General features: G+C 35.6%; 1 long non-coding RNA gene across 1 annotated transcript; it reads right to left on the reverse strand.

Annotated features, from left to right (window-relative positions):
- Positions 1 to 26,039: 26,039 nt before the first annotated feature.
- LOC121486694 lies at positions 26,040 to 44,917 on the reverse strand. Its single transcript, XR_005986706.1, has 3 exons — positions 44,823 to 44,917; positions 27,621 to 27,677; positions 26,040 to 26,317 (listed from the first exon to the last, which is right to left on the reverse strand). It is a non-coding gene; the product is annotated as an uncharacterized LOC121486694 (long non-coding RNA).
- Between the last annotated feature and the right edge of the window lie 27,172 nt (positions 44,918 to 72,089).

Consider the following 72,089-nt stretch of genomic DNA (forward strand, 5'->3'; position numbering starts at 1 on the left):
CACACAAATCTAAAAGCATCCAGAAAAAATGATTTTCATCGAAATAAAATCTATAGGAAGCAGTGTTTCCATGGGACATTGAAAAATTACAGGCAAAAATGTCTCATAAGGACACTGTTGTTTTGGTACTTCTTTTCTTATATTTTTTAAAATAACAGATAAAATAATTGTAGGATAAAAGCTAAAGGGCAATTTTAAACTAAATGGAAAATTCTTGTCTTTGAATTAGTATTTCCTCAATTCTCTAATGCCAGGAACATCTGCATTTTGAATAGAATTTTAAAACATACTGTAATTTTTAAAAAGCAATAAAAATACTTTAACTGTTGTTAAGAATATGTGACATAGTCTGATATACAGGAAATAAATCCGTATAATTGGATATTTTTAGCCAATTATTGCTGTTCAGGCATATTTTTTAAGATTTTATTTATTTATTCATGAGAGACACAGAGAGAGAGAAGCAGAGACACAGACAGAGGGAGAAGCGGGCTCCATGCAGGGAGCCCGACGTGGGACTCGATCCCAGGTCTCCAGGATCACTCCCTAGGCCGAAGGCAGTGCTAAACCACTGAGCCACCCAGGCTGCCCCTCAGGCATGGTTTTTTAAAAAATCTGGTTTGAGAGTATTATAGAATATATCTCACACCAAAGAATTCAATGGTGTTTTTTTGTTTTGTCTCGTTTTTGTTCCTTTTTAAATTTCATAAGCAGTTATAACAAACTGGAAAAATTATTTCATGACATTTAATGATGATGAAAAGTGTTCTTTGCATATTTTGTTTTTGAATTGTTTATGTTTAAGTTCATAAAGAACCCACATTGCTGCTACAGCATAATTCATGGTTGTAATAAATATTCCCTGGTCACGACTTTAGGTGTATAACATGAGGTAGACCTATAATTTTAAGCAAAAGTTTTATGAGAAAAATGAACAGGGTAATCCAGAAAACTGTGGAAGTTTTCAGTATCTAGAAGTTTGACGGATATAGACAGTATATAAATCTTCAGATGATTATTTCAATATTTATAATTGTTGAGATAATCTTCAAGTATAAAGTTATATTTCCTATTCACAAAGGATAAGATCTTTTATTTACAGGGTTTGCTATAGATACCAGCTCTTCACAGTTATAAGGGGCTTGTTTGCAGGAACTCTTGAGATTCAGTTAAACACTCCTGGAGCACTGGGCTCACACAATGATTCAGAAAACTATCAAAAATAGAAGAGGTAAGTGAAAAGATTCAAATAAGCAGAATCTCCAAATTCATCAGAGTTTTAGTCATTTTTCCTGGGAATGGTTTAGGACAAATAAGTAATGAGGTGGTGGGATTGCACCAAAAATTGTTCTCTCCTTTTTTTCTTTGAGATTTTATTTGTTTATTTGAGAGAGAGAGAGAGAGTGAATGAGAAAGCACGAGTGGGAGGTGGGAGGCAGAAGCAGAGGGAGAAGCAGACTCTCTGCTGAGCAGCAAGCCTAACGTGGGTCTTGATCCCAGGACCCTGAAATCATTACTTTAGCTGAAGGCAGACAGATGCTCAATCGACTGAACCACCCAGGTGCCCCCAAACTGTTCTGGTTTTAATCTTAAGAATGCATTTTCATAGCAGTTAAAGAATTTAGTTATGAACCTGTGGTTTTTTTTATATCACTGTCTTTTGTTCCAGTTTTATTCTAGTCTGAGCTCAGAACTGTATTGTTTTGAAGCAGTTTTAATTGCAGTTTATGTGAAAGTTTTCGTGTTAGAGTTAAATATTGTTTTTATTTTGTATTACATATGATAGTGGGTCGAGGGATGCTATGAAAAAAAATGTATCAGGCAAGTCTATTTGAATTTAGTGATGAGAACATGTGAATAACAGCCGGGAGCTCTCAGTTCTAGCTTAAAGCTAGAATTCTTTTTTTTAAAGCTAGAATTCGTCATTCTCTTTGTGTGGCCGTGGCAAATCATTTATCTCCCCTTGTGTCTCTTACCTCATCTATCAGAGAGAGAGAGAATAATATTTACCCATTCACATACAAATTACATATTTCTTGAGGGTAGAGATCTTGTCATCATCAAGAATTTTTCCCGGGATCCCTGGGTGGCGCAGCGGTTTGGCGCCTGCCTTTGGCCCAGGGCGCGATCCTGGAGACCCGGGATCGAATCCCATGTCGGGCTCCCGGTGCATGGAGCCTGCTTCTCCCTCTGCCTGTGTCTCTGCCTCTCTCTCTCTCTGTGACTATCATAAATAAATAAAGCAGTGCTCTTTTAAAAAAAAAAAAAAAAAGAATTTTTCCCTAGCATGTTTTATAGTGCTGGTCATTGGTAGTTACTTGAAAACAATCGGTCTAATGTTTAATACACGAATAAAGTGAATTTAAGTGCTAGGTGTGTAAATTATTAAAAATTATAAGTAGTAAATAATTATACCATGGTATCATGAAAGAAGACATGTAGATGGATTATGGAAACAGCTGTCAGTCCAGTTTGATTACTTTGATCAGATCTGAGAAGGTAATGGTATGAGTTAGCAGAAATATCATTGCACTGCAGATCAGGAGTCCTGGGGTCTAAGAATGGCCTAGAATCTCACCAAAGTCATGGAGTCTTGGAGTTGAATAAATGGAGATGTTCTCCAAGGTCTTCCTTTCTCTCTCATTTTATGAATGAGAAAAGCAGTGCTCACTTATTACAGTTACTAATACCCAGTTTTCCTTGTTTTCTCTTCAGAGTCCTTCCTTCCACAACTTGGCCAAATCCTTGACCATATTAGCTGAATATCTTCTCTATAAGTTGAATTAGGTGACCATTAGAGTTTCTTAGTATTAAAATTTCTGAATCATTTAAAGGAGGAAATCTCTCTTTTTTTTTGTTGGTTTGTATTTTCTCTTTGCAGCCCTAGTAAATTAAAACAGTATGAGATTCTTCCATAATGCTTATTGTCACCTTGCTGACACTTTAAGTTATTTCTAAATGAAATAACAAACCACAAAAGAACAACAACAACAACTTTATAATACATTTAAAATGAGAAATAAAACAGTTTGGTTCTGAGACTTATTTGCCAAAGAATTTGTGTGGCCTTTTCCCAATCCAACTAAGCACAAGGTTTAATCCTGTTTTGAGGCAAAATACTTCCAAAGTTGCCAGTGAATGTGGAATCACTCCTGGTAATTTGAACAAATTATCCTGCGAATTTTCAATGTTTATGGGGAAAGAAGACCACAGTAACAAGAATGCCTTTCTTGCCAAGTGGGTAAATTTAGAGGGAAAAATGTGATGACAAGGAGAAGAAGCTATCCCAAAGAATCTCCTGAATTCCTTGGGAGAGCACAGAAGACTCCAACAGTGTTTTACTCTGGAATGAATAAGGCTACTTTAGATTATTGTGCTTAGAAAGTTAAGTATTGAAACAGATTAGCTATCCATTAACATTTTAAAATAATGTATTTTTTCCCCTTTCTTTTAAAAAAAAATCCCTTCCAAGAGATTGGTTTTTCCAAGGTTCAGACCCAACCTGATCTTTCTGTGAAGGCCCCGAATCTCTGAAGAATCCATATTACTTACTGGTATGTATTTAGTGAGGGAATAGGAGAGTAATCCATTATTTCCTGATTTCTTATTCATTCAGGCAGTAAGCAAGGCAATAAATGGAAAGATTTATAAAAAGCCTGAATACCTGGGCTTTACTATTAAATCTTACTTGGTGACATTAAACAAGAACCTCCTCTAGGCTGGTTTCACCACCTATAGGATTCTCAACCTGGGGTCTCCAAACTTCCTTGAGTCCTTTAGGGTGTCAAGGGAATCTGAAAACTTTATTGTATTTTAAATAAAGCTCAATTGAAAGCAATTATGTCCTCCTCAATTAAGGCACATCGTCTGCATAAGACTGTTCCTTTCCTTTTTATAGCAATAACCACCACTCAATGTAGCCCTACCAGTTGTCCTGTGCTGAGCAGCTATTCTGATCACAAGTCATTATGTGTATTAAATCATTTAATTAAAAAATTTGATATTTACAATCTTCAGATTCTAAGTTTTTGGGGAATGGAGAAGACCTCCTGGGGAACCAGATGAAGTAGCACCGGAACACCTACTAGCATGACTTCATGGATCCCCCAATCAATGGTGTCCACCTTCTCAGGAGACTTCTGCCTCAAATTTTGCCCATAAAAACTTTCACGTGCAAGCCATCAGGGAGTTTGATACTTAGAGATTAGTTCCCCATTCTCTTGGGTGGTGCTAAACCAATCAATAGCCTATTTTTCTTCACTGCAAAAGCTCAGTGTCTGCTTTACTGACTTGCTGTGAATCCAGCAAATTCTCCTTTGGTTTGGTGACAGTAACTTATGCTTTCAAGTTGTTGTATTTGTTCTTATAGTGCCAAGCCTACATTCATAACCAATATTGAGTACAATAGCTGGATACAGAAAAAATTATAGCAGCTTTATCCCAAAATGCATGCTGTAGAACTCTGAACTCTAATTTCCTTTTAGGTTTCCTAAAAGGGGTGAGTACAAGACTCAGTACTGTGGACAGAAAGTCCCAGAAGATGGTTTTGTTCCATATAGCAGAAGCTCCTAGATCAGACCGAATATCCATATTCTGTTCCTTCATTTTCACTAGAACTTCTCATTTGTAACTGCAATCATGGCTGCCTGGATTAAATATTTATTTTCTGCACTTTGCTTATGGTTTCATGACTAAGATTTGGCTAATGCGATATAAGCAGAAGTATTCTGTATGAATTTATGGAAATATTCTAGAAGGGAAGTGGTGTGCTTTTTTTATTCCCTTTTTTTTTCTATCTGCTAAAATGCAGACACAATGGCTGGAGTTCCTGCAGGTATATGGATTATGAAGAGAAAGTCGCATGCTGAGAAGGCAAATTAACAGGAAACTGGATCCCTAATGATTTTGTAAGAGAGAAAGCAATGTCCAAATTTTAAAGAACATTATTATTTTAGATTTTCTTTCTTTGAAGCAGAATTCTAACTGAAACATTCCCTTGCCCTCAGAAAAGGGGGCAGTCCTGGCCTCAGTTTAGAAATTTATATTCATTTAGACTTGGGAAAGTCCCTATCTCTATTTTGATTTGAATAGCCCAAGATTTACACTACATCTCTAAGTTATTCATTCGTAAAGGGAGTTTTAAGAAATTGGCTCTTTACCTGGGGGTGGAGTCAGGAGGAAAAAGGAACTGTGGTCCCTCTATCATGCATCTTAGATATATTAATCTATTTCATGATATCCAGAGGGTTAGGCTTGGATTTGAATTAAAATGTGTTGTAAGGCCTTTGTTGCTTTCTTGTATTACTGTTCAACCAGCTGCAGATTTTCAAAGGAAAAGGTCAAACTCTTCCCTTCCACTGGGTTCTGTGAGAGTTCTTACGCCATTTGTCTGACCTACTAGTTTTTTCTAATAAGCTTAATTTTGGCATCGTTTTCTTGAAGAAGCTCTTAATTCTTTGCTGCTTTAGTCCAATAAGAACATATAGTGGGAAACCATTAACATTATGTGGGTCAGCATCCTGCTTTCCATTCCTATTAGAATCGCCAACTGACTGATCTTCATTCATTCATTCAACAAATATTTATTGAGCATTCATTATATGTCAGTGCCTAGTTGTAGTAATAAAATCATAAACAATACAAAATCAATTTAATTCTTATCTTTTAGAATTTTCTTTCTCAGTGAGAAAAATGTTCTTTTCTTATTTTTTTAAAATATGTTATTTAGAGAGAGAGAGAGAGCTCTTGAGAGAGAGAGAGAGAGAACGTACACACACAAGGGAGAGGGCAGAGGGAGAAACAGATGCCCCACTGAGCAGAGGGTCAAACATGGAGCTGCGGGGTTTTGGCTTGGGGCTCAATCCCAAGATCCTGGGGTCATGACCTGAGCTGAAGGCAGATGCTAACCAACTGAGCCACCCAGGCACCCTTCCTTTTCTCAGTTTTTGATTTGAATTCTTAACTCCATATGTTTTCAGTCTTTCTTGTTTTCTGAATAACTATACCTATTTGTTATGTAAAAGTACCACATAGCTGCAATCTAGAAATTTTGAAATTGAAATTTCAATTTTTTTGAAATTGAAATTGAAATTTTTCCTTGTTGTTCATCTGTAAGCATCTTCTGGTTTGCTTTATTTCTCTCTCCTTTACTTTTTTTTTTTCTTTTTAATTTATTCATGAGATACACAGAGAGAGGGAGAGAGAGGCAGAGACATAGGCAGAGGGAGAAGCAGGCTCCATGCAGGGAGCCCGGCACGGGACTCAATCCTGGGACTCCAGGATCATGCCCTGGGCCAAAGGCAGGCGCCAAACCGCTGAGCCACCCGGGGATCCCCTTCTCTCTCCTTTACATAAGGATTACTAAGTATTTTTTTATGTTCTTTTCCTTTAGTTTTTTCTTTATGTGCTTTTTCTTTCTTTTTTTAAGTATTCAAAAAATTATTTATTTGAGAAAGAGAGAGAAGAGGAGCAGAAAGAGAGGGATAGAGAGACTCTCAGCCCTACTCCACCCTGAGCATGGAGCCAATGTGGGGTTTGATATCAAGACTCTGAAATCGTGACCTGAGCCATAGTCAAGAGTTGGATGCTTGGCCAGCTGAGCCACCCAGGCATCCCTGTACCTTTTCTTTCTTTCTTTCTTTCTTTCCTTCTTTCTTTCTTCTTTCCTTCTTTCTTTCTTTCTTTCCTTCTGTTTCCATATGGTGGAGTTTTATTTTAGTTATTTCATTTTGTTATTTAACTCTTGCAATTTTCCTTCAACCATATAAATATAAATAATAAATTTATGTAAATATAACTTCCCTGAAACATCTCTTCCTAATCATTGCCCATAATTTCTTAGCCTTCCTAGACCTCTTTTCTTCCACTGTTCATTTAATTTTATTTTCCCCCACAATTTCTTTGTCAATTTATCCTGTTAGGGAAAGCCAGGTAAGCATGAGAGATGTGACTATATAACTTGCAAACAAGAAGATCTAGTTCTCTGGAATACAAGAAGGGCTACCCACTATATACTCTGGAATGAGCCACAACTTACTGTACAATTTCCAAAACATAGACAAGTGGGGAGAGAGTGAGTTCAAAGTGAGATGGACTTAGATTTAAGGCTATTGTCCATAGATATGTTTAATTCATCCCAACATTTATGTTTTCACTAAGTATTGATTGACTACTTCTTATATTCTAGGAACTCTTGGAGAGGCTAGGGGACCGGTGGAAAACATGATATGCAAATTCACCATTCTTACTGAGATTATATTCTAATGGGGGTAGACAGAAAATGAAACCATACACCCAAAAATAACAAGATGATTTTAGGTAATATATGCAAAGAATAACAGAGGGAGTTATTTGGGAGGTTGAAAATCTTGATTGGGTGCTCTAGATAAACTAGACATGATTTATGCATAGGTGACATTAGAGCGGAGAATTGAATGGCAAGAAGCATGCCACCCTCTTGAACTTCCAATGCACAGGCTCTAAAGAAAGTAAGATTTTGAAGAGTTGGAAGAGTAGAAAACAGATCAGAATAGCTGTGGAGTAGTGAGGGAGGAGATGATGGTGGGAAGAAAGCTGGAGGGGAGAGTACAGCCAGAATATATAAACCTTGAAGCCCATGGAAAGGAATTTCAATGTTATTCTAAGAACAATGAAAGATATTAGAACATTTTTAGTAGATGATTGATATAGTGTATAATAAAATATAATCCTGATGGTAATATGGAAAATATAATAGAAATGACTTAAACACTTGAATATAAAATTTGATATTTTTGAAGTACTGGTATAGGTTTGTTCATATTAGCCAACATAAAGGAAGTTTGGCTTGCTCACAAAATGGTGTTTCTCATGTTAATTTAACTTGAAAATAAAATAATATAAATAAAATAATGAAGCTCTTAACTCTGAGTAGATAAGAGTCTTTATTAACCTAGAAATTAAGATATGTCAGGAAGTATAGACCTTTTTAAACCAGTCACTTCCAGCTCAAGAAAGTTTACAAGGCTGTTTCTGAAGCTGAATGCTGTTCAAATGCTTTGGAAGACTTGTTGATTAATACAAGAGAAATGGCAAATGACATGTGTCAGGTTCCAAGGAAATGAAAATGTTCTGCAATAAACAAGATGCAGTAGATGGTAATAGTAAAAATTAAATTAAGGAAGAGGTTTTGGTGCATGATTCTTGAAGTAAGTGGTTCATGATAGGAAACTATTTCCTTAGCTAGGAAAGAGGTATCTATCTTGTTGTAAGTAACTAAATGTGACCAGGTACCATAAAGGACAGACTCCCTAAAACACTGCCTACATTTTCAGAGCAAAATGGAGGAATAAAAGACAAAATTATTGAATGTCATATTATTTGAGGCATATGGGTGCCATGCATTTTTACCAGTTATTTAATTTCACTGAATCTCAATTGTATAAATTTGAAATAACGTTGCTGACTCAAACATACTTCATAGAACTCTTTTATGTATCAGGTGAGGTAAAGACATTCTAAATGTAGCTTAAAAAATGTAGCATATTCTTATTATAACATATAGTAATAGTGATCATCTCCTTGAAATTAAAGATCCACAATGACATGAAGTTTGCTTTAGGACATGTTATTTCCATGCATTTTAAACATAATACTTAAAAAATACTTCCCAGAGAATAGTAGATAGAACTAATACCAGCTTGTAATATATTGAGAATTTTCTCTGTGTCACATGCTAGGCCAGTTTTCATGATTGTATGGTCACTTTCTTACAATACTAGCTACTGCTGTCCTTCATTATGATGAAATTGAAACTTAGAGAAGTTATTCAGCTTGTCAGGGTAAAAGCAAGTGATGGTAGTAAGTAGTGGCTCTTGAAGTTAAACACAAAATGGTCTAACTCCAGAATTCAAGGCCTTAACCAAACTGTTCTCTTGCTTCTCCACTTTTAAATCTTTAATGTAATTTAATTGTTAGCAAATGATGGTATTGGTTAGTGGTGATACTCAGAAAAATGACTGTTAGCTCAATATAACAAAAAATTCAGAAATATTGCTGTCTGTGACAATCGTGTCTCAAATCTGGCACAGGCCTGCATGAGCCGGGTCATTCTGGGTAGGGGCAGGCAAGGAGATGGGGTGGGGTGGGCTGCGTGCATGGAGGTTATTGCCGGGACCTTTACTTTTGTTTGGGGCTGGTGGGTCCATAAAGCTTACTACATCATTAAAAATTATTAATTCAAAGCTAACTAACTAAAAGCAGGCCTTTTCTTAAATGCAACTGTGATGACTATGTCACCAGCTAGGATTATGACTAATCCAAAATCTAATTCTCTGTACTTGATGTCAGCAAAATAAATGAAAATAAAAGAGAGTGGATTAAATTTGAGTATTCTCAGTTTAAGGACATTCCTTTAAGTATCATTTTAGAAGTGTCTGAGGAGACAATACTCTCTTTCCCCAATAGGTGGCACTGTTCTTCTAGCTAAGCCATCTGATCCTCTGCCCTCAGGAAATACTGGCTTCAAGACTTAAATTCCTCTCCTGCTTCTCAATTTCACCTGATGACTCCTTGGCTGGATTCTAGTTGTTAGAAGTTGGAGTGGAGTTTCTTCATTAAATAGAAAACTTTAAGCAAATTATTTTATTGAAGAATCTTGAAGAGAATTTAGGAAACTGCATATGCAGGGAAATTTTGGACCATCTGGTTTTAAAATTGGGGAGGGGTAGAATTAGGAGAAAAGGAGATTTGCCCCACGGCCATGGATCAACAGTTTTGGAGTGAGTAGGACCAAACTTCTAGAATTGACTAAATTTAGGGCATGCCTGCTGATGTGTGGTCTTTTCCATCTGGGAATCAGAACTCATTTTTAACTAGCTCTGTGAGTTACGAAATGATAAACAATCTTAGATTTTTTTTTTTCCTTCAAAATTATGAGGCTGGGGGAGATAACATTTAAGCTTCTCTTTTCAGATACATACACACACACACACATATATATGGAGAGAGAGAAATCCTTGAAGTACTTTGCCATACTAAAATATGAACCAGGTTTATATAAAACTATTCTTACTTTGCAAATTTTTTGTTGACTTTTGAATACTCTTAAGTATAACTGATATCAAAGGAAAATAAAGTTTTTGCTTTGGAAATTTATACTGCACACATCTCCTCTAAGTAGCTCACTACATAGATGAATTGAATCCATGTTTACAAATAACCTTTTTTCAGACTAAATTCCCTAGATTCTGATACTCCTTACCCCTTTCTGTCTGTTTCTCCTCTGTTCACCTAACTCTTCCCTAACAACTTTGTATCCCTCTTTAGGATCTTGCGAATGTGACATCTTATTCAATTTGCTTAAAGGAAGATGATTGAACATAAATCACAGTCCATTTGTTTCACTCTTTATTCTCATTCTATAAAGCTTCCTCTGCCCTAGTTGGAGAGAAGGGAGGCTGAAAAGAAATGTTTCTGTTTTAAATTTTGCAGCTGTTTTGGCTTTCGGTGGTCACAGGTTAATGGAAAATACATGTCCATAAAACTCATAATGAACAACATAAATTTAAGATCAGTGCTTAACCTAACACTCATTACTTCTTATTTTCCCAATAACTCCACAAGATGGATTATGATTATCTTTATTTTACAAACGAGGAAGCTGAAACTTACTAAGTTACATAAGTCACCTCTGGTTGCACCATTAGTGATTGGCTAAGCTGGAGTTACGGCCAAGCCTACTGCCTGCAGGGTAGGCATGCCACGGCTCTGTCCTACTGAAGTTTCTCCACAAAATGCACTGTCCCTTAGGTCAGTGATCAGAAAGAGAAGACATCTAATTTCTGTTTTCAATGGGACTTCAGCTTCCAAATCATCATATCAAAGAATTTTGGAAAGAAGTACTCAATTTTTTGCTGAATTTTAAGAAGGAAATGATTTATATTACTTACTTGACTAATATCCTTATTTGGTTTCCCCACACAGTTAATGATATTCTTTCTTCAAGTGTTTGGTTGAATTGAATGGTATGATTATGGCAAAGAATCACTTCTCATGTCTCACTGCTGTTAACATGGGGATGAATTCACTTCAACCATGAAACATTCTTAGGCATATGGGCATATTAAGAGAATTAAATTCAACTCTTGCTTGGCCTCTTACTACTTTTGCCCTTTAGTGACAATTTATCCAAGAGTAAGAACACATATACTTTACTTATGTCAAGAAGTAAAGAATCAAATTAATGGTGTTACACAATGCCCCAGAAGGGTTTTGTTTTGTTTTAGTTATAAGATAACTTTTAAAATTTGATTCTGTCCCCAATCACCAGTTATTAATTGCTTTTGAATTTCCTTCTTGATTTGTATTTTTTCCTCATTTTGAAGTCTAGTTTCTCAAGGAATGAACTTAAACACATATCATCATTGTCCAAAGACATTCTTATATTTAATGATGAGACTCATCTGTCAGTTAACACTTAAAAAATATGCATTTTGGGCTTCTAACTAAGAAATCAAAGTATTCCTTAATAGAATATGACTAGCAGAGCCCATTTAAAAGTGTCATTCAATATATGCTCAGTGGCAAATCAAAATCAAATGATTCCAGTCTCGAGGATGTCCCTTTTCATACTCTATTATGTGGTTGATGATTTGAAAGGGAACAATTTGTTTTTCTTAGTCAAAGAATGCTACATTTACTTTGAGCTCTTAGTGCTTTATAAAAGCAGACAAAAGAAATTACTGGGTTTTGTCTACTAGCATACTTTCCAGGTAAATGCACTATCTACTAATTTTAAAAACAAATTGTCCTCTAGACTGTTTTTCTTATAGCTTTTAGTACACAAAGCAACTCTTCTTCGTAGTATCAGAGAAAAATGAGAAAGATGTGTGAAAGATTGTTCCTCACATGATATGATGTACATAAATAAGAACAGACAGACAAAAAGTAGCAAAAGGGCACATTTTGTCCTGAGCATTTTGTACTTCTATTTTTTAAGCCTCTCATCTGTTGAAGCATCAGCCATCACAGGCCTTCCCTAGGTAACAGGACCACTTGGTACACTCTGATCAGGAGTCAGCCATAGGCAGTGTCACATGCTCCAAGTAAGACTGCCATTCACTCTCTTTTTTCTTCTTCCTGCTCCCCTACATTGGTCCTCTCTACAATCTTCTTTTTGATAACTTCTAGCGAAGCTTGCCTTGGATGGACATTTCCATAAGAAATCATTTTAGGCTACTAGACTGAAAATAGAGTCCTTCTTTTTAAATTTCATCTGATCAGATGGTGCCTTGTCGAGGCAATGCCTAAATGGTAGAGTTTTAAATATCCTGGAGAGGAGGAAGAAGAAATGATTTTAAAATTTAAGACCTTCCTGGTTCCTCTACTCGAATTATATAGGCAACACCATAGGAAGGCAATCAATTTCAATAATTTGAATCTCCCAGATGTTTTGCATTTTAACTAGTTCATGCATTCAACAAATATTTGCTGAATGTTGACAAAAGGCCAGGTACTGTCCTAGGTGTTGGGCCAACAGCAATGAACAAGATAGGCAAGATCTTTGCCTTTATGGAATTTATAATCTGACAAGGTAGACGTTGATGCATGCACCAAGTAAGATATATCTGATGCATATAATGAAATGTGAAGGACAGATTGCTATGGGAACGCAGGGCAGGGAGAGCTAACCTGCTTCAAGAGGCTGAGAAAGACTCTGGGATGAATAAATCAAAAACAAGGACTGACCAGGTAAGTTAGCCACCTGACAATGCCCCACATGCTTGGCATCTCATTACCCAAAGATACGTCTCTGCTTTCTGCCAGGCTGTTCCTGTCATTCCCAGCCTAATGATGGTTGGCACAGGAATGAGACAAATCATACCCTTTGCTAGGGACTAACATTTAATCTCACTCATTATTTTTTAAAAAAGATTTTATTTATTCATTTAAGGGAGAGAGAGAGAGCACAAGCAGGGGGAGAGGCAAAGGGAGAGGGAGCTGGGAAGACTACCCGGTAAGCAGGGAGCCTTATGTGGCTTTCAATCCCAGGATCTGGAGATCATGATCTGAGCCAAAGGCAGACACTCAATCATCTAAGCCACCAGGTACCCCTCCCTCTTTATTCTTGATTTGGTTGATTTGGTCTGTGCTTTATTTAAAAAGGTAGAATCTTAGGGCATTATTTTTAAATATGGAGGATCTTCTGGTCACAGTTTTCCTTAGTCTGCCATGAAACTGAAGTTTTTGGAAGTAGATAAATACTTAGAATTATAAACAATTGATATATAGTTGGGGCTGAGACAAAGAATGCTTTATAAAATACTCGAATATTTACTTAATATGACTAAATAGTTCAACAACTAAATTCAGAAAAGAAGGGGTTTTAGAATGACCTGGTAAGAATCATAATTCACTTGACATTGGACACACCACACTAAAAAAACACATATGCAAGAGCACACACACACCAATTCTCTCAACAGCTCTGTGTTTCTCAGAAGGTTAGAATAGTGCTTTAGTAATAAGGATATTTTGAACGTTGTGCTGTCAGAAATTTTTGTTTTGTAACAAAGTCAATATTTATTAAACAGATACTTTCTGGATGGCCAGGTTCTAGGCACCCTGCCACACAGTAAAAACAAAGAAGGGCATGAGACAAAAGCAGTCCTGCTTCTGTGCTGCTTGCAGTATATTTTTTATTGTTTTACTCCCTCAGAGTGGTTTCACTGCTCTATAAACTATGAGATATGCTATTTTATTGCAAAGGTCCTTCAAAATATAATTTGAAAAGTACAGCATATAGAATGTTGTCATCTACTTCATCTTGAGCGTGCCATAAAATTCCCTCCAGTTCAACTGGGTATGGTTTTCACTTGACCAACCCAGCCAGCAAGCACTCCACCTTGCACTCACATGGAAAACATGCATTACTTTTATAAATATTGACACTGAGAAGTGAGAAGCGGAACTGTTTAAAAGAATTGTATAATTCTCGGCATTTGTTGAAATTCTCCAAAAATTAAAACTAAACAAACATCAATGTATAAGAGTGTTTTTAGTTATTGTACAGATTTTGAAGTGCTTATTTAACAAATAATGTTATGTGTCTCTTCGCATTAATATACTTGGTAAAATGTTAAGTGTAAGAAGTATGCAGATAACTGAATCATGGGAAAGACCACCAAGCAACTGTAGAAGTGCCCTTGAAACAGAAGCAAGGTTGATTGTGAAATGAAAAAGAAACTATGACAGTAAAGATAAACAGAGAACATTGAAGAAAACAAAGATTGAAAATGAGAAGAATAAATGCTCTATGATTAATGAAACAGAAGCACTAGATACAAATCATCAGAAACCTGGAGGGGCTTGGAAAAATAGAAGGGTAGATGTTTTGCCTTTGTTCACTGCAAAACAGTATATCAGAATTTGAAACAAACTTTAAGCAGAAGTGTGAGTATAATACTATTTAACATATTATTAAATAGTACTATTTAATAAAAACTATTAAGATAAGCCAAGACTGTGTGTGGTACACTGGAAAGGTTAGTTTCTCCGTCATGCACATCCAGGGATATAGTAGTCTACCAAATTGGAAAAATACAAACAAGACAAGACTTCATTACTCCATCTAAAGCTTTAAAAGTCAGGTCTTATTACTATAATGTTTATAAAGAAATAAAAAATGGGTAATTCAAGGCTTCATGTAAGGAACACAAAACTTTTTTGTTCTAGGGAAGTGCATTTATGTATCCATTTCTTTAAATTCAAAGCCTGCTCATCATGGTTATTTGTATTGTTGAAAAGGAATTCTTCTGAAAAGCACTTAGTGAGAGGATGACAGTACCTATTTTATGCTCTGTCCTTGTAAATTCTGAGCTGAATGCCAAGCCTAAATCAGTATGTTGTCAATCACTGAAGCTTTACTCAATATCTCGAGAGAGGAGGCCAAAGAGGTAAGTGTGAGATCTGGCTGATAGCTTATTCCCATGAGAGAACATTATTTTTGCAATTATAAAAGATCGTCAATGGGTAAATATTATTTTAAAGATGCTGAATAGTTTCAGTGTGTTAAGATGTTTACACCCTGTAACATGTTATAAAAATTAAAAATAAGATGAATTTTAAAAATTAATTTTTATATTAAAAGCAAATTTGAACATCTTTATATTGAATACAATATAAAACACAGTAAGCTAATGTGAGCTAAATGTCCGATTTATTTCAATATTTATAAGAAAGAATACTTAGAAAAAAATATAGTGAAGATCTAGATGTCTTCTTTGATAAAAAGTTTTCCAAATGTGATAAATGAAAAAGATTAATAAAAACAAAATAGAGATATTATCTGTATTATATATGTTCCTTTATACTGGAGGAGGTAATCAAATGGTCATGACCCCAGTTGACCCGTGAGCTAGACCTGGGCCGTCAGAGGACCCTCCCCCCTCACTCCCTGTCCTTGGAATATACATTTCGCCACTGTTCTCATAGTGGGAGCTGTTCCAAGGACTCTGCCTTGAGACAGTATCGCGCTGTTGTGACCATCTGGACTGATTACATGGTGAAGCCCAGTTAAGGCCTCTATATAAACTTTTATGATTCTGGTGGGCAGGTCCACATCTCTCATAAGTCAAGCCCTCTGCAATGTCCATATCTTTTGTTTCTTCTCTTTTCTTAAAATTATTTTATTTTGTTTACTTAAAGTTTTCATAGTTAACATATAGTGCAATATTGGGTTCTGGAGTAGAATTCAGTGATTCATCAATTGCATACAACATCCAGTGCTCATCACAAGTGCCCTCTTTACCCATGACCCATCCAGCGCATCCCCCACTCACCTTCCTCCATCAACCCTCAGTTTGTTTTCTGTCATTAAGAGTCACTTATGTCTGAGGGGCGCTTGGGTGGCTCAGTGCCTTACGCGTCTGACTTTTGGTTTTGGTTCAGGTCATGATCTGGCAGTTACGGGATTAAGCCCTGCATCAGGCTCTCTATGCTTAATGCAGAGTCGGCTTCAGATTCTCTATCCCTCTCTCTCTCTCATTCACTCACTGTCTCAAATAAATAAAATCTTTTTTAAAAAGTCACTATGGCTTGTTTCTCTCTCTCCTTTTCTTCTTTTCTCCCTTCCCATATGCTCATCTGTTTTCTTTCCTAAATTCCATGTATGTGTGTGATCATATGGTATGTCTTTCTCTCACTGACTTATTTAACTTAGCATAATTCACTCTAGCTGCATCTTTGTCATTGCAAGGGGCCAGATTTCATTCCTTTTGATATCTTTTATTTCTGCCTGGGCTATTTTCTTCTGAGTTTGAACTCTAAGAAGAAAAGCATCATCACTTTTTACTCTACTCAGCACAATGCTTTTTAGTTAAAAGTCAATTAGTCTGGCAGAAAGCTAAATCAAGTAAAATTAAATATTGTGAGGAAGAAACTACATACCTCCTTTTAAAAAATATTTAATAAGTATAGGAAGTCCATATGTGTGAAGCACTAGTTAAAAATGAAGAAGTAAGTTTCAGAATAGGAAGGTGCTAATTTTTATTTTAGAATAAACCAAATAAAACAATCCATAAAACTAATTAATTTAATGCCTGGTGTAGACCTCAAGCAATCTTTAGATCAGGGTTGGCAAACTGTCCTGCAGGTCAGATCTGGCTCACAGCATTTCTTTGTAAATAAAGTTTTATTAGTATATAGCCTTGCCATTTGTGTTCTTTTTTGTTGTTGTTGTTGTTTTGTTTTTAAAGATTTTATTTATTTATTCATGAGAGACACAGAAAGAGAGAGAGACAGAGACACAGGTAGAGGGAGAAGCAGGCTCCATACAAGGAGCCTGATGTGGGACTCCATCCTGACACTCCAGGATCACGCCCTGACCTGAAGGCAGTGTTTAACTGCTGAGCCACCCAGGGATCCCTAGCCTTGCCGTTTTTATTCATATATTGTCTACAACTTCTTTTACATTAAAATATAAGAGATTTAGTAGTTTCAGCAAAGACTAAATGACACACAAATTTGGAAATATTTACTATCTGACACTTTATAGAAAAAAGCCAACTCTAAAAATATTTACTCTAGTTCTCCTTTTATGGTCATCATTAGGCCAACTTCTGTTATTCCAAAACAATGGTTCAATAGAAACCCTTCAGAATTATATGAAATTAAGCAATAGAATTGGATTTATAAGTTGATCATGAATTATATTGTTTTTTTACTACCAGCAGTGAGTTATATGATATATGACCTCAACTGAACTTTGCAAAATTCTTGGAACCCAGACCCTGGGAGCCAAATGTTTGTAAAAATACAAAATTCAGAGAAAATACATCGCTCATTATGAAGCTAAATAATTCAGAGAAATACCTTTGCAACTTCTTTCATAAACTCGGCTAGATATAATGATTATAGCCTACGGCAGCAATCTATTTTAAAAACAGCAGCCCATAAAGTACATTTGCCTTGAATTCTGATTGATTTTCCAGGTAAATGTTTATATAACAAATGACCTGATTACTTGCAAATATCAACTTCATCTAGGACTCAAGTAGAAAAAATAATAGTTGTGCTACAATTCAGAATGTAAATTTCATAGGTTTGTACCTGATTTGGGCTTAATTTTAACATCAAAAATAATCTTCCTGTCTAAATTATCTGGCTTTCCAACCTATGCTTTTCTTTTTTGAATGAGCATTCTAATTTTAATATTCCTGTTCTTTATGTGTCTATTTATACAACCTCATGTCTGAACTTAGTGTGTAGATTATAAAATAAAATAACAACATAATCTTATTATCAAATTATATCAAATATAAATTATTATAGCTTATGTAGAGCATGTAAATGGTATCTGATACTTTTACCAGCTCCTTGAGATAGAGCAGATAGCTTCAATTTGCATGTGGAAAAACTGAAGCAGAGAAAAGGTAAATGAGTTGTTTACAGTTAGATAATCATAAGTGTACAGTACAAAAAGTATACAGTGTACAGTACAGTACAAAAAGCAGGTCCTTTTATTCTAAATCCAGGGCTCATGTCATGGAAGTGATAGTCTTCTCAGAGAATCAGATTACTTTTAATCTGCGAAATGATATGACATACAATCATTATGTTCATTACTACTATTGTCGCTTATAATGCAGCAATTGGTTTTCACACTGTGGACAGAGGCTACAATTTGAGGACTGAAAGGATTGCAATAACTATGTTACAAATATTTGTATAAACTTGTAAGTGATGTAATTAGGCACCATATTTGATTTTCTTTTTTTTTTTTTTCTTTTTTTTTTTTTTTTTTTTACCATATTTGATTTTCATGGAACTTGTTTAGGGTTTCTTTGAAAGAATCAATTGGTTGGATTGGAACATTACAGGAATTTCATTTGTATACTATTTCATCATCTCTATAAGGTATACTGGATAAATTTACAAGATAGAAGCAGTTGAAGCGAGATTTTTAGGGAGTAAAGGTGAGATGCGGAGACCAATGATATTTAGACTCTAAGCTCATTTCATAAGTAAGCTGGTATATCCTTCTTTGTAGCTTTATATTGTATCTTTAAAATTTTTATGATGATCCTTAATCAGTAAAAAATACTTGAAAATGTACCTATTGAGCATGTTCTTATAATCAACATAAATGTTTAATTAATTTGGAATTTGTGTATTTTATCCCAATACACTGTAAAATTTAAATAAAAATGAAATGGAAACTAAAAACAATATGAGGAAATGATTTAAAATTAATTTCTAATCTTAGCTATTTGCGGTCACACCTTCTCCCTTACCAAATTAAAAATAAAAACAGAAACAAAACTGAATCCGCACAGGCTGGTGTACTGATTTTTTTTTTTTTTTTTTGGTGGCAGGAGAGGTTAGGAATGTGATTAAATGTATGCCCATATTTTTTCCCTTGATTTCTATGTAATTCCTTGTGACATTTACTACCACTGTCTATTATGGTGGCAGACCATCCCCACAAATGTATGCAAAACCAAATTTGCTGATTACTAACTCAAGATGCTATTTTTAAATCTTAGTCACTAATTAAATACAAGGTTTGTTTGATAATTTCATTAGTAAATTTATATAGTCCTCAAGGTCAACTGGTTAGTCATACAAAACAACTGGGTTTTGTACAATTTTAATAAATGAATTCAAAATCCACTGAAACACTTCATTTGAAAATATCTTAAATAAGTCAGAAAATTTTATATCCAGGTGATTTTTTCCCCAGTTTTTATGCGTTGTATATGTAATTGCTTTCTGCATCAAAATCATATAATAATGAAAACTTTTCCAAACATCTGTTTTCAAAATATTCTTTCCACAGCAGAGATTTCTTTAAAAAAGTGTTACTTCTTCAGTCATTTAAAAATTTTCTTCTTTATAATAAAGAAATGAAAGAATATCTTTTAATTCTTTTCCCTGGATACAACCTCAGTGACATCAGCTCATGAGATCATTACTCTTTACCCTCTCCCTCCCATTGTGGCTAACAAAGACAGGAGAAGTCAGCTCTGCCACTTGGGGATTGATCATTTGGGCTTATATGTGCAAGATTATGTTCAATTCCCAGTTTCTGAGAAGGATATTTTATATACTTTTCTCATTTTTAAAATAAGGATTACGTGAATTAAAACCACACAGTATAATCCACTTAACTGACTTCCCTAATTGCTCTTGGACTTCCATTTTTCCATCAGGATAATTCTCCCCCTTATGTTACAGAAGTCTAAGCAAGCCTGACAGCAAGATGCTTTACATTAATATTAGCTGAGCTTAAAAAATAAAAATAAAAAAAAAATAAAAAAAAAATATTAGCTGAGCTTGATTTTCTTCTTTTCTTTTTTTTTTCTTTTTCACAGAACAATTAAATATACATTGTTGTTTCCAAACTTGCTTCTGTGGTTTCCATCTAGTGGATGACCATGTGTATCAGTACATGCACCCAGTCCGCCGTGGAGGGCGGTGAGATGTGGACGAGGTGAGACATTGCAATTGGCTATCAAGCATTTCAAATGTGGAAGTCTCCCAAATTGGATTATTCAAGGGTTGGAACGCCACTCCAATTAAGGGATGAGTCTTGGGCTTATGAAACACCAGGTCCCAGGGCAACATGTTATGCCTCCCACACTGCTATCCTTTTGAGTCACCGCAGGAGCTTTGGCAGCATTGGAGTTTGTCATACCTCAGAGCCTAGAGTGTTTTAATGACCTCTTTTACCCTAGGATCATCTCTGTGAGACAGCTAGAGAAAATGAACCCTGACTTTTCAAAAGTACTTACAGCAAGATAGTGTCCAAAAGGCGCTAAGCAATAGGACTGCAGACTTCCCTTAATGCTCTGACCATTAGACCAGGCTAATTAACGCAGAAAGTCATCACAGCTTCCTGTCAATGTGAACTTTGGTTGAACCTGTTTCAAAGTAAACACACCGGGGGCTGACATGGACACATAAAATTTCTATAATTTAGACATTAAAACAAGCCAGATGTCCTCTTATTAAATACGTATTTCACATTCTGAGTGCAATCAGCATTAAAAGAGGTGAGCAGGGGTGGGGAGCATTCAAAACAGCAGCAGTGACAGTGTAGTTGGTGGTACAGCATTTAGTTCTTGGACTTGACTACAGCCTGTCTTTGATTCTGGAAATTGAAATTATATTTTTAAGATTTATTTATTTATTTATTTATTTATTTATTTATTTATTTATTTAAGAGAGAGAGAGAGAGAGCCTGTGAGCACACACAGAGGGAAAGGGAGAGGGAGAAGCAGACTCCCCGCTGAGTGGGATGGAGGCCTCAGTGATCCTGGGATCATGACCTGAGTGGAAGGCAGATGTTTAATTGACTGAGCCACCCAGGTGCCCCAACAAAAATTATTTTATACCAAATTATTAAATATATATGTCTCAGAGGCTTTGGGTGCGGCATAGTCATAAGATGGAAGGAGCCTGTGTTTCTGAGTCATCCAGTAGGAGATTCCCCAGTAAACAACCCATTGGACTATGATGTATCCCATATGGATGTCTGGTGGATTGTGTTAAGCCACTGAGATCTGTCTGATTAAGCAGCAAGACATTATGCTGGCTGGTCTGATATACCTTGTCCTGCTCCCCTTCTCCATGAACTGATACCATGTCAGTATCATGTACAAGAGAAGAAATGGTCAATTCTACTTAAAGAGATGGAAAATACTCTATCCCTGAGTGGTAACTTGAAAAGTCACAAAGAGGAAAGCACCCCTATATACATTAGGACAATTCCTCTAAAAATAGATTTGGCTTTCTTCTTTTTTTTTTAGCTATAAAACAGCTTTGAATTTATAAAATTGATTTTTTTAATGTAGAATAATATGAAGGACAATAAAACCCTTCTCTTCCCTTTCCAAAAATGCCCTCTTGTCTTTGGTTTGATAAAATATGCAAAAGCTCCTCTGGCTTGAGAAATTATCTTCAGAAGTTTGGTACTAAAGCATCTATTTTAACTACAAGGGAACAAATATATATGGACTTTCCTTTTTCTCTAAAATGCTGTGTGTATTCATTTATATTAAGAGCATGCCACTTTGGGAAGTCATAGTAGGATACCTAATGTATATAAATCCCCCAGTGGGATTTCTCTTTATTAACATCCACACAAAAAGCCTACACTTTGTGAGATGTGTCCTCCTCTCCCAAATCTCTGGAATTCTGTATATTTCAGATGGCATTGAAATGTCATAGCACTTGGGCCAGTTGTTGCTCCATTTCCTTGATTGTGTTCCTCACACCATTCTCTTTCCTCCTCTCTTCATTAATTTCTCAAAATGATAATGTAAAAGGGTTTTTAAATTTCAATTCAATTAGCCAACATATAAGTACATTATTAGTTTCAGAAGAAGTTTTTAATAATTCATCAGTTGCTTATAACACCCAGTGCTCATCAGATCATGTACCCTCCTTAATGCCCATCACCCAGTTACCACATTCCCCCCAACTCTTCCCCTCCAGCAACCCTCAGTTTATTTCCCAGAGTTCAGAGTCTCTCATGCTTTGTCCTCTCTCTGATTTCTTCCCATTCAATTTCCTGCCTTTCCCTTATGGTCCTCTGCACCATTTCTTATATTCCACATATGAGTGAAATCATATGATAATTGTCTTTCTCTGATTGACTTATTTCACTTAGCATAATACCCTCCAGTTCTATCTACTTTGATGTAAATAGTAGGTATTCATCAGAAAGGATGAATGTGAAGGTTTTGAGTGTATCAGACTGCGAAAGCAAGGATATCTTGCTTTGTGGCTGTGTGGATGGAAACCTCACTTGAGATAAATGGAGAGGACAGTCACTTTGCATTCTTATAGAAGTCCAGATGACACAACAAAACTAAAGCCACAACAGCAGCAACAAAGCAGATGTCTGTCCGAACTCTGGTCTTCTAAAGAAATGAAAACTCTAACATGTCTTTGAAGTTGCTGATTCTCTAACATGAACAGCCTCGTTGCTGTATTTTATGGCGTCATCTATGACAGGAAGACATTCTTGAGCATGACGTTCTTGTGAGAAAATTGTTGTTTTCCATTATGAGTAGATGAAGTCTAAACATGGTAATATGGTTAAACTTTTGAAGTTCTATCAAGAAGTACTTGTTTATTATTTATTTGGTGAGCCAGTCTTCCAAAGTCCAAAGCCCTTGTCAACCTTATTTTCAAATAACTGTCTTTTCCAAATGCCTTATCTCTGCATATTAGAGAACAGAGAAAACTTTTCACAGATTTAAGTTAAGAGAATGTAGGAACATATTTTTTTTTACTCTGTGACCAGGAATATATGTTTTCTAAAATGTGATGGCTGAGCCTACAAACATAACTTAAAAGGTATTTGTGAAACCATTTTTTGTGAATAAATTTATGCTAGTTGACGTCAGAAAGTAATTTTCTTTCTTAAAAGAGCTGAATCCAGCACACTGTCACCTGCTGTAATAGCAGAAACTTTAAAACAAGATAATTACTATGCATAATAAAATAAAATAAAATAAAACAACCTCTCAGAAATTCTTATATCATATCGCTCAGTGTAATCTGGCTTAAAGCCTTTGCTATATGGGCAACTTTTCTCATGATCTTAAATGTGTTTGCTGGAAAATAGGCCATATTACACTCTACTAATGAAGACACAGGAAGCTGAGCTGTGATCTCAAGCTCATGAACATGAAGACAGTTCCTGGCAGCTAATATTTTGTGGCATCCCTGGTTGGGCTCCCCAGTTATATGTGAACAGAAACAGAATTTTCCAAATGGAGTAATAGGCCATATTACACTCTACTAATGAAGACACAGGAAGCTGAGCTGTGATCTCAAGCTCATGAACATGAAGGCAGTTCCTGGCAGCTAATTTTTTGTGGTAGCCCTGGTTGGGCTCCCCAGTTATATGTGAACAGAAACAGAATTTTCCAAATGAAGACAAGTGCACACTACTTGGATTGTTGGGTCCTATTATCTATTACACATTTGTTTTTCATTATTTTACAGTCTCCATTTCAGACAGTCTGCCTTAACTCAATTTTCATTTGCAAGGATTACTACTACATTAAAAGCAGTAACTCTATTAAGTCAAATGTGCAATGACAAAGTTATCTGCTTTCACAGGGAAGGGGCTGTAGGAAATGATCCTATACCTCTAAAACACAAACCATTAGATCTTTATTTTATCCAAGAATGAAAAAAAATAGTGAGAACCAAAGGGGTATTACTAGCAAGCAAACCTACTTCCCACTTGAACAACCTAGATCCTAACGGACACGGAATTCTGGCTCCATTGGGTCTTTTCCTGAATCCCTCCAGTACAGGGAAGGGATTCAGGATTTGGCTAGAGAACTCTCAGTGGGGCCAGTGTTTGACCAAATTCTAATAAGATTATTTTTATGCTTCCTCTCTATTTTTCAGTTCCAAATAGCTCCCAGTATTATAAATTAGAAGTGGGGAAATGGGCATTGGATTGTTTTTCTTCCCTATTGCAAACCCAACTCTTTGAAAGGAGTCCTGGAAAGTCACAGTAGAAATGTATCTTTTCATTTGTCTCTGATGAAATGGAAATGAATTCTGAGATTTTGGAAAACTTGGTTTCTTCTAGAAAAGGAGCAGGGATTGCCATAACAAGAAAATGAGGCATTGCTATGTAGTAACGGGGACAAAAAACTGGTACAGGGTTCCTTGTGGGATGAATTACTCAGTTGACCATTGTCTTCTTCACCCTTCATGCCCCTTCTACCCATCCAAAGAAATACACAATCAACTTTATGTCTTCTTTTTTCCGGCTTAGTTCCAGTGATGCCAAAAAAGTTGCTCAATTTGGTAAACTCAGTGAAACATATTACCAAAACCATTTTGATATATAATTAGATATTCTGTTTATGGAGTAGTTTATGTTTCAGTTTTCAAGTCGGTTCAAAAGTGTGTTCCTCACATGGATAGAGTATTACTGAGAAGTAAATTAATTTGATTCCAAGTGCTAGCTTTGTGACCTGAAAGCAACATGGAAGTCAGTAGGAGAAACAAATCTCTGATCCTATCACCTTCTCTTTTTCACAGTCAGCTCAGCATTTTGTTTTTTCCTCACCTCCATCCAAAGGTACAAAATACTTCCCTAATGCTTCCAGTCAACCCAAGCATGCCTGCCTATAAGAGTGCTGAGACCCTGTGTTAGTCTAATGCCCCTTATTCTTTGACAGTCTACACTTGATGTACATACCTAGAAAGAAATTGATGTACTTCAGGAATGTTTAAAGTTAAGAGACATATTAATCGTATAACCAAATGATGCTCTAATGGTGAAATGTGGGTACCTAGAATACTAAGAAGAGCCAATTTATAGAGGAATTGACTCATTGAACATTAAAATACCAAACAAAGGTGGTTTTCTATACCTTCTACAAGGTCATCACAGGACAATACCCAAATGGATCTTTTACAGAGTTTATTTATCTCCTCTCATCCAGATCTGAGTGCTTAGTCATAAGTTATATGTGTAAACTTGCAAGGCTTATTAAAGCCCTGCAGAAATCAGTGTAATTGGTGAATTAAAGACCCACTGCCTTCCAAATTGCATTTGGCAACAAAAGTCAATGATCTTGGTTTTTGGTCCCAAGAACAACAAGAACTACAAAAACTATTCTGAGCTTGGGTAGGTCATGTATTAGCCCTGCTGTCTGCACATTTATATGTCACATTTACAAGGGTGTTGTTTTCCTAGCATTCTCCTTTGACTTTCATAACTATTTTTTTGGAGTTTTATTGAAAAATAATTAACATGCATTACTGTAGAAGTTTAAAACCTAATGGCATGATGATTTAATTTACATAAATTGTGAAATGATTATCGCGATAGGTTCAGCTAGCATCCCTCCGCTCATACAGCTATGATAAAATGAAAAGAAAAATGTAGAAATAAGAATTTTCTCTCTGTGATGAGAACTCATAGGGTCTATTCTCTTAGCCTTCCTGTGTATCCTACAGCAGTATTAACTCTAGTCATCATGCTGTACTTTATATCCCTGGTACTTGTCTTACAACTGAAGTCTAGTTTTCATTACTCTAAGAAAAAATGCTCTTATGATATAACCTATATACTCCTGTTAGCAAGCTAAAGGCAAGCCAGTTCAGATCTCTCATAGGTATAAAGGAACAGAAAAAACTCCCAGGCAGTTATAATTTGAAGTGAATCAGGGCTGTGCTTTTAAAGTTTGCAACAAGCAATCCAGTCCAATTTTACAATTGAATGTCACTTAGGATTGAAGTCATTTGAATTTTCATGATCCTGAGTAATGCATTTTCCCACCAATGTGCTATTACAGGAAAGAAAAAAACAGTTACAGTTTAGCAATAGCTCTCTATTCTTAGCACTCTGATGAGAGGTCATGTTGATATAAAATTGGCATTTTCAGGGACTCCTGATAAATGTAAGTTCTCAGACTCGCTGGAAATCTATAACGAGAGAGGAATATTTCTAATTTTCCATCTATCACAAGGGAAGAAGAATTGTAAGAATGAATAGTGGTACTGGTAGTGGGCTTACTCAGTTTTATTTCTGTGTGTGTACATAGAAAGTTTATATTATTACATTAATGGAGATTAAGTTCAATTGCAAGTTATAGAAAACCCAAATAGCTTAAATAGAATGGAAATGTATTTTTTCATTCAAGTAAAAGTTCAGAGGCAGGTTCTAAGTGTTCCAGTATCAAGGACTCAAGATTCTTATGGCATATTGGGTCTGGCTGCCATTCCCAATGTCACCTTGAGAGCCAAGCTGTGTGTCTTAGCAGAAGATCCAACCATTACACCTGCATTACATCACCTGGAAAAGAAGACAAGAAAGACTGTACTTTACTTATAGGGTAACTTGCTACCACTTCTGCTTTTACATCAGTGGTCACAATGTAGCCAAATGGACGTACCTAGTTGCAAGAGAGGATAGGAATGGAGTCATTGTGAGTATCTCTTCAGCGAAAACTTGGGGTTTAGTAGCAGGAGAGAATAGATATAGGAAGACAATTGGAAGTCTCAATTACATATTTAATGTGTGACCTTGGGCAAGTTACTTTTCCCAGTCTCAGTTTTCTCAGTTATATAAAGAGGTTGATAGTTCCTACCTTTTGGAGTCATAGGCAGGATTGTACGAGATAATATATGTAAACAGCTTTGCAAAGTATATGATATCTGACAAATTCACAACAAGTTTTGTTACTGCAAGATACAGCATTTTGGGGTCTTCTTACAATGGCTCTTTACATCTCAGCGAGTCAGTAAGGATAGTTAACTAAGAACTTCTCTGCCACATAAATAAAATAGGCTCCAGACTAGCCTAGCTTCCCACACCATACTTCTGACTACACCCCTAGATTTCCTGTGATCCCTTCATATCAATATGACCTCAGCAATAGGAAGAATATTTTTCACATTCTAAAACACGGCTATTTTTTCAAAGACACAGGAAGCAGTCTTAAGGAGGATGAGAAACATTGAAGCATTTAGTAGTAGATCATTGATAATAACGTTAGTCCCTTGCAAGTATTAATGTTAGATGTTACCATTATTATTGTTGTTATTATTATCATCATCATAAATTTAGTGGAGAGATTCTATGTCAGAATGTGCTTGGAAACATCTCATCTGAGAGCGTTGAAATCGGAGATCAAGGCTCTAAAACAATAGATGAATCTGTCAGGGTTAAGTCAGGAAACCAGAGCCACTCTGAGCACTTGGGAAATAAGAGATTTATTATAGACATAGATCTTACAGAAATGTGGGAGGAGCTGGCGAAGTGAAGGTCTGGAACAGAGAGTGAGAATCAGGCACAGAGTTGCTAAGGTCATCTGTCAAAAACACTGGCAAGAATGCAAAAGCCAGAGCTTGAGAGTGAATATAGAAGCTAAGCATACCCTGACTATGCAATAGGTGCAGAGGGGGAGGCCACGGAGATGTCTACAACAAGCACTCAGCCTCTGTGTGGCCATTGCCAAGTGTCTGTCTGTGGGCCTGGAACAGTGGTGTGCAGCCCAGCCCTGGGTTGGGAAGGCAAGCTGCTCAGAGAACAGGGAGGAGGAGGGGCGACCCGGGATCCGGCAGGCATCTGGGCGCTCAAACAGCACAATACTTACCCCAGCGTCCTTCAATGAATCGCAGCCACTAATTAGCTTTCCTCTTCCAAGTCACATCTAGAACCACACAGGGAAGGAGATTCAGGAAAGTATAAACGCTGTCTTACCCAAGCAGATGTACCTCAATCCAGCACAGGGATTAAATAAATAAAAACTTTGTTTTAAACTAGGACACATTATGTGGCAAAATTTGTTCTCCTTCAGGTCAAGATTTATTTAGGAATTTTAACTTTTTAGATACTTTAGTATTTGTTAAAGATGTGACGGAGAATTGTTCCTCAACTTGGAAATAAATAAGCAAGATGACTGTGTAACATTTTAACATTATGCCAAAGTATTATCCAACGCACCTTGACTCCCTAGGAAAATGGAACTTTCATTGTAGTTATCAAAATTGGTTAGTTCCCAGGTATTTTATAGCTCTGAAATATAGAATTTAAGTTGTAGGAAACTGATAAGGGACAAGGACTTGGTTTTCTTCTGTCAGAGTTGATGATTTGCACAGTCACTGTTTTATTGTTCAATAGAACATAATCTAATCTGCATTGAATTCAGCGACCTGATCTCAGCACCATTCCTTGCTGCCCATATAAAATTTCTATTTTTCATTCTACTGGTTCCCTCATGAATGAGTTAAAATTTTTGTGTATGTTCACTATCTATGTGTATGACAGTTATGTTTTTAAGATTTTGAAAATTATGCTTCGACTATCACCACAAGACTATTATTATCTTTATGAACAAGAGGAGTTTCCAAAGGCTAATAACACATCAGGTAGGTAGGACTGAATGTGAATATGGGGAATCTGAGAATGTCAGCACTGAGAACCTCAGTAGAACAGAGTAATGGAGAAAGGACACAATGGCAAAGACATTTAGCAGGAATCTGGGAAACAAGAGTGTTTGGAGGAAGTCGAACCTCACAGAATGAAAGGGCAACAGAGAGTCACATAATTCAAAGTCAGTCTTGTTCCTATGTGGTGCTATAATTTTGGAAAGGTGGGACTCATAGGATATAATTAGAAAAGTCTTTTCTCCACTTCTCATATAATCTTGCCTATCCCTGACCCTTGGATGAAGTGGGGGACAAATATCATCTCATCAGTCAGTCCTCAGTTCAGCAATTAACCTATCCAGGTGAGCCTACCACTTGTTTGGGTTGGACACCCCAGCTGGAAGAGGGGCTGTAGACTACTTCATCTCTATTGTTCTGCCTTTATTCCAAGCTAGAATTACATTCCTCTTCCTCCTCTAAATTTCCCCACTGGACCCTTCAGAATTGAAGAAGGAAAGGCAGGGAAAGTAATGCTGGTTTCCTACTGCTGCTGTAACAAAATACTACAAAGTCGGTTAAGACAACATGTATTTCACACAGTTGTTTTCTTAAAGTTCTAGAGGACAGAAGTCTAAAATCAAGGTGTCATCAGGGCTCTGTTCCTTCTGGAGGCTTCAGGGGAAGGTGTTTCCTTGTCATTTCCAGCTTCGGTGGTCACCTCCATTCACTGGCTCACAGCTCCTCCTCCATCTTCAAAATGTGGCATCCCAACCTCTGCTTCCCTTGTTCCCATCTCCTTCTGCCTTTGAGTCTCTTGCCTCCCTCATATAAGGACCCTTGTGATTGTACTGGGTCCACTTGGATAATCTAGCATAATCTTTCTATGTCAAGATCCTTAATGTAATCCCATCAGCAAAATCCTTTTTGCCACATAAGGTAACATTTCACAGGTTTGGGGGATCAGGACAGGAACATCTCTGGGGGAAAGGGGATATGATTCTGTCTGCCACAGGGGGGAAAATCTTATTTGTATTTTGTAAGGTATCTAGCGCTGGTGTTCTCTGCATTTGGTAGGTGTTTAAAACTGATTTTATCTTTTGGAAAGTTTCCATGAATTCTTTGAAGACCATTAACCTTCAGTCTCATTACTGGGAATCTGTTACTTGTAGGTCCATCCTTGTCCGGAACAACTGCATCTCTGCATTTAGTAGGATCTTTAGTTTTTTTGTTTACGTGTTTGTTTCCTACCGAGATTCCATTCCTCCAGGAAGCCCTTTTGCGCAGACTTGAAATCAGCTCGAGCTGGCTGTCTTACCTGAACGGCTTATATCTGCATCATGGGATACATCCTTTGCCCTTAGAGCATATTTTAGAAGTCGTAGAATAGGGTTTTGAAACAATGGGTTGACATAATAGGGAACAAAATGGCTTTGAGGGATTAGAATATAACTGAAGCCTTGCTGTATCATATGATAATGGTGTAATCTTGGGCAAGTTATTTCACCTTCATAAGGCTATTTATTAGCATTTTAAAATGATAAAATGATAATATTTATGAAAGCACCTGGCACATTTTTTGGTTTGCAATTGTCCAAATATATGTATATATTTGCTATTATAATGCAATTATATGGACCATGCTTTGCTATCGCTGGTTTAATTTAGAGCTCCTTCATTTCCTTCTTGACTGAGCATTTCCCTAATTAAAGGTAAGAATCTTCATCTGTCAGGTCTTTGGTGTGCTTCAAGTTATACATTCTTTTGGTTACCAGACTTTTTAGCGATGATTATCAAATATGTGGGAAGGACTCTGATAAAAGAGATCAACATTTTCACTTCAAATAGTTATCTCAAACTTCAATAACAAACATTGAAATATTGAGCAATGACATACTATGTGAATAGCAATGACAGGATCAGCTGTAGAAATTAATTCTAATGATATTTGAATTATAATTAGTTCCAAGAAGATAATCCAGGTATCAGAGAAGCACACATATTCTCAACAAGGACTAATGTGCAAGTCTGTGGAATGGAATGAGAACAAGGCAATCCAAGAAAGGTCACAATATATCTCAAGAAGAACGTAACTACTAAAAAATTAAGGGACATTTAATTTATATACTATTGTATAGTGAAATAAAGCCTGATAAAATAAATTAGTAGAAATAGCTTCGCAATCTAATCTTCTGCATTTCCTGTTGGAAGTGTAAACTTCTGTGTTCTGTACAGACACTCTTAAAAGATTAAGGCTTTCTGTTCTTAATTCACTGTTGTATTTCTTATATATTATAAATTTTTTGTATTTTTTAAAGATTTTACATATTTATTTGATAGAGAGCGCAGCAGGAGGAGAGGGGCAGAGAGAGACAGAGAAGTGGACTCCCCGCTGAGCAAAAGCGTGAGCCCAGGGCTAGATCCCAGGACCCCAGGATCATGACTTGAGCCAATGTCAGAAGCTTAACTGACTGAGCCACCCAGGTGCCCCTTCTTGTATATTTATACTATACATGAAAATATCTTTGTAATAAAAAAACACATTTCATTGGAGAATTTTAACAATGTATTCCCTTTTTCTTCACAATGGAGCCAAGCAAGGGTCACTACCAAAATCACATTTAATTCTTATTCCCTTATTATGGAATCTATCACCTGGTCCACAACAAAAAAAAAAATTCCCTATATTGCACGTTGCAATAGAACAATGAGCTTAGGAATCTTTATTCTCATTTGGCCCCACTACTTATTTCCTCAGTATCTCCTGTTTCATAGTATCTTCTATTAATTCAAAGTGGAAAACACTTAAAATTTTATTATTTCTGTCCAAGTTTTCACTAAATAGATACTCAAGGGGAAACAACAGGCAAGTTTTGTTACCCTGACTTACTCAGGTAATGAACAGGAAAACATTTTTAAATTTTCATCATTATGTGCTTGTTATTATTATTCAAATATCATGGCAATTATGGAACATATACAAGAGAAAGGACTAACATAATCCAAAATCTTTAGCTAATTTTTCAGCATGAGATTTTTAGCCACAAATTTACTAAATCCCAATTTATTCCTCACCTTAAAAGATCTGCCTTATATCACTAGAGCCCAAATCTTCAAACCCTATAAATATTCTCCCTTAAACTTTTCCATTCTAAGACACAGTTCAGACTCTATCCAGTTATTATTTTCTCTGGTTGTTATATCTGTAATTGAGTCTGATTACCTCAAGCCTATTTGTTTTTAATTTTTTTTTTTTAATTTTTATTTATTTATGATAGTCACAGAGAGAGAGAGAGAGAGGCAGAGACACAGGCAGAGGGAGAAGCAGGCTCCATGCACCGGGAGCCCGATGTGGGATTCGATCCTGGGTCTCCAGGATCGCGCCCTGGGCTAAAGGCAGGCGCCAAACCGCTGCGCCACCCAGGGATCCCTACTCAAGCCTATTTGATTATCAGTTTTTTCTGGTGACAGTTTGGGGACTTGAGAGTAGAAATAGGAAGTCATAATGTCATTAACAGTGGTTAGCTATTGGCCAAAGTTCAAATGTTTAAAAAGTCTAGATTCTCTTTTTCCAGAAGAATCTATGAGCTATATACTACTACTACTACTTCTTACAATAGGTAAACATCTACTGAGTTCCATGTATGTGCCTTTACATGTATTACCTTTTAAAATCTTTACAAAACTGGGATCCCTGGGTGGCGCAGTGGTTTGGTGCCTGCCTTTGGCCCAGGGCGCGATCCTGGAGACCAGGGATCGAATCCCACGTCGGGCTCCCGGTGCATGGAGCCTGCTTCTCTCTCTGTCTCTCTCTGTGACTATCATGAATAAATAAAAAATTAAAAAAAAAATAAATAAAATCTTTACAAAACCATCATCAGATTTGCAGTATGGTTATCTTTATTTTTCGGAAAGGAAACTGAGGCAGAAAGAAGTTAATTTTCCCAAAGTTATCCAGATAATAAGCATTAGAACCACTTACAGAGTTCTGTCCAAGCACAAAGGCCCCAGATTACTAAATACAGCTTTGTGAGAAAAATGGGACTAAGGGATCCAGCCAGAACCAGATTTCCCCGGCTCCCACATTATTCATTGCAGCCTTAGACAGTGGTCCACTTAAGACTGTTGGTACTGAACAGACAAGAAGACAAACATATATATATATATACTGGCCTTGTCCTCACCCGCCATAGCCATTCCCTTTCTGTTCTTACTGGCTACAGACTTGCCCCTTGAAAACTGGTGGGACTTAACTTCAGGGAATATCTCCCCAGAAAACTTAAAATTTTATCATTTCTGTTCAGGTTTTCACAATATAGATGCTCAAAAGGAAACAATATACAAGTCTTGTTTCCCTGAATTATTTAGATAACAGATAGGAAAGCTAGATGTTTTGAAATTAAATTTATCAACACTGGTGTCTTCATGGTAAAGAGTTGTTAATCTGCCCATTGTTTCCTAAGAAGATTACATTTGCAGCAGGGGCTCCCACTCAATCTATTCAGCAAGTGATTTTATTGGTAACAAAGTCTCCAAGGGACAAAACAGTTGATATACAGTCTTTCACAAAATTTTTGTTGCTATCAGTTTTCTATTTATAAACTCCCTGCTTATATAAATATTTTCTTGAGATTTTTGCCCAAAGATTTATTACTACAATTATTCATGTCTACTGAGGTCAGACAGAAAGAGAGAGAGATTAAAATGCTCACATTTTAGCCTTTAGTGGTTCCTCAAAAATTGAAAATAAAATTGCCTTATGATCCAACAATTTCACTTCTGGGTGTATACCCAAAAGAATTGAAGTCAAGATCTAGAAGAGATACTTATATACCTATATTCACAGAAGCATTATTTGTAATAGCTAAAAAGCGTAAGTAGCCAAAATACCCATTGGTGGATGAATGGACAAACAAAATGCGGTATATATATTTATAAAGGAATATCACTGAGCCTAAAAAAAGAAAGAAAATTCTGGCACATATTACAATATTGATTAACTTTGAGGACATTATGATAAGTGAAATAATCTTGCCACAAAAAGATAAATACAGTAATTCTCCTTATAATACTTATAATACTTATATACTTATAATACTTATATAATATAATATAATATAATAATTATAAGTATTATAATACTCTAGATACCTAGAGTAATCAAAATCACAGAGACAGAAGTAGACTGGTAGTTGCCAGGAGCTGACAAGGTGTGAGGAATGAGGAGTTATTTAGTGGATATGAAATTTTAATTTTTCAAAATAAAAAATGCTCTGGAGATCGGTTGCACCACATGTAAATGTATTTAACACTACTGAACTATAAACCTAACAGATTGGGGGTGCCTGGGTGGCACAGTCGGTTGAGCATCAGACTTGGTTTCAGCTCAGGTTGTGATCTCAGGGTTATAAGATCGAGCCCCCACCTCGAGCTCCATGCTGAGCACAGTCTGCTTGGGTTTCTTTCTCCCTCTGCCTCTTCCCCTCCTATCTCCCTCTCTCTCTAAAATAAATAAATCTTTTAAATATATGGTATAGGTTGTAAATTTCATGTAATTAAAAATTTTTAAGAACCATTATCACTTTAAAAATTATAAAACATAAAATAAAATTTAAAAAAATCACAACCATAACATCAGGCTCATGGTGTTACAAAATTTAGCTATTATAATTTGAATGAAATATTCTTTTAAATAATTAATAAAGCAAGGTTGAAGAAAGGCAGAAGTTCTTGTTATTTTTCCAAGTGAATCAACTGGGGAAGGAGGTGGGATAGCTGAATTCACACAGAGTCAATTCTAAATACCAGATGGATGAAGTATGACATAGTGAAAAAAGGCTGGAGCTGCCATTTAAGAAGACATTTAGTCTTGATACTATCAGTAATTGACTGGGTGATCTGAAGCACTCCCCTTTGCCTCTCTGAAACTGAGTTTCTTTCATCTAAAATTTTGTTGTTGGGATGCCTTGGTGGCTCAGTGGTTGAGTGTCTGCCGAAGCTCAGGGTGTGATCCCGAGGTTCCAGATCAAGTCCCATATCGAGCTCCTTGTGGGGATCCTGCTTCTTCCTCTGCCTGTGTCTCTGACTCTCTCTCTCTCTCTCTGTGTCTCTCGTGAACAAATAAATAAAATCTTTAAAAAATAAAATAAAATTTGGTTGTTAAAATGGCTCATATCTAGATTTCCTTGCCCACAAATATACACACTCAGAAACTGTGATTTAACTCCATTGCGTCACCATTCCACACATACATGTGTTCTTTGTCAACAAATATATAGTCAAGAAGCCAGCAAATTACTACTGCTATGGGCATACTGTTGACTATGTGCATCCTAGGTACATGGAATTTTATTTATTTATTTATTTATTTATTTATTTATCTATCTATCTATCTATCTATCTATCTATTTATTTTAAGATTTTGTTTATTTATTTGAGAGAGAGAGAGACAGAGACAGAGCATGAGCAGAAGGGAGAAAGCAGAGAGAGAGGGAGAAGCAGACCCCCCTGCTGAGCAGGGAGCCCGATGTGGACCTCAATCCCAGGACTCTGGGATCATGACCTGAGCCAAAGGCAGATGCTCAACTGACTGAGCCACCCAGGTGCCTTGGGAGTTTATTTCATATAGACTAGATGACTTTACAGTATTTCCTTATATAATAGTCCCAGATACATGAGAAGTGGTATGAGTATAATGGGGTACACAATATAAACTGAGGGATTAGATCAGTTCTACTGAGCTTGAATGTTGGATTGGGCTAGCTGTCTAGATGATTTAGTAGGAAACATATGGAATAATCCTGCAAGGAATAAGCAACCCAAAGAAACTTTTAGAAAACACTTTTGAAAAAAAGTTGCAATATTAAAATAAGAGTACATGGGTACAGTTTTTTATATATTAGTCTGTTAATCATTTTCATCCCTTGAGACCACAGTACTTATAGCAGTACTTGCAGTAATATCAGCCAAACCTGTCATCTAAATGTCCATGAAAATCTAAGCATATTAAATGAGTTTCAAAAGTCTCACTAGCTATGTGCCTACATGCTGAAAGAAGATGTGATTCGCATTTGCAAAACCTGAAGCAAAAGGGGGATGATGGCATGACTGGCAGTAAATGGTAAAATATGCATACACTTTCATCTGATAATTTTGTATGAAAAACATACATAGAAACAATGTTCCTAATGCATAAGCTAAATGTTAAAGGATGTTTATTGCAGCACTGGTTATAGTGGTAAAAAGTTGTAAATTGGCAGATTCTTTATCAGTTAAGGAATGGAGATAAACCCACACAATATAATGTCATGTAGTCCTTTAATAATGATGCATTAAAAATACATGTGCTATAATGTCAAATAAAAGCAAAGATTTTTTCCTATTTATTAAAATAAATAACAAAGGGATCCCTGGGTGGCGCAGTGGTTTGGCGCCTGCCTTTGGCCCAGGGCGCGATCCTGGAGACCCAGGATCGAATCCCATGTCAGGCTCCCGGTGCATGGAGTCTGCTTCTCCCTCTGCCTGTGTCTCTGCCTCTCTCTCTCTCTGTGACTATCATAAATAAATAAAAATTAAAAAAATTAAAAAAAAACAAATACAACAAATATGAAAGCAAATATTCACCATCTTCTATAAATAACTATGGTAAACCTCTAAGTTCAGACATCTAAGACGTACTCTTAAAATGTAAAGGAAAGCTTTTGTAATATGGAAAAAAAATCCTTCTATATTTCAAAAAAAATACTTCAGGACCATACTGTCATTATAGACTCAAAAATATGTTTTTAAATTTGAAGTTACCATTTACTTCTTCGTTCTGCATGATATTCACAGTCTGTGGGAAGCTGCACACTGTGATCTGAGAATTAATTCAATATACCTGTTTAATATTTTTCAAAGAGATTATTTTTGTTGTACAAGACAAATCATTATGAAGCCAAGTTTTGCACTCCCCAATAAAAGAATAAAATTGTAAGAAAATAGGCTTTTCATTATAATTTTCATTATAGGCTTTTCATTATATTTTCATTATAGGCTTTTCAAATAGGCTAACAATCTTGTTTATGCTGAACAAACAATTCTCAATGTAAATCTTAAAATGACAGTTAAGTGGGTGGTAATGACTGATTGTCCTCAGAGGCTTTCTTCACCTTAATGAGGAAGAGTTGCCTGCAGGGTTGGCTGCCTGCCCTCCAGTTTATGGGTAGAAGGAAGAACAGTGAATTACGGAGGATAGGGCTTCCTGAATCTGTCTATATACCTCAGGCCTAAATTTCTATACACCGGTGACAAACACTCAAGCAGACTCTGCCTTATGGGCTATGAGGATGAGTTGAGGAAGGGGGTCAGGGGATGAATTGAGTGGAAAGGGAGAGTGGGCTCTCATAAACAGGAAAAGAAGTCATCACCAGTTGGGGAATCAGCTCAAGTTTGGGATTTAATCACACTCCTCTCCCCATATGAGATATTTGCCCATAAAATTTCAACTGATGGACATTAAAATATCACTGCTATGATTGGTAGAGTGGTTTTAGAGAATATGACTTGAATTAAGAGCCAGATAGACTTCCAAAATTTTTTTCATATTCCCTCAAATTGGAATAATTGCCCAAAAAGACCTATATCTCACAGCCCTTACAACAGGGGCAGATCACTTATAAAATAGGCTGAAAGAAGTGTGCTTGCTGTTGGCCAATTGTTCCAAAATAGAAAAGGGGTTACACTACACAAGCAACTTCTCCCAACCTCATAAGTCAAAGAAGGAGGTGAAAAGAGTGGCAGTAAGTGTAGATTTAATGGATATTTCCACAAGAAAATATGAGGATTGGGGACAGAATTCCTTCAATAGGAGGAGTGATGTAGCTCAGTTGACATGATGGATAATTATCTCATACTTTGCTCTCTGAAAGCAAATTAGTAAGTAGAAACAAGTAAGGATGACTAATTATAAAAGGGAAAATTATTGATGACTTTACTGAATATTATATATTATTCCAGCATCCCAGTTCAGTTTATTTTATTTTATTTATTTTTATTTCAATTTTATTTGGAGGCAGACTTCATTTGCAAGCATCCAGGACTTCACAGATAAGTCCTTAAATAATTTTCCAAGTACAGTTTAATGTGCTATCATACCAGGTATAAAAATATACAGATGAGTAAAACATGCTCCCACCCTGAAGGACTTTGTAACTTGTTTTCCTTTTCTTAGTATTGTTACATGAACTTTTAACAAACCCTATCACGGTATAGCTATTCCTAAATTTTGGGTTTCCTGGGGATCCTACCCTGAAGCAGAGTATAGAAGGCACAAAGAAAAGTCAAGTTGGAGTAACTAACAGCCTAACTGCATCCTCCAGGGTTTTCTGAAGTCAAAGTGGCCCATGGTGTGCTTGACAGGAATGGATCACCCTCACCTTTGTCAGTCATTGGACATGGACCCCCTCGGAAAGGACATGTCCATAAGTAAGCTGACTCTCTTCAGATGAGGCAGTGCCTGAAGTAGCTGATACCCGAAGACTGTCTGCTGACAACCTTCTTGAAACTGAGCAGCACATCCTTTCTTGAAGGCCATGTGAATGTTATATATCCATGTCCATCCCAATGTTTTATATCCATGTCAGCACTGCCTGGATTCATTTGGTTGGATCTCTCTTCCTGAGTCAAATGTAAGAGAAGATGACTGGCCAAACTATAGTTCCATTGTAGCTAACTTGGGCGTCACAAATTGCCATAGTCTACCTCCTCCACCATCCTTCCTAGATTTCTCCTCACTTTAGTCAATACCTTTACTGGCCTTACTGGCTTCTCAGGTGTCTGTACCAAGATCACATCCCTGAGGGGTCTGAGACTGTGATCATCTGCACTTGTCCATTTAACATCACAATAGGGCAGGGGAATAGCAAGGTGTCCCTTAGTCTGAGATCAAATATATTCCTCTCTGCCTCCATTGTGTCATAGTAGCCCTACTTTCTCCCAGGAGTCAGGGTTCAGTGCTGATCAGTGCTAGGCTGACTCTTCTTATTGCTGGTTCCTGTCCAAGTGCTCAGAGAGCAGCCATAATTTATAAATGAACGGGGCTCTTTCTTAATTCTCTGTAAGAAGTATCCTCTCTTTAGAGACCATGAATTCTTAATGCTGTTGAACCTAGGGCTGTGGGTATGAGAAAAACAAATTCTCCAAGTGGATTATTGGAAATGAGGATAGGTAGCCCTGGTCCTGCTTGTACCATTTGGTTCTTGGACTCATATTCTTCCTCTTGGGGTCACAGAACTATATAAAGTTATTTGATTCAAAGTACATACTATACCTTAGAGTATGTAGACACCATTCTCAGAAAGAATATCAGAGCTGATGCTTCAGCTATACCTTCAGAAGGCTGTTCCGGCATCCATGAAGCCAAAAGCTTCTGAGTGGTTGCTATGTGACATGATTAGTGGATTCCATGGTGTAGGCCCGCTCCCACTCCCAGATTTTTCATGGTAAGGTGGGCTACCTGGTCTGCTATGATGGTACATGAGTTCCTTTCTTTCTTTTCTATTTTGAAAGATTTTATTTATTTATTTATTCATGAGAAACAGAGAGAGGGAGAGAAAGAGAGGCAGAGACATAGACAGAGGGAGAAGCGGGCTCCCTGCAAGGAGCCTAATGTGGGACTTAATCCCAGACCCAACTGCTGAGCCACCCAGGCATCCTGGTACATGAGTTTCTATATCAATAGATAAAAAATTTTAAGCCCTTGGATAGTGATGCTGTTTGCAACTCTGTAGGCAGGAAAGAAATGTGGATCTATTTCCATCAAAGCAGATAGCTAGCCTGTGCACTAGTGATTAATGGTGCATCATGTGGCCAGTTGGTCTCTTTAAGAAATGATGCCATATTGTGTGTGTGTTTTCCTTCCAATTTATTTTATTGTGATAAGAAACTTACAATATATCCTCTTAACAAATGTTAAGTGTACAGTACCTTATTGTTGACTATAGGTAGAATGTTGTATAGCAAATTTCTCGAACTTACGCAGCTTACTTAACTGAAACTTTATGCCTATTGATAAACAATTCCCCATTTCCCTCACCCCCAACACCTGGTAACCATCATACCAGTCTTTGGTTTAATGACTTTGACTACTTTAGATATCTCCTATATTTTGAATAATGCAATACTTGTCTTTCTGTGTCTGGCTTATTTCACTTAGTATAATGTCTTCAGGCTTCAACCCTGTTGTCCCATACTGCAGACTTTCCTTCTTTAAGGCTGAAGAATATTCTATTGGGTGCTGTGTGTATGTCTGTGTGTCATATTTTCTTTATCCATTCATCTGTTGATGAACATTTAGGTTGTTTCCACATCTTGGCTATTGTGATATGGGAGTGATAATATCTCTTTGAGATCCTGATCTCAATTCTTTTGGATATATATCCAAAGTGGATAGTGAGATTACTGGATCATATGGTAGTTCTATCTTTAAAACCACCATACTGGGCAGCCCGGGTGGCTCAGCGGTTTAGCGCCACCTTCAGCCCAGGGCCTGATCCTGGAGACCTGGGATCATGGAGTCCCACATTGGGCTCCCTGCATGGAGTCTGTTTCTCCCTCTGCCTGTGTCTCTGTCTCTCTCTGTCTCTCTTTCTCTCTGTGTGTCTATGAATAAATAAATAAAATCTTTAAAAAAAAAAACACCACCACCATACTGTTTTCCACAGTGGCTACATATTGGGGTTCAGTGTTATTCTCTATTGAGAACACTATTGGTTCTCTATTGTTTTGGCAGTTTGAACATTCAGTGGGGGCAGTAGTTATATCAGCTTTGGTCCATTTCTGCCACTATGGCCACTTTCTTCATGTGTCTATTATACCAGTATGGCGGTGGCCAATGACAGACAATGACTAACATTAGCGTGCCAAATCATCTTCTGTACTTGGTGGTTTGGGATCTTTATAGTAATAGTTGATTTCTTGTGCATGTTAACATATGACACAAACATATTCATATTTAGCCTCCTCTGATAGGTCTAGCCACATACCTCAATCCTAGTTATCTTTTTCCTGGATCTTCCAATCTTCCAAGACTTTGACTAGCTAACTAAATCACTTGATAATGCCCATCAGTCCTTTTCTTGGAAATGATAATTTTTAATTTGGTACCTCGGTCAGGAGTAGGTGAGATAGTTTTCTAGGCTTTCTCTTGGCTTTTCCTGCCATGTTACATCTTGCCTCACAGAACTAGGCCAGAAAGTGGGAGTTCTTTCAACTCTCAAGTATGTCTGTGGCAATTACCACCCAGTACTTAAAAGGGAATCCACATGGCACATTTCTATGTCCATCACACGTAAGTAGTGTAATGTTCTGGATTTAATGGATATTGTGTTGAGGAATTATATTTTAATTTGTAATTATAACTATATTTTAATTTGTTAAGGAATTATATTTTATCACACACTATGGCCCTAATAAAGAGGATGAACTAAGTTTCTAGTAATCCATGAACTATTGATTTCTGATTTAACTTCTTTCTTCCTTTTCTTCGTTAATGGGATTGAAGTGGTCTTTGTCACTCTTAGTAAAACTATTTATGATCAACAATGCTATATTTTTAATAAGTAGGCATAATTACATAGTTCCTTTGTTCTGAATCTTCCAATAGCTCTGTACAGCCTCCAGAAAAATCAAACAATTCACTAACCTAATCAAATGAAAAAGCTAACGAATTAATATGCTGGTAGTGAAAAGAAGTGAAACATTCAAAAACATTTAAAAAATAAATTATGCATACCTTATAACCAATGTTGTATGATATGAAGGAAAAGAGAAGGTTAAGGATGATGTAAAGATTTCTGACTTGACCTAAATCAATGGTAACTGCATTCTCCGTGGAAGAGAATAAAGTGTGTATAAAAGTTGTTTATGTGTAAGTGTAACTCTCTTCTATCAGACTCTGATCCATTTGATAACTATATTAATTCATCTTTAACTCCCCACAGTATTTACTATAATATATTGCATATACTGTTAGTCTCAAATTAGTATTTGATTTATGAGTGGGTAAATGTGGGCTATCAAAATCTTATCTACAGCACCACAAAATAGGCCGAGGTTATTGGAGAAACCAGTCAGAGTAAAAAAAAGCTGTTTTTAAAAAAATTCTAACAGTAGGCAAGCCATATTGTATCACTAATACAAAGGCAAAAGTGAGCAAATATTTCTCCTCCTTTGTGACTCCACATTGACCAGACCAGGGTTTCTATTTTGTTTAAAGACTATTCTTAATACTTAAATGAATAATAATCAGGAAACCCCAGGACGGGGCTGGGGGACGGGGTGAGGTGTTTGAAAAGGAGATTTGTTCCTCAACCACATCAGCTGTGCTAGAAAAAAAGTACAAATCCTACAATCACAGGCTTGTGAGTTAAAATCCAACTTCTTCCCTCAGATTTCAGCTAAATGTTCACTCATGGACAGGGTCAGTCTTTTACATTTCATATTTTGGGGAAGAAGAAGAAATGATAAAGAGAAAGCGACAAAATTCTAGCTAGAAATGGTGGCAGGAACAAACGTGGTGGCTTTGAAAACTAAAGTGGAAAGCAAAACAAAACCTATTTGCACTGTTTGAACCCCAAAGGGCATCCAAGGCCTAAGGATATATCACATTAACAACCTGTGAATAAGGCAATTGCCATCCTTGGAATATGTCTAACCAGACTCTAGGCAGCCTAACTCTGTTGATGGGAACTGACAAGATATTTGGCACTGAAAAGACATCATAGAAAAAGAACAAAACCCAGCCCTGGGCAATGGCATCACTGAGGAGCACTAATTCACTTAGCCTGGGACTACTAGATCTTTCTTTTGTTCACACCAGCATATGGGCAATATTATTGGAATAGCTGTTTTGCTCTTCTGGATCTGTTGCTAAGAGCAATAAAACTCCTCTGGTCACCTTATTTATACTTTCTGCTCACAGGACAAAGATAATGATTTTCAGTTTTGCTGTGGCACATCTCATAGCAACACAAGGTTATTATAAATAGATTAGTTTAACTCTCTTGTTTCCCCAAATGTGAAGAACAGTTCATGGCCTGTGCAGGCAGAGCTACATGTTTGGATAAAGATTCCAAAAGCTAAATGCATTATAACAAAGGGAATTGAGGATCAATTGCCAATGAGAGAAAAAAATTACAAATGAGGAAGTATGAGTCCTAAGGGAGTCAATTATTCCAAAACACTGCCATAAATGTGACAAATCAGTACAGAAGAAACAGGTTTAATTGGAAATAGATTATTATAGCACAATGTGGTTTGGTAACATTACTACAAAAAGTAGTAATAATAACTAACATTTTTGTAATCATTTTATGGTATATATATATATATATATATATATATATATATATAACCAAAGAACCAGTATGGAAATACTACATTTTGAATTTATCTATTGCAAACAAACTGTTCATTGAGGAATATCTAGATTCTGAAAGCTAGTTAAGGGCTGAGTCGACCCTGGTACCCAAGTTTGTTTATATATATATATATATATGAAATATATATGTGCATATCCCACCATGCTTTCCACAAGCCAATCCCAGCCCTTAAAATAAAAATCAAGCCAAATAAACTAAAATATTAACAATAAAAATGAAATAGTCTCATCATTTAGTTATGCCTACACTGTTCATTCCTCTGTATGTTTTCATCAAGAATATGTGAAGAGTGCATATGTCATATATAGTGTTTGCTAATACGAAGATTACCAAGCTCATTTCACCATTGGACATATGAGTCTGAGTAATATCAAAGTCTCAGAACCTATAGAAAAGATCATGAGTGTGTAGTTGAGGCACGATGCTTCTCTGTAAAGATCTACCAGATTTGGGGAAGAGGCAACAGTATGAAAATTCATCTCCACCACCACTTGCTTGACTGTGAATTGAGTAGAAGAAGAAACCCTGTTCCTATGAGGCAGGATCATCCAAAAGCACTAACTTTTTTTTTTAACCAGACACAAGGTATCAAGCAGGAAGGCATGGAAAGAAAAATCAGCAGGACACTTAATTGCCACTCATCCTACTGCCTCATTTTTCTTCTCTTAGTTATTCCACGTTTTTCTCCTCCTGATTTTCCCAAACCTCCTCCCTTCATTTTATTCGTTCTGCCATCTTTTCTTTTTGCCTGTGTCTCCCATTTCCCTCTTATGTTTCCAGGAAGTTGAAGACAGAAGCAAGCTTTCGGCACCATGGGTACCTGTGTTCATAACACTCATTTTGGAGGATTTTTACATTATTTTTAATTAATGATATTTTTAAGTGAATTCGAATCCATGGTGGCCAGGTAGTCCACTTTAATCTGCACTATACTTTTTACCTCTGTTTTGCACATGATGTCTCATATTTAGGTTAGTTTTTATCTCAGCTATTTTGAGTTTGACTAAAAATATGAGTATGAGATAAATTAGAAACCTGATCATTATCTACATCCTATGAAAAATACATGCATTCCATATCAGTAGGAAAATGATAATTCAAAATTATATGTTCATATTAAAATAATTGTGTACATATATGTATATATATGTAGAGAAAAAATACAATTAAATAAAAAACCTTGGTTGAATCTTTTAATGCTTTTTAAATAGAATATGACCTTTTTCTTGGTTAGAACATTCTGACCACCAAACTTCCAGATTCAGAGCATAACCTTTTGATTAATTGGACTTTCTAGCCAATACCACGTGGCAAGGCTAGACTAAACCTGGAACTCAAACATTTTTCTCACTGACAATTATACTTACTTTGGATTGCCTATGTTTACCAATGAACCTAAAAATGTAATTAATTAAATTGCTTAGTTTGGAATAGGAGAATTTGTGGAAAAACAAAGTGTAAAAAAAAAAAAAAGCCATAATTACTCAAAGTTACTCAAGTGAATTTGTGGGAAAATAAAAAAGTTCGAAATCTCCAGAGAAATTTTCCAATACAATTTTAATTCACCTAACCTGGCAAAATCTACATCTACTGAATACAAATGTCTTTAAATCCATGTCTTGTTAGAGATATCTTTAATAACACAAAGTTCAGAGTTGTTTTCTTTTCAGTTAGGGAGTTCTGATTTTCCCAACATGCTGTGTCAAAGTGTGTACATTCCTTTTAGAGCCTGATAAATAGAGAAGCAATCTGTCATCTCTGATATCATCTATAATAGCAGGAGTCTGGGCAAATATTTAAATAAATACCCATGAGCAACACTGAGATTATGAGCTATAGAAGGTTTTTATAATTATTCTTTGGAATTTTCCAAGAGAGAAAGGTGCTTTCCCACCCTTATCTCATATAATTTTCAAAACACTCTGGAGTTCAGGGACGAAAATAAAGCAAAAATTCCCAGCGGTCATTCAGAGAGTTTATAGTAAAGCTAGCAATTGAATCTGGGCCCACCTGGATTTCCTTTTACCTAAATGCTGTGCATGTCTGGGCCTTGGTAGTTCCTTCCAGCTTTGTGTCACTGCCTCTTTTTCTTCTGTAGCTTCTCCCATCCTGGAGCTTGTCTCTCAGAAGATGTTCATGGAATTCCTTTTGCAGGTAAAAGAACTTGGGATATTCTAGGTCATGTCCTACACCTTTCATTTTTTTTTTTTTTTTTTTTTACAGAAAAAGAAATTGATCCCCAGAGAAGTGGAAGATTCCATCAGAGTTAATAAATTCTTAATCCAGGAATAGAATTTTCACTTTTTGTTTTGAGATCACTGCTCTATTTTCAACTCAACAGAATAATTCTGGTCTAATTTTCCAGTAGATCTTTCCAGTAAATCTTTGACTCTGGTCAAAGTTTAATCTGTGTATTTTCAGATTCACATAGTTGTCATTTTAATTGGTTAATTGTTAGTCACTTTTATCTCTTATTAGTAGTGTGATGGAGTTGCAATTTATATTTAACATTTGCAATTTCACTGAAGTGTAGCCTTTATTTCCTTTTTTGACTCAAGGGTTTCCCCATCACTGAACACGAGGTGTTTTGTTCAAGCAGATGGCAAAATGATAGAATCAGGAAGGTCCATGGTGGTTGGTAAGGCATACTGGTAGATTTTTTGTAAGTATCATGCCTGAGATATTAAAATTTAATTTAAAGTGTTGAACAAAATTCTCTATGGATGTTTTCCCCTTGATTACAATAAATTGTATGACAACCAATGTTGGATATTATCTTCTTATCATTGAAATAAAGAGTAACACATTAACATAATCTTTCAAGGATCAAGTATTATTACACAAAAGCTATATTTCTATAGTAGAAATTGTCATTTTCACTTATTTTTTGACTTATGCTTGGGATAAAACTCCAACTAATCTTTACAGGATTTTAATAATATAGGCAATCTGTATAGGTGGTGATTAGAGTATAATTATAGTATTTTATGGTTTACTTAGAACTTTCCATTGTGTGATCTCAGTTGAGATTCATTATAGTCCTCAATTTATAGGTCTATTATTGTTATATTATGAAATTAACATTTTGTGATGTTAAATTCTTTATTCAGCCACAAAATGTGTTAACAGTGTAATCTGAGATTTAACCATGTTATCCAACTATAACTGAACCAACTTGAGTTTGCTTCTTGGTGAATCACAGAAAGTATACCAGGTGCATTATCACACAAAGAAAACTTTATTTGTAGCAAATAAAAAGATTATGGTCGGGGGAGGCAACAGCTTCCAAAGCTTTGACTCCCCAGGAGAGGGTGAATGGATACTTTTGTTTAGGGTTAGAGTGAATATTTAGATAGGGAAGCCTTGTCAATCTGCATAGAGGAGGGCACAAGGTTATGCATGTGCCATAAGGAAATATGCCTATACATACATTGTATGTTATGTAAATGAGACTGAGGCTCCTCTTTGGGCAGAGATTTTAGTATTAAATGAGTTAAAGGTAATTGCATGATATTTCAGGGGTCACTCCGTGTTCCATCTCCACAGGCTCGAGATGAGTCAGGGGTTAATCTCAACTAAACCATCCAGTGGGGGATCCCTGGGTGGCGCAGCAGTTTGGCGCCTGCCTTTGGCGCAGGGCATGATTCTGGAGACCCGGGACCGAGTCCCCCGTCTGGCTCCCGGTGCATGGAGCCTGCTTCTCCCTCTGCCTATGTCTCTGCCTCTCTCTCTCTCTCTCTGACTATCATAAATAAATAAAAATTAAAAAAAAAAAGATAAACCATCCAGTGGTGGTTTGGATGGTCTAGGCCAGTGGAAGGTCTTGCTATCATCAGGGTGGTGGATTCAGGTTTCATGTATCTGAGTTAAGAAGTAAGGGAAAGAAAAATAAGACAAAAACAGAAAGAGAGACAAATCATAAGAGACTCAACTCTAAGAAACAAACAGGGTTGCTGGAGGGGAGGTTGGTGAGTGGATGGGCTAAATGGGTGATGAGCATTAAGGAGGGCACTTGATGTAATGAGCACTGGGTGTTATGCAACAGATGAATCACTAAATTCTACCTCTGAAACTAGTAAGACACTATATGCTAATTAAATTGAATTTAACAAAAAAGAGTTAAGCTGGAAAGAAGAGCTTAAGGATATAAGACAAATTAGTGAGTATAAACAGGACACTAAAGGTCAGTCTTGGGGTCTGGCTGGTGACACAACTTAAAATTAGTCAGTCAGAAAACAAACATTTCTTGAGCATCTACCATGGTCAGATACTGTTCTAGGTATTAGACATAGAGTAGCAAAGGTGATGGTCTTGCCCACAAGTTTACAGTCTTCTGGGTAAAGATGGATAAAGACATTAAACAAAAGCAAACAGACATTAGAAATGAATTTCAGAAAGTACTTATGTGTAGAAAACCCAAGATAATACATCAGTGCTTGGAGGCCAGGTAAAACTAATTGCTTTGGAAAGGATGAGTACAGAAGGCCTGAAGAGGTATCATTTAAGACTCAAATTATAAGCAGAAATCAACTAGGTAAAGACTGAGAAAATGTTCCAAAGAGAGGGACCTGAGATGGAACTGCTCATGGTGTGTTCAAAGGAAATGATGAGGTGTAGGGTGAAGAGATAAGAATGATGATATGAACAAGGAGGGGATTGTATAGGATCTCATGTATTGTGTTGAATAGTTTGGAATATTTTAGAGACTTAGTGGGAAACTATTAGAGAATTTTCAGGACAGGTGTGGTGGGATAAAATTTACTATTTAGAAAGGTCAGTCAGCTGTACTGTGTGTGGGAAGATATCTTAGAGCAGGAGGCAAAATTGAGGGTACACAGAAAATGGCTAGGAGGCTCCAGAAATAGCCCAGTGAGACAGGATGGTGCCTTGACTGGAAGAAAGTAATAATTAAGACAGTGAGGAATGTTAGGATGTGGTATGCATTTTGAATTAGATTGACAGGATGGGATGTGAAGGGTGAGAGAAGGAGAAGAGTCATGTATAATACAGGAGGCTTTTGTTTTCAGCAAATGGGTATACAGTGGTGCCATTTTCTGAATTGATAGAGGTGTATTATAAGGAATATTAATTCAATAAATATTTATTGGGTACATTTTATCAGTCTATGATTATACTTAGCCCTGGAAATATAGCTGTGAAGGCAACAGAATTAATCTTTGTCTTTATGAAGCTAGATTTCCTGGGTCATGCGGGAGAGACACAATAAATAAATAATATGTGTCAGATGGTGAAAAGTGTTATGAAGAAGAATTTAACTTTGCAAAGAAAATTGAAATCCTAAAGTGGGTTTGTTTTTTCCTAGGCTTTTTAGGGAGGCCTCGGCAGGGAGGTAATGTTTGTAGAAAGACCTAAAGATCATAAAAGAGTAAGCTATGCCAATGTTCATTGAATATCCATTGCACATATGAACTGAACAGTTATATATTCAAGTCTAGAGTTTAAAAAAGAGATTGAGTATCAACATATAAATGTGGAAATCTTTAGTATATAGCTATTTTTAATGCCATGGAAAGATGAAGGCTCAAGATATAGACATCGGCTTTGAGACATCAACATAGAGGTCATATGGGGAGAAGAAGCTAGGAATGGCAGATAAATAGAGAGGGAGAAAAACAGGTAGGGAGAGAAGGAGTGAGAGAGGGAGAGAGACAGGCAGAGTGAAGTTTCAAGTAAAGTGTGAAGAAAAATAAGACTGTAGTCACAGAATTGAATAATAAATTGTTGAAAAAAAGAGACAAGGCCAACTCTCAATTGTTGAGAGAATAATCATAGTAAGATGAGGACAGACAAATGGCCATTGGCTTTGACAAGATTAGGGTTATTGGTGACTCTGAAAAAAGTCAGTTTAATAAAATTACGAGGACTGTTGCTCAACAGTAGTGGATTGAGAAGACTATGCGATGTAAGCAAGTGCAGACAATAAGTCTAGACAAGTCTTAGGAAGAATTTTATGTGAAGGAGATCCAAGACACACAGTTATGGCTAAAAGCTCTGATGGGATAAAAAAAGGAAAAAAAAAGGCTATTTAGGTGTGCCTGGGTTGTTCAGGTGACAGAGATGGCTCAGTCAGTTGAGCATCCAACTCTTGGTTTCAGCTCAGGTTATGATCTCATGGGTAATGGGATTGAGCCCTACACTCAGTGGTGAGTCTACTTAAAGTTTCTCTCCCTCTGATCCCCCTTCTCTCTCAAATAAATAAAGCTTTTTAGAAAGAGGCTTTGTGTTTGCTTGTTTTTATGATGAATATATCAGTGCATATTTCCAATTTAGAAAATGATCCAGCTTAGAAAGAAAAACTGATGAGATAGGGAAGAGGATAAATCATAATCAATATTGTTATAAAGCCAAGGAAAGATAGGATCTAAGGCATAAGAGGAGGGGTTAGACTTAGCTAGGAAAAAGGATCCTAATACCATTAGAAGAGGACAGTAAACAGTGTTTTTGTGTGTGTGGTTGGTGATAGTTTGGGAACATTAGTAGCAGGAAGATGAGATTGGCTTTTCTTGTTGAGATTTTATTCTTTTCAATAAAGTATGAGTTGGAAGTTGTTGAAAACTTTATGTGGAAAATAGAGATTTAAGGAGAGCAAGGTGTTAACTAGTCTCAGAGAGGAAAGTGGATTTATTAGAGCAGTGTCAGATACCCATTAACATAAACACAAGTTTATAGTAAGTCCAGTTAGTATGTGGAATTTGTTCAGGGTTTTTAGCTGCTTGGAAACAGCTGTATCAAGTAAGCAGATGATTGAGTCTAACTAGGGTTAGGGTTTTCCCAGCCCAGTATGGTGAAAAAATTTTTATAAGAGAGTCATAGTTTTGGACCATGGAATCTATGCATGATAGGAAGTAGGGACATAGAAGGGGGATATAGACAATAAAAAAAGTAACAGAGCCAATAGACTTGAACTAGATTAGGGAGATAGAACAGAAGAGTATAAGTAACTATAAAAGAATGAAGGGTAGTTGAGATAAAAAGGAGGAAAAGTCCATTGGGTCCTGAAAGATCCAAGCATTGAGAGGCCATGGTGTTAGATGGCTATTGAATTCACAATGACTGATGAATGGAGTAGCAGAGTCCATCAATGAAATAGAATTTGTAAGTTTTCTAGATGACGTATCATGTATAGTGAGAGTGGTAAGCACTCTGATACGTGCTTCAAAAAAAAAAAAGCAGTTTTGAAAAAGATGTAGAACAGCTTAGGGGTGATAGTGAGGGAACTATGAAAAGATTCATTCAATCTCTGGAATGTAAGGACCATAGGAAACAGAGAATAATTTATGTCTGTATTTGAGAAAGAAGCAGGAAGAAATGTATGCAGGCAAGAACCAAACTTCATTTAGAGCAATAAGGGGTAGGAAATTTTCAAAGAGATTGTGGGATGTGGGAATGACAGACTAGGAGTTCCAGAAGTCACAAGGGAAGCACTTGGGAGGATGGAAAAGGATGGGAGATGAAGTTAGATTAACAGTATTACAGAAGAGTAGGGGACTGGTATCCATGTGATGACCCATGAGACTTAGACTGGACTCATGATGTTGACTGAAGGGACCAGGCCTATGTTGTGAGCCATGCTGCATTTGGCCCAGAACATGTGGCAACTGGAAATTTTTGATGGTTGGCTTAGTCCATAGTTGAAAGTACAGGTGACTGGAATCACATGGGTTACAGGCCTTGGGTTATTAATCTCATCCACTTATTGCAAATGTAATATTTTCCTTTTACTTAGCTGGGTCTCTTAAATCATAATACTTTTTCTTTTTTTAAGTTTTTTTAAAAAATTATTTATTCATAAGAGACACAGAGAGTGAGGCAGAGACATAGGCAGAGGGAGAAGCAGGCTCCATGCAGGGAGCCCGATGTAGGAATCGATCCCGGGACCCCAGGATCACACCCTGGGCCAAAGGCAGGCGCTTAACCACTGAGCCACCCAGACGTCCCAAATCATAATCCTTTTTCAAAGCTCCTATTTGATATACGAATATATTATGTGCTATATAGGGCACAGGAAAAGAAAATTTGCTCCCAGTTCTTGTGAAACCCACTGAACAAGAAAAGGAAAACAACTACAGAAAATAAATGAAGGTTGCTTTATATTATCCAATCTATACATTTATATTAAGATGAAATGTGTAGGGCTAAAAAGAATGCTGCTCAGAGAATGTAAATTTTAAATAATGCCTGGAAAAGATTTTGCTCTGATGGAAAATAGAGTATAGGGCATTGTGGTTGCCTTCTTATAGTTGCAACAAGTGGAAAAAATTCAAGTTAATTCGATTTATTATAAGGCTGCCCTTTGGAAAATAAATGGCTTCTCATGGAAATTTGGTAAGAGACGTCACACCAAGGTCTCACTAAACCTAGAGGGAGGGTTTCTCAGGATCTCTTGAAAGCTTAGAATTTGTAGTTAATAGATTTTATCTTCCAAGACTTTGCAATTATGACTTGGCCATATTGTAGGAGTTCTGGTCCTACTGTCTCTCAGCTTTCCAACTGTGAATTCTTCACTTCTACTTGTAGTCAAGAGACAAACTGATTAACTCTCATGTCAGGCCAAAGGATTCAACATCCTGCGAATTCAACATCCCATGGGTTAACTGCCTTTAATCAGGTACTAGTCTTGCTTTCATTGCAAAGTCAGGAATGAGAAGGATGTGAACGTGTGGCTGCATGGGTTTACAGGTGGGCAGATTCCTTTAGAGGAATAAACAAGCAAATAAGGTGATGACCGCCATCAATAACTACTAAGTTATTCCAGGCCAGAGAAGCACATGATCAATTGTCTGAAATTATTTATATTTTTGGATTGAGGAGTGGTAATCAGCATACTGAATTCATGGGTATTTAGTCTTCTAATTTCAATTTTTGTTGCATAATGCTATGTTCCATTTTGGCTTATCCTCTAGAACCCTTTATAAACTTGTATATGAACCATAGGAAGGGAAATGACTTACTAAGATAGTTCTCAGGATTATCTTATTACTTTTTCTGCAGCCTGCTAACTATTTGGTGTGGGGACATACAGAAAATGTATTTGATAAGAAATATATAACTTACTATTAAAATATGCTTCTGTTCTGAGAATTATGCCAAGTGAATGGACCAGACTTTTACTAACGTGATGAATGTATTCCTTAGTACAGCTATATCTCTGCAACAATGAGGGTAAGATAATTTGAGGAAGAGAGGTTTGGGGATATTCTGCATTGACCTTGCTTAAGCCTTGTTTTCCTTCCCCTTAGAAAACTCAATTAAATGTCTTTTATTGAACAGCCTGGCACTTCTTACTTGTATAAACTTTTAATCCAATATTATAGAAATAGAAAAAAAGTTTCCATAAACTTTGCAAATAAAATTAAAACTGTTAAGAAATATCTACTAATGTATTTCATTGCTAAAATTTTTTCTAAAGTCATGCAACCCCAGGCCAGGCCCCCATGGTCTTCTAATGTGATACAGTCACCCTAGTGCCTTTGGTATTTGTTGTTCTCAAGGACAAGCAGGAAGGCTGCTAATAACAGAAAGTCACCATAACAACTACAAAATTGTAAACACAGGGAATCACAAACCTTGCAAATTTCTCATAACGGTAGTTCCTAACCTGAATCTAGACTGGTAACTGAAACCCCATGAACTATTATTTTTAGTTTTTTAATCTTTGGGATAAGATATACCAAAACTCGCTTTTTTCACATTACATCCTCCCCTGCTGATAAAATGGAACAGATGGAACACTAACTATCCTCTGGACTCAAGGGGACAAATGAGAATTTTCAAAGGCCACCAGATTAACTGATGACTCCTGCATTAGACAGTGGCCTTGCTCAAGAAAAACCTTTGGTGCATTTCCTGCTAATGTTCACAATGATTGTTTCCTGCTGATTAAGGATAAAAGGACTCATCCAATACAAAGGTTCTTATGGCCTTCCCTGTTAGCCTATAGCATGAGCCCAGCTCCTTGACCCCCTTAGAACTGAGACCTTATATAATGTCCTGGACTGGAATTTCTTTCTTAGTCTAATGCCATTCTTTCGCAGGTCAGGGTTAGGTAGAAAAAAATCTCCCATTCCATTTATCTTCATTATATACCCTAAAACAGAGAAATCTATGAAACTGGTAAAGAAGAAAAATATGACATAATTTTCTCTCTTCCATATCTGATCACCAGGACTGGCCACAAACTTTGTCACAGGCCTCTTACACTTCAAGTTTGCATTCCTAGGGCCATGTTTAGTGTCCTTTCTGTAGAGTATCTGAGTATGAATTGGGGTAGAGGGTGGGAATACAGACTTCTTTTTTCTTTCTTGGGGAGCTATTTGTTCTAAAAGAGGCTCATAAGTCAGATCAAGGACAAGTTAAAGAGAAACAAATCACTGCAATCTCTATGGGCTACACAACTGACTTTATCAGTTGTAGCTTTCAAGGAACTATATGAAATATTGTTGCTATCTAAAAACAAAGTAAGAAATTGTATGTTACTATTTACAAAATAAATGGGATCATTTTTCACAACCTGACCTTTATATGAGGTACTTTTTCATCAGAAAATGTATCAAGAGCAGAGAACAAGAGAGACAGAGAGAATGAATAGTGGAGATCAGTATAATAAATATGAAACTAAATTTACTTTCAATACAACAGATTTGAAATCCTTGAACACTGGCTGGAGTTTCTTGTTTTCCACATTAATCAAATGGTTTATCTAAGACAGTGCACTCTACTTTTGACCACATCTTATACAGAATAGAAGTGGGTTTTGAATTTGTGGGAAATGGGTTCCTTTCCTATTTGTAATGCAGGTGATTTTAGGTTTTGATAAGAAAGCAACTGAATTTTATTTCATTTGATAGTTTGAGAATAACACTCAAAATGGAAAAACTAGACTATACTAATATCATTTTAGGGAATAGCAGAATGTTTAAAATAAAAATAATTTGTTGCAAAAGAGTTGATGTTATTTCTATTACTTCAAAATTGAGAGAAGCTATTCAGTACAAATGCAGTGTCATTCAAAGGGTACAAATGCATATCCTAAAAGTGCAAGAGGTCCAAAGGTGTATGAATTACTGTAGTTTTTTTTTAAAAAAGATTTTATTTATTTCAGAAAGAAAATAAGCCAGAGAGGGAGCATGGGGAGGGGTGCAGGCAGAGCTAGAGGAAGAAGCAGACTCCCCGCTGAGTAGGGAGCCTAAGATGCAGGGCTCCTTCTAGGGACTCTGGGATCATGGCCTAAACTGAAAGCAGACACTTAATCAATTGAACCACCCAGGTGCCCAAATTACTGTGTTTTATAAATTATTTTTTTCTCATCTTACCAAAAAAACAAAAAACAAAAAACAAACAAACAAACAAAAAAAAGGAAAACGGCTCAACCACACCATTTTACAATTATTTAAAGGACGAAAAAATGACCAAATATTCCCTCCAAAAACATTTTCAACACAACCACTGTTAGGATATCAGCACATCTCCTCTTTGATTTTCCTGTGCTTTTTCTCACTCTCTCTCTCTTTCCCACACTTCTACCTTACATAGTTCCATACTGTTTTAATACTCCCAGGTATTTACTTTTAATCAAAAAAGATATAGAGTGTATAGATTATCTCTTACTGCTATGTAAATGATGATATCACAAGCAAAAAGTCAGAAACATTGACAAATGTGAGAGTCTTAAAAGTATGTGCCTATAGAGTTGGCTAACTACTCTTTGGTCTATGAATTCCAACACTTTATTTAGTTGAAACATGGAAAGTTGAAAGAGGGTGAAAAAAAGAGCTACCAACTTCATTTTTTGAGAAGTGAATACATACATAAAGGTATATTTACTTGAAATTTATCTGGGGTGCTTTCCCTCCTATGTCTTCTAAGAGTTTGTAGATACCTTTCTGAATCTACTCATCTGTTGAGAGGTTGACTTCCAGGGGTTGAGGAAAGAGACTGGAACCGATTTTAATATAATGATATACAAGTGTACTTGATCAATTTGAATGGCCCAACAATGCACAGATCACAGAAAAGACAGAAAAACACAACAGAACCCCAAATGGAAGGAAGAATCTGGAATTGTGAGTCCACATTTAGCCAAAAATCCTGTTAGTAAGGACCTGGCTGATTTTGAAACTCCAGTTGGGGACTGTCAGGGTATTTGCATAACCTGGGACAAATTACAAAGTACATAAGCCCAGAAAAACCTATCTGGGGACTCCAGCACCTTTGCTGTGAAGTAGTCATTCCCTGACTAAGCATAATAAGTGAACATAATAGTTGGCAAATATTCATCTCACTGTATATAATACTGACGCCTGAGTAAATCAGGGAGGTATTCTGTGGCAGAGAGGACGGTGACAGTGGTGACACTTGATGGTCAAGAAAACTGGTGGCTGCATGGAGTTGCCCCTCTTGGTGGGTGCCTGGGCCATGGGAACCTGCCTTGACTATGTACTCGTGGAAGTGGAAACAAGTGGAAGACCACTATCATTAACTACCAGGAGATTTTAAAGGACGTATGCCTCTGCTAGAAGGCCTTTCCCCAAACTAAGCATCCTGAAGAAAGCATAGTGGTATAGTAACAGATGAGGAGGAGGGTTTTAGCTTCAACGTGGCACCTTGTCTAAGAAGTCAAACCAGACTGAGGAGCAGCACCAATAGCAGAAGGAGATAAAAGGCCAGAACTGATGAGACACAGTTCGTAAGCCCCTTTGAGAATCCTCAAAGACATTTAAAGAGGTGATTTCCATTAATGGGCAACCAGAAATTTGGAGCTCAAGATTTTAGTTCTGAGAGATATCAATGTTAACATTGCATTTGCTCTGTTGTGAGTGTATTGGGAAAGGGAGGTGTCCCATATTCCCTAAGATGAGCAAGTTTTTCATTGACAATAAATTAGAAATTATTTTTCCAAGTCACTGTGACTATGCTTTATTTATGCATATCATCAGATTATGATGTGAGGCTTTTAACTGTCTTAACTAAAGCTTATTTACTAAAATTACAAAGCTTTATTTTCAACACTTAGAGTTACTATTAAATTAACATTTTCTTTAGTTTCCTTCTTTAAAAAGAAATTCAGAATTTGTGTTTGTTTGCTTATTTTAATTTTAGCTGTAGAAGTGATACTTGCCTGGCTTCAAAAAATGGCAATTGAAAATTGCCTTTTCAAAAAAGATAAGGAAAGCATGAAAAAGCAAATAACTATCATTTATAATGCTACCATTAATTCCTTCTAAAAATCACAGAGCTAGTGATCAGGATGTGTCAAACCTGAGAACTCTTTTATTGCTCTGTCTTTGACCTATCTAAGAAAATAATTAATGTCCCCAATTTCTTTTATCTCAGATTTCTAACTGGGAAGTTAAACTAACTATTCATAATCTCTCAAAATAAAATGCCATGCCCATGAGAATTACCCTTCCTACTTCTTGACTGAATGATTTCACTCATGGTAAGAGTAATAATGAGCAAAAGGCTGTCACCCAAATGTATAGAATTTGGTGACAATAATATTGGTAGCTAACACATTTTGTACTTAGAGCCTGACATGTGTCAGGCTCCATGAATTATACATGTGTTATCTTATTTGGTCTTCACCAGAACCCTATGAGTGGATGCTATTATTATCTCTCTCTTACAAATGAAGAAATGAAGACACATAAAATTTGAGTAACTTGTCTAAGGCTACATAACTACAGTCAGTGGTCACATAGGCAAGTGACTTTAATTTATTGACTATGCAAGATTAGTGGATGAGCTGGCATTTACTAGTATACATTTCATTTAGTATTAGCTATTTACATATGATTCTTTGCAATTTTTAATTTGAAGAGCTTCTGAATTAAAATAGGGCATATATGAAGGGCTGCAAAATGCCAATTGGTAAACATTATAAAGGAATATAACTCACTTTGGAAGATGCCAATCATTGATATCTCTTCTGTTAGGGAGAAGTTGAATCATTGTGTGTTAGTTACAGATCCCTTTTCCAACTTACTCTGAATAAGGAAGGGACATATTTTGCTGTATTTTAAATGTTACCTTAAGGAATGTGAAATTGTTCGTGAAGTTTGATCTAACTTATTCAGGTCAAAGGAAAAAAGTACAGAGTTGGTTATTTTGTAAATTCATGTTGGCTCATACAGTCTTCTAAGAATCTAAATTTAACTTTATGGATGTAGTAAATCTAATAAATTATATGAGAACAGATGGATCAAGTTATTCCAGATGAACACAGGTGAACCATTTCCAGCAAATGGAAAACATTATCATCCCACACCATCCTGTTACTCAATCAAGGTACAGAAATGTTAAGCAATGAACCTTTTACCTGGGAAGTTTATTCATGATAACTTTATCAGAAATCACAACTGATATGATTCGTAGTTTGCCAACCTTGTTTGTCTGGGGCCATGAAGTATAAGAAGTGGAAGGATGAAGACACACTAGAGAATGTAATCACACAGAAATCCAACTTAGATAACTCGATATTGTGTAAAATGAGACTTTGCCACTAAAGTGGTGCCACTAAAGGTGGTGCTTGCCTAAAAGATATCAAAACTAAATGCTATTTTTTATGACAACTCTTTGAAACTGTAATCATGAACTTTGAGAGGCCATCTGCTGAAAGTGATAAATGACAAAGTATTTTTGAGAGCTATCAGTATCCTACATTCTCATTAGATCCAAGCAAAGATTCTTTTCTGAACAAGGAACAACAAGACTCATTTTAACCAGTTAAATACAGACTTAGGAACCTAATTCTGTCCTATCCTAAATGTGATTTTCAATCCTTAATTAGCATTATCCTAATAAACCCCACTGTTCTAGCACATTAAAACCCATTGATTTTCTTTCCACTAAGATAATTCACTAGGATAAAGACATGCTACTAAGGTAATGATAAGTTGCTTTATTGGTCTGTGTTCCTTTGCCTGGCAAGGAAATAAACTCATTGATCACGTTATTGATTACTGAAGTAGTCCTTGTCTTTTCTGTAGCGTTGCTTTTGTTCTTCTTCCATATGTTGATATACTACATTCATTTTTCAACACTTAAACTTTCACCTTTTCATTGAAAATCCAAATATAAATTAATGCCAAGATCTTAAAAAAATTTCAGTTTGAAAGGGGTCTTTGTCACCTTTTGCTGGAAAGTTGTGTGGTGGAGTTACTGCATAGATTACAAGTATTGGCAACATCAAAATTATGTTACAAAGGCTTAGGCTGACCATCCCCATTTCATTAGATTCTCTTTAGACCATGGTTCCCATAGTTATGCCTTACCTATGTTATCCAGGCTTTTCTACCTAGAAAACTTCTTCATCTATTTAAAACCTTAAGGTTGCCCTTTCAAACTAACAAGATCTGATTCTATTAATTCAATCAGACCTCTTTCTTCTATTAAAAGCTGATTATTTTTAACTTGTAATTTCACTTTTTTTTTTTACCATTTTTTCCCGAGTATGCAATAAACTCATAGGGTTTTGTTAGTTTCAGCTGAACAATATGATGATTCAACAATTCCATACATTACTCCGTGCTCATCAAGATAAGTGTGCTTTATGTTATGTTATTTTATGTTATTTTATTTTCATTCCAGTATAGTTAACCTACAGTGTTAGATTAATTTCAGGTGTACAATATAGTGATTCAACAATTCCATACATCACGCAGTGTTCTTAATCTCCATCACCTATTTCACCCATCTCCTCACCCATCTCCCCTCGCAGAACCACCAGTTTGTTCTCTATATCTAAGTGTCTGGGTTTTTGTTTTTTGTTGTTTTATTTTTTCCCCCATTAATAGCTGATTTAAAGCTTGTCTCTAGGAAATTTTCTCTGATCAACTCCAACACTCTGATTTGCCTCATCTTAGATATTAGCATTCTTAGATATATTGGTTTTAGTGTTTTGCTTAACACTAATTGTACTTTACCTGTGGTTTAACTCACAAGAACGTTCCAAGCTTCTCACTGTTGTTCACAATGTCCCCTCCATCTTTTGTAATCTCTCTCATCATCTGTTGGTTATAATAATCGATTATCTTTGATAAGCTTTAAGAAATGATTGATCCAATCATTTAACAATTGTCAGAATTTTCTTTTTTATTCAGAAGGTCATAAATATCAGTCCCGCTAGCTTTAAGAAGCCCCTTCATAGCCTCTTCATAAGGTGGAACACTGTAGTGAAAGCAAGTTTAAGCCAATTTCTGTCAAATATCAAATAATTATCAGAAATAAAGCCACAAAGAAATAAGGTCATAAATACTGGGATTTGTTTGTTTGTTTGTTTGTTAATCAGGGAACCTTTGAACTCCATCTTCAGCCACTTTGGACAATTGTCTTGCAGGGACAAATATGAGAATACAAGATGTGTAGCATTATAATCCCAAAGCTCTGTTTTTTTCTGGTGCTCCCACCCCTATCATAGAACAATTTGTTGCTATATCTGATAAAAAGGTGGATTGATCCTGCTATTAAATGCAGCTTCAAGATAGTCCCTTCCTTCACACAGGGACCCAGGGGTAGCAGGATATTCCCAATTAAGGTGGAAAATCCCTGTGGTAGAAAACCATTCTGCAAGTCAAAGCATCAACGAAGGGGTATTGAGGGACACTGTTTAGATGATACCAAAACACATTTTGGGTATATGTGGGAATTGGAAATGCACCAGGTGATGACATATTCAGGAATAACTTTTAGTTGTATAGGCATTATTTTGTTATTTTGTTTGACAGGAGTTAATGTTATTTTGACAATGTAAAAAGACACTTTTACCTTTTATTTTTTTTTTAGATTTTATTTATTTATTTATTTATTTATTTATTTATTCATGAGAGACACAGAGGGAGAGAGAGAGAGGCAGAGACACAGGTAGAGGGAGAAGCAGGCTCCATGGAGGGAGCCTGACGTGGGACTTGATCCCATGTCTCCAGGATCAGGCCCTGGGCCAACCGCTGAGCCACCCAGGCTGCCCATTGTCTGTGTTTTTTTTTAATTACCACATTCTCTCTAAAAGTATGAGGGTGTTGTATAGGCACTAACAATCTAATCCAAGGTCTCATTTTGTAATATTAGTATTTCATTTTTACAGAAAGAATGACTGGTGTGGTTAATCGAGCAAATCAGGTTAAGTGTGGGTCAGATAGGTATCTGTGACAATTCTTTTTGCTCACCTTTCATGCAGCAGAGGGCAGTAGTGAACTGTGCATATCTCCTCTAGAAACAAACCAAATAAATATAATTACATAATTATAAATCATATTTTAAAATTTTAAATCATAATTTAAAAATCCTATTGAAAATGACCCACATTCAATAGTATTTTTGGCACCCTGAACAAACAGTAACTTACCTGGGCTACAGTTCAGTATATGGTATCTAATTTTATATCTCAAACTTAGAGTTCCCTTCAGAGAACTTAGGATTTCATTGTATTGCATAGTCATTCACAAATCAGATGTGGGCTGAAATTAAATATCTTTTTCTAAGAAAAATGTAATAGCCTAAAGGAAATTTTTAGCACAGAGGCACTTAGCTATTTCTAGGCTTAAAACATTGTCTTCTTCAAGATACATATAATATTTTAATGAGATTCTGTCTTCTTTAAAAGCTTTTTTTATACATATTAATTGAAAATAGTGATCTTACCAAATAAACACATTAATGGAATTTTTATTTTTTAATTTATGCAATTGAACCGAAGTATTAAATGTCAACTTTGTAAGGTTTTTTCCCCCGATTTTTACCTACCTATTTTCATACTTATCCATATTTCCCCTAAAATGACATCTATTGTCTGCCTAGTAAAGAAGATGAAAAGTTAGTGCCCTTACAATCCCCTCAGGTATTACTTCTCCACATTCCTCCAAAATAGTGTTGTATATTATTCAGTTTTAGGATCTATGCCTTATTCATAGAGGGCAATTATTAAAGATTTGTCTACTGAGTATTCAAAGAGCTGGAAGAAATTTCGAATTAAACAAAACCTACTCACATTTACTGAGTTCTGATTGTGCAGAGTGTTTCCAGTTGCTGTTAAGCCACCATCACATTTCTGTTTATCTTTCCAGCTTTGGCATTTGAATAGATCTTTTCAAAGTAGAAAACAGCATGTGTTCTTGGGAAAAAGCTTGTTAGCGAGAGAATAGCCTTAGATTTTAGTTACACAGCTCATATTTATATCTCAGCTCCACTTATCAGTTCCAGACCTTCCACTTTACCACTCTTGCCACCCGTCTAAGTCTTCTCAGAGATGTATGGCAGTGGCAATGACCATTTTCATATTGTGCTTATCTTCTTTGCTTCAGTTCCTACTTGGAGGAAACTTTTGAGGAGGCCCAGTATTTAAGCTCAGATATATTAGTAATTATATTACATGTAAATAGAAAATATGTTACATGTAAATGGAAAATATTGGAATATTTTGACTGGATAAAAATAAATAAAATTGAACTATATACTATTTGTAAGAGACACACATTAATTAGAAAAATAGAATGAGGGGCAGTTAGGTGGCTCAGTCATTTATGTCTGACTCTTAGTGGTCGGCTCAGGTCATGATAATCTCTGGGTCATGAGATCAAGCCCTGGAACGGTTCAGCACTCAGTTGGCTTGAGAGTCTCTGCCTCTGCTCACTTTCCCTTTCTCCCTGTCTCTCTATTAAATAAATAAATAAATAAATAAATAAATAAATAAATAAATAAAATCTTTAAAAAATAGAGAGGATGAAAGTACAGGAAGGAAAAAGATTTCCGACCAAACACTAGTGAAAAAAAGAAGCTCGTGTAATTATATAGATATCAAAGTAGATTACAAGACAAGTAGTACTAGATATAAGTGAGACATTTCACATGTAATATGGTCAATTCAAGAGAAAGATGTAACAATTCAATATTTATATTCACTTAAATACATATTTTAAAAATATATAAATGAGAGCTGGCAAAGTTGAAAAAAGAATAAAAGCAAAGTCAATATTGGAGATTTTAACACACCTTTTTCTTAACTTCTGAAAAAAATTGCTAAAATCAATAAAGATTTGGAACATTTGAGCAACACAATTAACCACCTTGACTTTATTGACATATACTGACTATGACTTCCTACAGCCATAAGATATATATTATTTTTAATTACAGAGGGAACATTTACCAAGATAATACATATCTTGGACACTAGAGTGAATCTCAAAAAATTGTAAAAAAATGAAATCATGCAGAAATCTCTTCACAATGGAATTAAACTGGAAATCACCAAGAGTAAAATATTTATAAAATCTTTAAAAAATAGAGAGGATGAAAGTACAGGAAGGAAAAAGATTTCCGACCAAACACTAGTGAAAAAAAGAAGCTCGTGTAATTATATAGATATCAAAGTAGATTACAAGACAAGTAGTACTAGATATAAGTGAGACATTTCACATGTAATATGGTCAATTCAAGAGAAAGATGTAACAATTCAATATTTATATTCACTTAAATACATATTTTAAAAATATATAAATGAGAGCTGGCAAAGTTGAAAAAAGAATAAAAGCAAAGTCAATATTGGAGATTTTAACACACCTTTTTCTTAACTTCTGAAAAAAATTGCTAAAATCAATAAAGATTTGGAACATTTGAGCAACACAATTAACCACCTTGACCTTATTGACATATACTGACTATGACTTCCTAAAGCCATAAAATATATATTATTTTCAATTACAGAGGGAACATTTACCAAGATAATACATAACTTGGACCCTAGAATGAATCTCAAAAAATTGTAAAAAATTGAAATCATGCAGAAATCTCTTCACAATGGAATTAAACTGGAAATCACCAAGAGTAAAATATTTACAAAATCTTTAAAAGTTTGGAAATTAATCAGCACATTTTTAAATAACTCACTAGTCAAAGAAGAATTTACAAAGGAAATTAGGGGATATTTTAAATTGAATGCTAATTTAATATATCAAAACCTATGGAATTCTACTACACTGCATTTAAAGGAAAATTTTTAACTTTGATATTTTTAAAAGCCAATTTTCTTTTTTTTTTTTTTTTTAAGATTTTATTTATTTATTTATTTATTTATTTATTTATTTATTTATTTATTTATTTATTCATGAGAGACACAGAGGGAGAGAGAGAGAGGCAGAGACACAGGTAGAGGGAGAAGCAGGCTCCATGGAGGGAGCCTGACGTGGGACTTGATCCCATGTCTCCAGGATCAGGCCCTGGGCCAACCGCTGAGCCACCCAGGCTGCCCATTGTCTGTGTTTTTTTTTAATTACCACATTCTCTCTAAAAGTATGAGGGTGTTGTATAGGCACTAACAATCTAATCCAAGGTCTCATTTTGTAATATTAGTATTTCATTTTTACAGAAAGAATGACTGGTGTGGTTAATCGAGCAAATCAGGTTAAGTGTGGGTCAGATAGGTATCTGTGACAATTCTTTTTGCTCACCTTTCATGCAGCAGAGGGCAGTAGTGAACTGTGCATATCTCCTCTAGAAACAAACCAAATAAATATAATTACATAATTATAAATCATATTTTAAATTTTAAATCATAATTTAAAAATCCTATTGAAAATGACCCACATTCAATAGTATTTTTGGCACCCTGAACAAACAGTAACTTACCTGGGCTACAGTTCAGTATATGGTATCTAATTTTATATCTCAAACTTAGAGTTCCCTTCAGAGAACTTAGGATTTCATTGTATTGCATAGTCATTCACAAATCAGATGTGGGCTGAAATTAAATATCTTTTTCTAAGAAAAATGTAATAGCCTAAAGGAAATTTTTAGCACAGAGGCACTTAGCTATTTCTAGGCTTAAAACATTGTCTTCTTCAAGATACATATAATATTTTAATGAGATTCTGTCTTCTTTAAAAGCTTTTTTTATACATATTAATTGAAAATAGTGATCTTACCAAATAAACACATTAATGGAATTTTTATTTTTTAATTTATGCAATTGAACCGAAGTATTAAATGTCAACTTTGTAAGGTTTTTTCCCCCGATTTTTACCTACCTATTTTCATACTTATCCATATTTCCCCTAAAATGACATCTATTGTCTGCCTAGTAAAGAAGATGAAAAGTTAGTGCCCTTACAATCCCCTCAGGTATTACTTCTCCACATTCCTCCAAAATAGTGTTGTATATTATTCAGTTTTAGGATCTATGCCTTATTCATAGAGGGCAATTATTAAAGATTTGTCTACTGAGTATTCAAAGAGCTGGAAGAAATTTCGAATTAAACAAAACCTACTCACATTTACTGAGTTCTGATTGTGCAGAGTGTTTCCAGTTGCTGTTAAGCCACCATCACATTTCTGTTTATCTTTCCAGCTTTGGCATTTGAATAGATCTTTTCAAAGTAGAAAACAGCATGTGTTCTTGGGAAAAAGCTTGTTAGCGAGAGAATAGCCTTAGATTTTAGTTACACAGCTCATATTTATATCTCAGCTCCACTTACAGTTCCAGACCTTCCACTTTACCACTCTTGCCACCCGTCTAAGTCTTCTCAGAGATGTATGGCAGTGGCAATGACCATTTTCATATTGTGCTTATCTTGTTTGCTTCAGTTCCTACTTAGAGGAAACTTTTGAGGAGGCCCAGTATTTAAGCTCAGATATATTAGTAATTATATTACATGTAAATAGAAAATATGTTACATGTAAATGGAAAATATTGGAATATTTTGACTGGATAAAAATAAATAAAATTGAACTATATACTATTTGTAAGAGACACACATTAATTAGAAAAATAGAATGAGGGGCAGTTGGGTGGCTCAGTCATTTATGTATGACTCTTAGTGGTCGGCTCAGGTCATGATAATCTCTGGGTCATGAGATCAAGCCCTGGAACGGTTCAGCACTCATTTGGCTTGAGAGTCTCTGCCTCTGCTCACTTTCCCTTTCTCCCTGTCTCTCTATTAAATAAATAAATAAATAAATAAATAAATAAATAAATAAATAAAATCTTTAAAAAATAGAGAGGATGAAAGTACAGGAAGGAAAAAGATTTCCGACCAAACACTAGTGAAAAAAAGAAGCTCGTGTAATTATATAGATATCAAAGTAGATTACAAGACAAGTAGTACTAGATATAAGTGAGACATTTCACATGTAATATGGTCAATTCAAGAGAAAGATGTAACAATTCAATATTTATATTCACTTAAATACATATTTTAAAAATATATAAATGAGAGCTGGCAAAGTTGAAAAAAGAATAAAAGCAAAGTCAATATTGGAGATTTTAACACACCTTTTTCTTAACTTCTGAAAAAAATTGCTAAAATCAATAAAGATTTGGAACATTTGAGCAACACAATTAACCACCTTGACCTTATTGACATATACTGACTATGACTTCCTAAAGCCATAAAATATATATTATTTTCAATTACAGAGGGAACATTTACCAAGATAATACATAACTTGGACCCTAGAATGAATCTCAAAAAATTGTAAAAAAATGAAATCATGCAGAAATCTCTTCACAATGGAATTAAACTGGAAATCACCAAGAGTAAAATATTTATAAAATCTTTAAAAGTTTGGAAATTAATCAGCACATTTTTAAATAACTCACTAGTCAAAGAAGAATTTACAAACGAAATTAGGGGATATTTTAAATTGAATGCTAATTTAATATATCAAAACCTATGGAATTCTACTACACTGCATTTAAAGGAAAATTTTAAACTTTGATATTTTTAAAAGCCAATTTTCTTTTTTTTTTTTAAGATTTTATTTATTTACTCATGAGAGACACAGAGAGAGAGGCAGAGATATAGGCAGAGGGAGAAGCAGGCTCCATGCTGGGAGCCCGAAGTGGGACTCAATCCTGGAACTTCACGATCATGCTCTGAGCCAAAGGCAGATGCTCAACCACTGAGCCACACAGGCATCCAAAAAAGCCAATTTTCTTAAAATTTATCTACAAATGCAATACCATCTCAATGAAAATTCTAATTTGTGTGTGTCTGAGACTGACACATTTTCTAAGGGAGTGCAGAAGACCTAATAAAGTAAGACAATTTTGGTACAGAAAAACAAATGAAGGATGTACAGTACCAAAGAAAAAGACTAGCTAACAAGCGATAATAACTTAAATAGTGTACAATTAGCATAAGCACAGACAAACAGATCAATGGGCTAGAATAAAAAGCCCAGAAACAGTTTCACACGTGATATACAATATGCTGTATGATAAAAGCACCACTGCAGTGGAGTAGGGTAAATAGTGCTGGGTTCATTATATATCTATAAGGAAAAATGAGCTTTTATCCTTTACATATTTGATTAATTAATTTGAGATGGATCTAGACTCAATATAAAAAAGGAAACAATCAAGCTACCTGAAGAAAACAGAGAAAATCTTCAAGACCTTGGTATAAACAAAGATTTCTTAAACAGAGTGCAAAAACCCAGTCCATAATAAAAAATACTAATAAGTGGACTACATTAAAATAAAACTTTATATTTATTGAAAGACATTTTTAACATCAAAACTACTTAAATGCAAATCACAGACTGGATATTTGTGACATACATATTTCATAAAGGACTTATATTCATAACAAAGAGCCCCTACAAAATAAACAGACAAAAAAGAATGATGTGATTTTTAAAAATGTGCAGACTTAAACAGACCCTTCATTAAAGAATGCATCCAATTGATTACTACTATATTAAAATATGCATTTTATAAAGAAAGATGTCCAAATGGCCAAGCAATCAGGGAATTGGAACTGAAGGCACAATGGATACATATACCCATCTATCACAAGAGCTAAAGTTAAAAAGATTGTCAATTCCAGCAAGGTGGGGAAAGTAGGTAGTGACCAGGGAACCACAGGCACACAATCTTTGAGAGCTCAGATACTGAACTTAGCGAAGCCCATGTAAGGAGAAACCCAGTGGCTGCCAGGTAAGGCCCAGCATGGAGGGGGGCTTCTCTTCCAGTATGCTGGTGCCTCCCATTGGCCAAATCTAAGTTGGAATCCAGAGGATGCTGCATATGGTGACGCAGTTTATAAAAATCAGGTGGATCTGAAGGGGCAAAGTTCCATCATGGCTTATTTATGTATTTGCCATCTCTATCAATCCACCAATTGATCTATTTATCTACCTACTCTATTTATTTATTTATTTATTTATTTATTTATTTATTTATTTATTTATGATTTTATTTATTTATTCATGAGAGACACGGAAAGATAGAGACAGAGGCAGAGACACAGGCAGAGGGAGAAGCAGGCTCCATGCAGGGAGCCCGACGTGGGGCTTGATAGAGGGACTCCAGGATCACGCCCTGGCCCAAAGGTGGTGCTAAACCGCTGAGCCACCCCGGCTGCCCCTAATCTATTAATTTTTGACTTAGTGTGTGTGTGTGTGTGTGTGTGTGTGTGTGTGTGTGTGTGTGTGTGAAAGCTTTTGCATGTGTAAAATGAAATCAAAAGGCCAAAGAGATTGAGAATCACCAACAATTAATATTTATGTAGTTACTACTTACTACATGCTAAGCATATTGACAGAAACTTCAGACTTCTTGCTTAAGGTATAGTATAATTAAATTTTTTTCAGTATGATTAAATTTGGTGGTGGGAAAAAGACATTAGCTAAAAACAGTAACATAATCTGCAACAGAATTTTTTTAATGTTTCAAGGGCAAAAAGGTATCAAAGCATATTTTATTAAAGTGTTATAATCAAAATTTATGAGAAAAGCGAGACAAGCATTGCCTATATTATAGTAGGTAGTAGTTATAATTACTTTAATTAATGCTATGGGACTTTAATATAGCAATAATAATATTTAGAATTTTAATAACATTTATTTAGGTATCTTACTTATTCTCTTAAAGAAAAAGTCTGCAGACTAACTATTGCAACTTAGGGTTTTTTTATATTAAGTACCTGTCTTTTCCTTTGGATGTAAGACATGTTTGCTGTAGAAAATGGAATATATGCACAAAAAATATTTATGTTCTAAACATTAAAAATAACATTACATTTTGATATGTTCTGTAGTCTCCTTCAATATATTTCTAAACATATAAACTTTTAAACACAGGATCCTATTTTATGTATAGTTGAGTGTCTTCAGCTTTCTTCTATATCATAGACATTTCCCATCTAAATATTAATGCATATATTTTTGTTATTCATATCAGTAATCATTTCCTAATAAGAGATTTCTAGAAGTAACAGTACTTCATTAAATTCACATTATTTTAAGAATCTTGATATATATATAGCAAATTACATTCCTGAAAAGACTCATCAATTTACATTCTTAGTAGTATATAAGCTTCAATATTTTTTGACAACTTGATAAGTTAAAAAAATGGTATGGCATTTTATTCATTTTTTTTAAAGATTCATTTACCTATTTTAGAGAGAGAGTGAGCAAGCAAGGGGTGGGAGAGAGAGAGAATCTTCAAGCCGTCTCTGCTGAGCATAGAGCCCAACATGGGGCTCAAACTCATAACCCATGAGGTCACGACCTGAACCAAATCCAAGAGTTGGATGCTCACTCTACTGAGCCACCCAGGTGCTTCATGGTGTGTTATTATTTTAATATGAATTTGCTTAATTTTCAGTTTAAGTGTGTTTCTTGTTTCTTGATTACTCATATTTCTTCTGACTTTCACTGAATCCACGACTGTTCTTTTGGCTAGTGAATATTTTTTAAAAGTATTTTTTTTACAGAGAGTAAAGATACCAACACTTGTTATATAAGTGCTAAATAGTGCTATAATTTTTAACGCTAAGGCACTTCTGGCTTTTTTTTGTAGTTAAATGTATCATTATTTGTTTTATCTTTAGTATTTTGGGGTTTTATTTTGTTTTACATTTTAATATGCAACCCATGTAAAGCTTACCTGAGTGTATTTGTGAGGGGGGAGTCTAATTTATTATATATATCAAAAAAATTTTTTTTTGCAAACAGGAAATCTTTAAAAAAAGTGTTTAAGAGTAACCTATACCTTTCTCACTGGATTATTTTGTTCTTTACAAAAGCTATACTTTTGATTTTTGTTTTATACTTTGTAGCAGTTGCTAGAGCCTCTAATATAATATTAATAATGCTATTTACACAAATCCTTACTTCTTCTTGATTTTAATAGAAATCCATTAGGTATTTATTATGCAAAACTTATTTATTATCCCATCATAGTCTACCATTTGATATACAATTCTCTTTTAGATGTACAAGTTAATATGGAATATTTTAAATTTTTAAATTGTATGTGTGTATCTTGTGATGAATGAGATTCAGAATTTATGTTTTTTTATTTACTTTTAACTGAATTGTATTGTAGTAGAATAATTGCTATCTATCATTTCTGCATTTTATAATTTATTGAGGGAGACTTTGTGATTCAATATACATTTTTCCCCAATCTCCAATGAATGCTTGAATATATACAAAAAACATATATAGTGTATATATGTATATTGTGTATGTATGTGTGTATTATATGTGTATTTTATATCTGTATATTGTATATATGTGTATATGTATGTATGTATGTATATATATGTGTATATATATGTGTGTGTATATATATATGTGTGTAATGGCTAAAATTAACAACTTAGGAAACAACAGATGTAGGCAAGGATGTGGAGAAAAAGGAACCCTCTTGCACTGTTGATGGGAATGCAAACTGGTACAGCTGCTCTGGAAAACAGTATGGAGGTTCCTCAAAAAGTTAAAAAGAGAACTACCCTACAGCCAATTAGTGGCACTACTACTACCAAAGAATATAAAAAAATATTATTAATTGAATATGAGAATTTTTAACAGGAGAATTTAGTCTATTTCTATTTATTTCATAACAAATTAGTATGTCCAGAATAGAATTCCTTCCTAAGTATTGTTAGTCTCCAGTAGTTCTCATCTCAATAAATGACATTAACATCTATCCAAATTCCAGGGTACCAGTCACAATTTCTCTTTCTTGTACACTTTGAAAATTCAATCCATCAGCCAATGCTGTTGGCTGTACCTCCAAAGTGAATTTCAGTTCTACCTCTCCCTATCTTTCTTATCATTCTTTCTCACTTAGATTCTCATAATGTTTCATCTATTGCCTCCTTTAATGGATTTTCCATTTAGGAGCCAGAATTATATCTTTAAAATATAAGTCAGGTTATGAAATTCTTATGCTTAAAATCTTCCTATGAATTCTCATTGCATTTTAACTTAAATGTAAACTTTTTCTCACAGGACTGTACTGTTTGACTTCTGTATCCTCATATCACTCCAGCTCACCCATACTGGCCTGTTATCAAGTTCATCCTTACTTTTAGACTTTCATGTATGTATTTCCTTTGCTTAAAATAATCTTTAACCCAGCTTTTAATATCTTGGCTCTTTTTCATACATATGCCTCAGTTGACATATGTCTCAGCCGTGAGACTTTCTTCTACAACTATTCTATCTAAATAAGTTACTTTACCTTAACCACAGTGGCATTCAAACAAAAGACATTCCCATGGATATTCTAGCAAGAACAAATTTAAGGAACTCCATCAATTGACTTAACTTCCAGTATTTTATCTTCTCAGAGTTTATGAAAATCTCTCAGTTGTCAAGCAAAGGAGCAAAGGAAGCTTGCTGTAATGTTTAATCAAGAACATAAACTATAAACCTTTAAGACTACTTCTCTTTCCCTGTGCTAACAACATTTCTCTTAATAGTGAAACGTGGCATTGGTAGCAGAATATTTGGGCTCTGTTAGGAGGTTTCGACTATAGACATATGGTGGAGTGTATGGGTAGGAGTAACTCATTTGACAAATTCATAGGAACAAAGTCAAAGACTGTGTCACTTTGTTTTCTTTTTCTTACAACGGAATATCACTCAGCCATAAAAATGAAATCTTGTCATTTGCAAGGAAGTGGATGGAGCCAGAGAGTATCATGCTAAGCAAAATAAGTCAGAGAAAGAAAAATACCATATGATTTCATTCATATGTGGAATTTAAGAAACAAAACAGATAAACATGGGGGAGGAAAGGAGAAGTAAACCAGGAAACAGTCTCTTAACTATAGAGAACAAACTGAGGATTACTGGAGGGGTGGTGGGTGGGGGGATTGGCTAAGTGGGTGATGGGTATTAATGCATGCACTTGTGATGAACACTGGGTGTTGTATGTAAGTGGGGAATCACTAAATTCTACACCGGAAACTCATGTTATGCTGTATGTTAACTAACTGGAATTTCAGTAAAAACTTAAAAATAGAAGACTGCATCACTTTTTTTAAAAAGACTTATTTATTTTTAGAGATAAAAAGAGTGAGTGACTGGGGGGGAGGGGCAGAAGAAAAGAATCCTCCAGAAAACCTGCTGAGCACAGAGCCTGATGCTGGACTTGATTCCAGGATGCTGAGATCATGACCAGAGTTGAAATCAAGGGTCTGCTGCTTAACCAACTCAACTGAGTCACCAGGCACCCCAAGACTGCATCACTCTTAAGAGAGAGGTACTGTGAGAGGAAAGCTAAGAAAGCATGAGAAAGAAATGCTGAATGCAAAAAAAAAAAAAAGTTTTAAAAGCATACATAAACTCAAGCAATTATGTTCAGAAATTTTAATGTTCATCTCTAAAATGCTTTACCCTCTCTTAAAAACACTTTCAAAGTGTCAAAGCTGCATCAATTCTGATGCTAATCCTCATAATTAATTGCTACTATATTTTTAACACTATCAAAAATTTTAATATACATTTGGTAAAAATATATGGACAAAATTCATATATAATTTTTTAACTTTGCCAATAAAGTAAATCATATGTTGACCTATTGTTCTAATTTTAGTAAACGCTCATTATATCTCATAAATTATTTAATATTTTCTACCTCCTACTAACCAAAAAAGAGAAAATACATGGTACATGTTATAATTGGTTGTTTCATTACTATATACTAGAATTAATACATTGAAAAAATTTTATCATGATGTTTAAGAAAATTATCAACATTATTACCTATTTTTATGATTAATTCTTGTTTGCTTTTTCCTAAAAGCCAATCATTAGAATTTGACTTTGTACTCACACACATTTGAGGCTGTATCATATATTTTATCATATTCTACTGTAAATAATCTTAGTTACTGATAAGCAGAAAATACTGTAATTTTATATTGTATAATCTATTTTTATAATGTGTAAAGGTTGATTAGATAATTTCTGTATCTTTTTAATATTCACTAAGATTACTGAACTATTACAGTGTATATCATG

Source organism: Vulpes lagopus, chromosome 3 (assembly GCF_018345385.1).
Source record: "Vulpes lagopus strain Blue_001 chromosome 3, ASM1834538v1, whole genome shotgun sequence".
NCBI classification, from domain to species: domain Eukaryota; kingdom Metazoa; phylum Chordata; class Mammalia; order Carnivora; family Canidae; genus Vulpes; species Vulpes lagopus.